Genomic DNA, 72,089 nt, shown 5'->3' with positions numbered 1-72,089 from the left:
AGTAAGCAGGTAGAATTTAAGGAAGGGGGGATAAGATAATTGAAAAGAAATGAAAAGACAAAAGAAGAAAAAAATAGGAAATAAAAAAAGAAAAAAATTAAAAAAAATTAAAATTAAAATTAGAAGAAAAAAAATTTTAAAAAAAGTTGTAAAAAAAATTTAAAAAAACAACAAGAAATAAAAATGAAAATGAAAGAAAAACCCAAATCAAAAAAAAAAAAAAAAGAGAAAAGAAATTAGAAAAAAAAACTAATAAATGCAGTCTTAGAGTTTGATTAACTTCTCTTCCAGTAGGTGGCGCTGTGCCCACCAGGCCAAGTTTCTCCTGTCAATAAGCGGGAACCAATCACTGTGCAGCAGCTCCTCCTCCCAGACTGGGCGAGTCTCCAATCCTCAGTGCCTAGGGCCTCCTCTTGTGTCTAGTCACTTCCCACTTTTCCTCTAGCCAGGCCCCTCTCACGGGTGCCGCTCACCACAATACTGGCTACATGCCAGGTCTGCTGCTCCCGGGAGCCCTGTTTTCATGAACGACTGGGCACACTCTTCCAGTTTTCCATTCCCTCAGACCCTAAGTTTGTAGAGCTTGGGGCTGAGAATCCTCAGCGAATTTTACTTGCCCTCTGGTAGCCACGCCCCCGGTAGCTGGTGCAAGAGACCTCAGCTGTCAGCACTGGTGGAAGCGGTAGTTCCGCGCCACGTCTGATTCCCTCGGTCTGGCTATCGCGCTCACGGGACAGCTGGGAGGGGCCCTTAAGGTTTCCCCGATGTGTGGAGAGGGAAGGCTAGGGAATTACACACCTGTAGCCGCAGGTTTCAATGAAGTTATCTCCTCCGTCGCAGTCTGATGACGTCAGTTCTCTGCCATGGTGGTATCTCTTGCAAATGGCGACAGTTCGTTTCCCTTTGCCGGGTGACCAATGCAACGGGTGGGTCCTTACTGTCTCTCCCAAGCCCCGTTTCAAACCTGTGGCCACTACCTATGAAGGCTCGGTAGGCATTTACCTCCGTAGGATGAGAAGGGCTGACCAGTTGTTTCAGCCGGATGGATTAGTGCTGAGTCACAGCTGTTTGTCTGCGGGAAGCAGGCGAACGGGAGCTTGAATTCAGCTGATCCGGGCTCAGTGTGTGTTCTGAGAGGCCCAGACTGTTCGCCCCAGATCCACGTCAGCTCAGCATTGCCTAGTGATCCTGAGCAAACAGATTTAGGTTGTTTACGATTCCCTATGCCTGCATAGCTGAAGAGGTCAGAGACTTGATCTCTCTGCGCCCACTGCCATGTTGTCTTTTTATAATTTTCAATTATTTTCTATTTGTGATTAGGAAGTTGAGCTTTCCAAGAGCAACTCTAATCATGAGCAGCCATTTAACACTTTAACTCCCTAAAACCAGATTGAAAACTTGATGAATGCATAGGGGTATTCTCATTCCAAAGTTGATCTCAGGTTAATTTTTCTAAAATAATATATGTTCTGTTGTTTTAAATTATATAATCCATGATGAAAAATTCAAACAAGAGAAGTACACAGAGTTTTTAAAAGAAATCTTTTTACCTTCACTCTTTCCTGAAATAATTACTAGGAATAATTTTGTTATACTCTAATTGTGTATAATTTCACACAGGTGCAATGGACATATGTATGTGTATGTGTCTTTATCTATCTACACAATTTTTTAAAATGAGTGAGATATTTTAACAGCTAGAGTCCTAATCAAGAGATAGAAAGCACACATTAAACAGGGAAAGTGTAAAATAAAGAATTAATTGATGGTAACAAGAGTGAACTTATTAGGGGTAAAGAGAATACAGAAATAGCCAAAGGAGGGACAAGCCACTACTTATGGGGCCAAGGCAGAGTACCCAGGAAAGGACACATTTTGAAGCATCTCTCCACCACAGATAATTAGATCTTACAGGAAACCGTGTGACTGTGACTACTGGCTGATGAAGTTTGTCAACTATTTGTCAGGGGTGGTGAGCAAGAAACTGCAGGCTGAGGAGCTGAGAAGAAAGATGCTCACAGAGTACCAAGTGGAATGCCCCTCCCCTTGCCCCAGGGTGTTGTTGATACTGGGAAGATGCCCAGTGGAATGTTATTGAAGCTTGATGACAGGCAAGCACCAGTGAGTGTCCCTCCACTGAAAGAAGTAAGGGCAGGTAAGCAAGGGAGGAAGAAAAGGAGACAGGCTTTAGGTGTAGTTATTAAAAGACTTTAGCTCTTCTATGAAGCTTCCACTAGACTGATAATTGAAAAACTAAAGCTAATTATCTCTCCTTTCCTATCTTATTTGCATGAGATTCTCAAGTTGCAAAGTCTCCAGTATTGTATCCAATTATATACCCACTCTTCCTTAATTAAAATGCATTTAAAATCATAGAATCAGAAGTTGGAAGGGACCTGAGTAATATAATGCAAACTCCTAGCTAAATGTGGTTGAATGAGTATATTTATTTATCTCTGCTGCCTATCCAAAGTCCTCAAAAATGACAATATGTTCAAAATGCACAAAACCACAAGGACAAAGAAACTGGATAGGATGATGACATTGACCACATTTGCAAGTTGTAAAGCAGATGGAAGAGTGGAAACTGACTTGGCAGAGTGGTAATCACTAAACTGTTAGTGAGGGAAGTGGAGAGCAAACCAATTCCCAGAACCTCAGAAAAGGAGGTCCTAGGTGTCTCTGAAAGGGACTGAGATAACAACAACAACAACAACAACATCGACAACAAAAACATAAGGCATAGTTGAGCCCAGGGTACTGTCCTGAAAGTGGGAGAAAGTCAGTGTTAGCTGTGACACCCCAGCTCCATTCTCCAGCTCTGCTGAGAATGCCAGCAAGCAGGCATATCCTCTTCAACCACAGGTGACTGGAGGGGTCCTCTTGGGAAAACTTATCAGCTCAAGAGGGGAAACCCTCCAATCTTAATAAGATCAACCCAGCCTCCTACACTGCCTACCCCTGCTATCTCTGTCTCATTGTTCTTTTTTCTAAATTTTATTTTATTGTGATAAGAATACTTCAGATGAAATCTACTGCCTTAACAAATTAAGTGTATAATACATTTTTGTTGCCTATAGGTACAGGAGATCTCTAGAATTTATGCATCTTGTTTAACTGATACTTTATACCTGTTGATTAGTTTTTGCTCTTAAATGCATGGCCAAAGGCCACTTTCAGACTATTGAGGAGAAAGACAGAATGGACAAAATGGAACTCAGAAGAAATTCAGGCAATGAAGTTGGCAGGAAAACACGTTTTTTTAAAAATCCTATGATTTATTCTTGTCCCCAAGAAAAGGTACACTATTTCCCTATTCTTAAAAGAAAAGAGGCTTTGAAAAAGAAGATTAAAGGGCTGGGGTTGTGGCTTAGTGGTAGAACACTTGCCTGGCATGTGTGAGGCATTGGGTTCAATTCTCAGCACCACATATAAATAGATAAAGGTCCATCAACAACCAATAAAATATTTTAAAAAAGAACATTCAAAAGAAAATAAACTGCTGGAAAATACTATAGTAGAAATGAAAAATTAAGGGACAGGGATTGGGGTGTAGCTCAATGATGAAGTGCATGCACAAGGTTCAGTCCTTGACACCAAAAATCCCCAACCCATCCCACTGACCACAGCAGGGTGGGGGGGAATAAAGAAAAAGAAAAATAAAACAACCCCTACCCAATCAAAAACAAAAAAAAAAAGGAAAATAAGGTAAAGAGACCTCTGAAAACTGAAATTATCCATAGCCTTACCCTTTGTAAGACTTTATTTTTTTCAAATCTCCTCACTGATACAACTGATATCACAGAAGACTCTTTCATTGGGCAATAAAAGATGTGCTTCAATAGATGAATGGATAAAAAAAATGTGGCATCTATACACAATGCAATAAAAAATGACAAAATCATAGAATTTGCAGGGAAATGGATGGCACTAGAGCAGATTATGCTTAGTGAAGCTAGCCAATCCCTACAAAACAAATACCAAATGTCTTCTTTGATATAATGAGAGCAACTATGAACAGAGCAGGGAGGAAGAGTAGGAAGAAAAGATTAACATTAAACAGAGACATGAGATGGGAGGGAAAGGGAGAGAAAAGGGAAATTGCATGGAAATGAAGGGAGACCCTCATTGCTATACTAAATTACATATAAGAGGTTGTGAGGGGAATGGGAAAATAAACAAGGAGAGAAATGAATTACAGTAGATGGGGTAGAGAGAGAAGATGGGAGGGGCGGGGAGGGGGGATAGTAGGGGATAGGAAAGGTAGCAGAATACAACAATTACTAATAGGGCATTATGTAAAAATGTGGATGTGTAACCGACGTGATTCTGCAATCTGCATTTGGGGTAAAATTGGGGGTTCATAACCCACTTCAATCTAATGTATGAAATATGATATATCAAGAGCTTTGTAATGTTGTGAACAACCAATAAAAAAAAAAGATGTGAATAGCTTTCTTTATTCTTGGAATTACTCCCCTCCTTGCAAAAAAAAAAAAAAAAATCCATTAATATGAACACCAAACTGTCCAATTTACCACCAAGTCAACAGTTTATTGTCCAACTTACTCCCCCAGACTCTTTGGACCCCTTTCCTCAAAAGCTTTGCTTGCTGTGTCCACCAGCCCCAAACTATGATCCTTGTCTAATCCTGATTGAGTCCTCTTATGGGAAGACCTACCTTAAATCAAACCAAAAAACTTCATAAATATCTCAACTTCTCCCTCTCTAGGAGACTAACAAGATGATTGTAGTTCTTCCTTACTTTAAGAATGTTAGCTTTGTTTATCAACAAGCGGTTTTGGTGATATTTTGGTAAAGCCAAAAATCATCACATTTCAAAAAATAAAACAAAAAAATAGGGGTAAATGGGAGGGAAAAAACCACAAGAAAGTAATAGATCATTTCAGATCAACATTCAAATAATAGAAATCAAACAGGAAAAATATTGAGAAAAACATTGAAGAATTCAAGAAAAAATTACTAAGATATGAGAGGACATAAATTTATAGAATAGAAGGCATGATGGGTCAAGGAAGATCCACACCAAGATTAAAATCACTGCCATATTTCAGAAGAATTGAGACATACAGAAGACAGAGGGGAGTTCTTAATTTTCTGCGGAGTAAGATTATTGCCACCAGATGGCAGGAAGGCTTCAAAGGCTCTTTAAAAATTAAAAAAGTTAATTCATTACCCCTATGGGGAAAGAAAAAAGAGCTTGGATTTGTAGTGTCCTTTCTGAGGTGGGTATTTATGAGTGAAAGAAAACAGGTCAGAGCATCTTTTGCCTCTGTTTTCATTTATTTGTACTGTATTTATAAGGTACAGTCTTGAAGGTAAGAAGCTCCTGGAAAACGCAAGCCCAGCTGTTTTGGTGGATCCTTCTGAATAATAATTATGGGTAAGATCCTGAGTGTGATTCTGAGATGGCAGAGATGGAAACTTCTTCCATTGACTTTGAAGATAGGATCATATTTTAATATTTATTCAATATGTGTTGAATTTATTCAATAGGAGACTGTTCCATTTGGGTTTCTCCCAGTCCCTAGATCTGACTGAATTCTCCATAGGACTTGAGAGTCCTCAGATGATCTGCTTGCCAAGGAGCTGCTACATATAAACTGAGCACTGGGGGATGCCTCTCCATATTAATTGGGGCTTAAGACCCCATCACTGGGGTGAGTTAGGAAGAGATGCTTCTCCTTCCTTTGTCATTTATTCCCTTCCATGGGGGTATTTTGCCATCATCAACACAGTGAAGAGGCAGAATGTAAAAATCAATTTAGTCCTCAACCTCAGAGATTTTATTTGTGATCTGAAGTTTGAGTTTTTCTGCACTGTGCCCATAATCAACTGTTACCTCAGTTTTTTAAATTATTATTTATTATTATTATTTATTCTTTCTTTGCATCCATTTGTTTGCACTGTTTGGACTCTCTCTCTCTGTGTGTGTGTGTGTGTGAGTGAGAGAGAGAGAGAGAGAGAGAGAGAGAGAGAGAGAGAGAGAGAGACAGTGTGTGTGTGTGTGTGTGTGTGTGTGTGTGTGTGTGTGTTTTCCCCAGTACTGGAGATTGAACTCAGGGCCATGTGCACGCTAGACAAGCATTCTATGTCTAACTTATATTCACAGTCCTTGCTAAGTTGCTGAGTGGTTTAGGACTCAGCAATAGCTTAGGACTGATTTTACGTTTTTTGAGAGCAACAGTTGGATTTTTTAAACTTTAAATTTTTATACAATTTATTTTTAATTTATTTTCAATAAAATTAAACACTAGAAGTTGTACAATGTTTTGCTATACAAAATGAGATGATTACTACTGTCAAACAAGTTAAAATATACATCTCCTCACATTTCCTCCTACTGTGTATGCATGCATGTTTGAGAGAGAGAGAGAGAGAGAGAGAGAGAGAGAGAGAGAGAGAGAGAGAGAGAGAGAGGATACCTGAATCTTACACTCAAACAGCTCATAATGGTACTTTATAGCATTGGTAATGGGAAGGAGTGGCCTGGGAGAGCTTAAACTCCCCCATCAATTTTAAATCCACAACTCCCCTCCAGAATAATACTTAATATATAAATTCAAAAGCTTATAAATAATAAATAAAAGCATATTTATAGAATGTGTTGCATGCAATCTAAGTAAAAAGTGTGCTTATTATGCAGAAATAGTATTGAGATGAGTCTTCTAGCTCCCCACTCCCACCAGATGGCCACCCTTCAGCTTGTCCCAGGTAGAAATTTGACATTCTCATTGCTCAAGAGACCAGAACATGCTGTTGAAGAACAAGAGCCCTGGCCTGGTAAAGGCTGTGACATTCCTCTGAGCTGAGTCCCTAACTCCTTGTCTTTCTTCTCCTCTCTTGGTAAGGCTATGTTGTTTTTGTGCTGGTGGCCTATACTCTGGATTTTCTGAGGACTCTGTCCTTTTTATTAATTTTTATACGTATGATTATTATTTTCCTGATCCAAAGCTTATTATTTAATAAACTCCTTGGGAAAATAGGTCCAAAGTCCTGTGAAAAGTCCCCCCTGAACTTTTGCCTGAGGTGGTAAGAAAAAAGTCAGGCTGCATCTGGAATCTGGACTTTTGTAAATTCTTTGAAGGCAATGAAGATATGGGATATTTAAACAAATTACATTTCTGGGAAGATTTTTAAGTAAACAGTTTCGGTTCAAAGCTTTTGAGAGGGGTACTTTAAATCATACCACATATAATGCGTAAAAATATTTTCTCGATGTTACTTTCCTCCAATTCAAAAGACTTTGTCCAGGCTGAGGTCGTAGTACATTGGTAGAGGCTTGCCTAACATGCATAAAGCACTGGGTTCAATCTCAGCACCGCATATAAATAAAATAAAGGTCCATTGACAACTAAAAATAAATATATAAAAAAGACTGTCCTACTCCTAAGATTTTTTAATAAAAGTTATAACTGCTTGAGAGTAGACTCAGTCAAAAGGACAAACTAAGAGGTTTAAACATTGAAAAGAAGTGGCAAAATTGTCCTTATTTGAAGGTGACATTATCATAGAATTGGAAAACCTAAGAGAATCAGCTTAAAGTTAATAGAAATAATAGTAGTGTTTACCAAGACAGCCAATACAAAACAAATATGTGAAGACCAATAACATTCATATATTCCAACCAAAACCAGTTAAAAATATAATAAGTAAGATTATTATAATCACAAATAAAGACAACAATAACTAACAGGAAGTATGCAGGACCTAGATGAGTAAAAATTTTAAACAATAGAGGACACAAAAAGGCTTAATCAGAAGATTTCATTCCATATCCATTTTTTAATGTTCATCTACGGATTCAATGAAATCCCAACAAACCTATATTATTTTCTTTTGCAAACTGACCTGAGCTTTAGTTTAACTGGAAAAACAATTATGTGAAACTGATCAGTAAAAAATTTTCAAAATAGTTGTAAGTGAGGACCCGATGCTGGTAGCTGCCTCCAAGACAGCTGGTGATGATCTCTGCTGTCTGCTTCCACTCCTTTGTGTGGACCCCTCCCTCCCACACTGTACCAGGGTGGGACTCCGCCTGATAAAATATAGAATGCCCAGTTAAATTTGAATTTCAGATGAATAATGCATAATTTCTTTAAGCATAAATATGTTTCAACTAATGCATGGAATATACTTACACTAAAAAATAAGTCATTGTTTATTTGAAAATCAAATTTAATTGGGAATAATATATATTTGCTTGTCATATCTGTCAACACTATTAAGCCAAGTTTGGTCTGTGTAATTAATGGCATATTACGAAAGTAATAACATGTTGCTTCTGAGATTTAGGTTGTAAAAGTATGTGGGTTCTGTCTTGGGCATCTGCTCTCCTTCTCTCTCTTTCTTTCGTCTCTCACTTTGGAAGAAGCAAAGTGCCATGTTGTGAGCAGCCTTATGGAAAGGCCCACATGGCAAGGAGCCCAAATCTCTAGCCAGCATCTGAGAAAGAGCCAGCAGTCAGTGAGTTTAGAAGTGGATCCTTCAGCCTCTGTCAATGCTTGAGATGACTGCAACCCCAAGCATCCCCTTAAGTGCTATCTCTAAGAGGCTGAGCCAGGACCACTCAGTTAAGCTGCTCCCAGATTTATGGCCCTCAGAAACTGTGTAAGATAATAAATGTTATTTTAAGGCACTACATTTTGGGGTCATTTGTTATTCAGCAATAGATAACCAATACACTGACCATTTAAAACATTGCCCAAAATAAACAGAGCCTCCTGTCTCTGGACTATGCTTTTAAATGAAAATTTTAGGACACGAAAAAACAAAAACCTTTTGAAATATTTTTACTGTTTGTTTTTCTTTCTCCTCCCCCAACCCCGTACCAGGGATTGAACCCAGGGGTACTTAACCACTGAGCCACATCTCCACCATTTTTTAAAATTTTTTTTTTATTTTGAGACAGGGTCTTGCTAAGTTGCTTAGGGCCTGGCTAAATTGTGAGGTTGGCTTGGAAATTGCAATTCTCCTGCATCAGCCTCCCAAGCCGCTGGGATTGCAGGCATGTATCACCTGTTCTTTTATTCCCTATGACAACGATAAGCAATATTTTTATATTATCTATGTTGGAACTTAGAAAATGATACCTCCAAGTGAAGTCCTCAGATGTATGCAACCTTATAAACATGTTTCTCTCTGACCTTCTCCTGTCCTGTCTCTTACCCCTCATTCTCCCTAGAGAAAAGCCAAAAACAAACTAACAAAACCTAGAGTTCCTCTTTCCCAAAGTGGATCATAGAAACCACAACACATCTTCCCAATACCAGCCATAAAAACCTAAAAATAATTATTCTACATTCCCTCCATCATTCTATGTAGAGTTGGCTGTACAGAAATTCTGTCACCATCTTGTATTTTTCTTTCTTATTTTTATTTTTCATTTTTTGGGGGGTAGTACTGGCAATTAAACCCAGGGATGCTCTACCACTGAGCTACATCCCCAGCCCTTTTGATTTTTTGTTTTGAGGCAGAGTCTCACTAAATTGCTCAGACTGGTCTCAAACTTGCAATCCTCCTGCCTCAGCCTCCTGAGTAGCTGGGATTACAGGCATAGGCCATGGTGCCCCACTCACCTACCTTGTTTGATTATAGCTCATAAGAACCACATTTCGAGAGGGTCTGGCCCCACACCTGAAAAAGAAGGAAGCTACATGAAAGGCCAATCAGGATCCAGACAGGCCTTTCTGGGCTTCCCCCATCAGTCTATTATTAGTAACTCACACCCTTTGTGTCTTCTACATGGTGCCCATGCCTCATGGAACCTAAGCATAAAAATGGGTAGTTCACCTGGGTCGTTGGGTCTTCAATCTGGAGGCTTCCATGTCATGTTAAAACTATGATCAAATAAATTTGTTATGATTTTCTTTTGTTAACTTGTCATTAGTTACAGGGTGTTGGGCCAGGTCCCTTTATGACAGGCAGAAAAAGGATGACTCTTTTTTCTGTCTCTACACCAGCATTGCTGCCTTTTACCTATCTAAGGTTAAAATATTTCAATATTTGTGCATTCCAGAGTCCCAGGCTGATGCAGCTTTCATGGCCTTGGAGCTGGACAGAGTCTGCACATAACCTATGGCCAAATGTCCTAGGCAATACTGAGTGACTGCTTCAAGGAAGCAGAGGATGGGTTCTGATCTCTTTTAATACCTTCACTAGGAAAATATTGTAAGTACTTGGTCACACTGCACTAAGATTCTTTGGAATTGCAAGTTTGAGGGAGCCTTGAACTAGCTCAAAAAAAAAAAAAGTGCTGGAGTTGTAGATCAGAGGTAAAACACTCCTGGGTTCAATCCCTAGTACTGAAAAAACAAAACACAAAACTAAAACAAACAACTCCTCCCCCCAAACCAAACAAAACAAAACAAATTTTCTTATCCTTGCTTAAGGCAATTTCAATAGTAACACATACTTTGTTTCCTCATTGAAAGCACTAAGGGGCAAGTCTGTCCCAATTTTCTGGTAGAAACATTAATTACAGTAATTACCTGAAAATGATATGATAATTTTAGCTTTATAATTTTCAGTTTTTCAGAAAGCAATTAGAAAGTTCATTGATTGTATTTGACACTTATTTTAGTTCTTTTTATACATTTACATAATTGTTTTCCTCACCTGCAAAGCAAAGGAGTAGGCTCTTGCCTATAACTTTAATGCTCTAGTTACCCTCATTACATGTGGGGGCACAGACTTGCCAAGTCACATGCTTGCCTTTTAGTGGGCAGAGCTTGTTTGATAATCAGTAGACTCTAACCTCCAAAGATCTTAGTCTCAGCCTTCCAGTGACTAAGATTCTAAGTACTTTCCCTCTGCTGGCTTTTCCCATTTTAAATAGGAAGATACCTATAAGAATTTGCCTCAGTTATTTGTGAGAATAGTAGGAATGGTGACTATGTAATTTATTCAGAAGCTACAGGTATCTTATATACATCATATACAGTCTACTTTTAAATTCCTATGTGGACAATGATAATTACCAAATTGCAAAATTTGTCCTTTTATAGTAGGCTATGTTATTTGCTCAGGGTCTGCTTAACCTCAACAAAGCATCAGGTTCACAAGAGAAGTGTAGGGGAAGAAAAAGGCTTCTTTCTACCCTTACAGATTCTGTAGCCATATAAGAATTAAATTGACATAAGACAAATTAACAAGTGAAAAATAATTTTAATTATGTACATACACAGGGGAGTTTCATAAAAATGTGAGATTCAAGGAGGCAGCCAGATGATTGAAATTTATTTATCATCTTAAACTACAGAGAAGGATAGGGGTTGGTGACTTCTGGGGAGCTTGAAGGGGGAGGCAGACTGTAGGGAGGGGAGAGGAGACAATGTTGGGTCAATAAAGTTGCCTTATTATGCAGGTAGGAATCTTTCAGGTGATGCAAATTATCTGAAAGTGGCTTTCTTTCTGGTACAGGAAACTTTTCTAGTGGAAATTGCTTTTATAGATGTAAATTCCCTTTACAAAAGGGGAAATTCATGTTTCATTTCCAACATGTTTCCAACATGAAATTCATGTTGAAGGGGAGGTAAAGAGTTGCCTTTAGCTTAAAATAATCACCATGTCACTCTGGGCTCATCTGGATGGTTTTCCACTCCCATACCAAGTGTGCTTTAGATGATCTGAAGGCTGGATTCAGATGGGCCTGTTGACCAGAGAGCCTACATGTGGTCTCCCTCTGTGGCTTGAGCTTCCCACAAAATAGTAGCTCAAGTTCCAAGAGGGAGCTTCCTAAGAGTGTGTTCCAAGAGACCCGTGCAGAAACTGTGTGACCATATGACCAAGTCTCAGAAGTCACATAGCAGTGCATTTTCCATATTCTATTGCAGAAATCGGCAAACTATGGTCTAAAGACAAATCCAAACTGTCATTTATATATTTATTTTTTAAGTACTGAGGTTTGAACCCAGGGCTTTACACATGCTGTGCAAGTGTTACATTGGTAGCTTTTTTTGGTTCTATTTTGAGAGAGGGTCTCACTAAGTTACCAAGGCTGCCGCAAACCTCCTGCCTCAGCCTTCAGGGTCACTGGGATTACAGGTGTGCACCCACCCTGCCAACTTGTCCTGTGTTTTTGTAAGTAAAATCTTATTGAAACACCTCTATGTCCATTTTTTTTTTTTTTTGGTGGCATTACTGTCTGTGGCTGCTTTAATTCTGTAATAGAAGTTACAACAGAGATCACATAGTATGCAATGCCTAAAATATTTACTATATACTCTTTTCAGAAACAGTTTGCTGAACCCAATATATTAGATAAAGCAATCAGAAGCCTGCCCAGTGCCAAGGGGAGGAAGAGACTCCTTTCTTGGTGGAAGATGTGTCAAAGAAGTTATGATCATTTTTTAAAAAAAATCACCATACCCCATTTCCTCTTCATATTTTGATCTTTGATTGGTTTTAAATTTTATAAGCTACTTAAAATAGCTCTTTCAACTGTTTGAGTGTGTACTAAAGTTGCTTCTGTTAGAGAAGTTGAAAAAAGTGGAAGTTGTCCATATCATTTTTTAAGTTATATTCCTTTGAAACTTTCCTGTGTCAGGTCTTGTGGATGCACAGTTGGGTAATAATTCTTCCAAAGAAGGTTAACCCATGTCCACAGAGTTAATACTAAGGACAAAGAAGATCTTTAGTTCCTTAAAAAAAAAAAAAGTAAATGCTAAACAGTGGTCGAACTAGTGAAGTTTCACTTGGTCAGCAAGTTAAATAAATAAATTAAAGGTTAAATAAATCATTACATATTAATGAAATCATTAAAGGTTAAATAAATCATTACATATTAATGAAATTTTAACTTAAGTATGCAATATTAATCCCATTTTTAGCCAGGTGGGTGGTATTTGCATGTAATTCCAGCTACTCAGGAGGCTGAGACAAGAGGATCAAAAGTTTGAGTGCAGGGGCTGGGGTAGTAGCTCAGTGGCAGAGCGCTTGCTTAGCATGTGTGAGGTACTGGGTTCAATTCTCAGCATCACATAAAAATAAACAAATAAAATAAAGGCATTGTGTCCATCTACAACTATCAAAAATAAAATAAAATAAAATAAAGAGTTTGAGGCCAGCCTCAGCACCTTAATGAATTCCTGGCTCAAAAATTAAAAAGTTTTCTGAGGGTGTAACTCAGTGGTAGAATGTTTGCCTAGTGTGTGTTTGCCTGGGTTCAATCTTCAGTACTGCCCCTAGGAAAGTATCATTTTTATAATCACCCAAATTCCTCATCTATAGAATGAGGGGGATGGTCAGTGTTTCTCAACTTTGGCTGCATATTCAAATTGTGAAAAGCCTAGACCCCTTTCCCAGATAATGAAATTAAAATCTCTGAAGACAGTTTTAAAAGCCCTCAACGATTTTTAAAATTTTTGTTGTTGTTGATAGACCTTTATTTTATTTACGTATTTTTATGTGATGCTGAGAATCGAACCCAATGCCTCACACATGCCAGGCAAGTGCACTACTGCTAAGCCCCAGCCCCTGCCCCCCCCCAACAATTTTAACTACAGCCAGGCAGATAAATATGTGATTGAGTGATTGTAAGTTCCTTACAGATGGTAAAATTCTGTTGTATTATGAAAATGAGAGGGATACGAAAATAGGAAGCTTTCCTGTATTTGCTGCTTATGCCACTGAGAAAATTATTTGGAATGAAAGTTTGTCTGTTTTAATGTGATAGCTAGCATGTCTTCAACATTTCATGGTTATTTGAACTAGCTAATTTAGGCGAAAGCAAAGTCAAGTGTTTTGATTTTCACATGTCTTTGACCTACTGATCCTTGTGCACTGTATGTCTACTTAGAGCAGATCTCATGGAACATACTAATGTGATACCCTTTCTGTATGATATTGGCCCATGTCTCAGATATGTATTAGTGTGGTTTTTCTCAAACTTAAGTGTACACTTGGAAAATCATGTCAAAGTGCATACTTGTATTTAATAAGTTTGGGATGAGACTCTGGTCTAAGAATCTGTGTTTTGAACAAGCTCCAGAATGATGCCTCCGCTATCCATTTTTTCATCCATCATGGGTAAACTGCACTTTGAGTAGCCATGCATTAATATGCATGTAAAAAGTGATTTAACTCAGAACTGCAAGCTCAGTTTCAGTACTTATTTTTTTAATTTAGTTTTTAGTTGTAGTTGAACACAATACCTTTATTTTACTTATTTATTTTTATGTGAGTGCTGAGAATCGAACCCAGGGTCTTGCACGTGCAAGGTGAGTGCTCTACCGCTGAGCCACAACACCGGCTTCAGTACTTATTGAGAAAAAAAAATGGAGGGGCTGGGTTGTAACTCAGTGGTAGAAGAGCACTTGTCTAGCACATGTGAGGCACTGGGTTCTATTCTCAGAACTGCATATAAATAAATAAATAGATAGATAGATAGATAAATAAATAAAGTAAAGGTCTCATCAACAACTAAAAAAATTTTTTAAAAATTTTAAAAAGAATGGAATCACAGGAGAAAGAAAAGAGATATTGAGACATTTTAAAATTTATTATGCTAGGCATAATAGTACCTCTTTTTTGATTTTCTTAAAGAAACAATCCACTGAGGAAACTGTAGACTATGGGGCTGCTTCTTCCCACAGTTGCACCCATATTCTTTTCTCCAGCTGTGTGATATCTATCATCTTTGGACTTCGTGCAGTGACTAATCCTGAAGGTTAGCTTAGCAGCTGAGAATTCATTTCATTAGAGACATATGGTATTTAATTCATATGGTATGGTGGGAAAATATATTGGACTGGAAGGTAGAAGCCCTAGATTCTCATCTTTATCATCTTTTGACTAGGTGAACTTTAGCAAGTTACATAATTTCATTTAGTCTTATTCTTGTGTTCAGGTCTAAGTTAATAATCCCTGTCTGCTGCACGGAGTATTAAGAATAGCAAATAAGATAGTTGAGAAAGTACTCTATAAATTATAAAGTAGCATACATCTAAGTTATTATTATTATCCACAGAGTATTGACTATAGGATCACATCCAAAACCACATTGGCTTTTGATACTGTTAACCTTCAGCACTCTTTACTAGCAGAGGAGTGACAGTAAGAATTAGATGATGAACAAGTCACCTGGAGTCTCTATCTTTGAAGGTGCTGAATTCAGAGAATTAAAAATATGGAGTTTTGAGAGTCTTGAGAAAGACTGAAGAAAGAATTCTTGGGGGAAATGGTTATGTATCATCCTAGATACTTGACTATCTCCTTCCCAGTTCCCAATCTGGCACAGCGGAGCATTGGTTATTTTGATGTGAAAGCCCACCAAATGATCATGAGTAAAAGCCAATTTTGAATTTAAAAATAGGGGGAAAAAAAGAAATTGGTTTCTCTGATCCTTTGTGGGATTCAGTTTAGAGGACCTGTTAATACCATGTCTTTCCTTTACTCTCTAGAATGCTTGCTGCAGAGTAATAATCTACTATTAGCTATACAAAGCACACAAAAAGATTTGGCTTTCATTACAATAGAGGGAGAAACACATTAATTTCGAAAAAGTGATCTCAGCATGTGTGGATGAGTAAAAAGTTTATGCCATAGGATACATAGTCCATAAAGGACCTCAGGTGATCATCTGCAAAGTGGAAAATGGAGCTAACGCCATATGGTAATAGCAGTGAAACAGTCAATACCCCTGGAATTTACTTTTATGGAGTTCCTTTCCCAATCCTTCCTATAGTGCCCTGGGACAGAGATGGCTATTTTAATGAAATTGCCATCTTTCTTGAAGATGACCAGGCTAATCAATGTAGGATACCATGGTTACAGTCTCTGTGGAAACTCTGGGTATAGCAGGAAACATTTTTGTGAGTATACCTCTTTCATTAGTTAACCTAAAATAATTTCATGAATACATTTTAGAGTCCCCAAAGTTCTGCTCTGTGTAGGTATAGACATCTTTTCACTAACTTTCTTATAATCACTTTCCTCAATGGTAGAAACTCATTCCTGCTGTTTAGTTCACTTGAGGCTTCTCTGATAGTTAATAGTCTGATTTTAAAGATTCAGACTCCCCTCCAATAACTTGCTCCTTCATTTCTGGTGTCATTTCATGAGCAGAGTAACTTGGGTTCTTTAATTTGTGGACACTCACTATCTCTCTTGATTCTGACTTTCTCTCACTGCAGAGGAAGGCACTTTTCCTGACTATCCACACGTTGTGGATTGATGCTTCCTAAAATCCATGCCTTGATGGCTAGTGACTTTGCTCCTGCTGTGGGAAGTGTGATGGGTGCTATGTGTCTTTTTGGATAAGAATTACTTATTGACCTAACTTGTTGATTTTGAGCAAAATTCAGAGCTCCAGGTACTGATCCACTGACAAAACTGAAACCTCTCTTCCTTATTATAGCACATTAGGCATGCAAAATGGTTAGTTACCTGCCCCTTCCTAAGCAATTAAGCTGGAATGTATATGTAGGCATTATCTTCCTGGGTTTAGTTTCATTAATTGGTACTTTGATCCCTTGGAAGAAACCAAGGTCTAGAAGTGTGAGAACCCAGGGTAATTTCCTATTGAATTTCTAGAACACAAGTTCCCTAGTTGTGGTGCTCTTTTTGGTGGGAGGAACAAAAACTTTGGTGGGAGGAACAAAACTTCTTGTGTGTATTTTTTTCTTTCTTGGGTAAGGACAGAAGTCACCACAGTTGTTCTTTGTGGATTTGCCATTCTGGGCTCCACACTGGGATCATTTTCAAGACCAAGAGAACACAGTGTAGACTCCCTACTTTCCTTTTCTCATATTAAACTCCAGTAGAATTACAGACAATCTTATAAATGGTATATTTAGTTTAGTGAAGACCTTGGTGGGAGGTTAATTTTTATAGAATGAAAAGCATGAATAATAAAAATTAGCAGAAACCCAGGGGAATAGAAAGAGTAATGGTTTAAATTCCTTATAGGCTGGACAAGTAGATAAATATAGGGATGTAAAAGGATTTTTCTTAAGAATACAGTGTTATTCCTCATTGAAACTTTAAAAAATTGTAGGAGATTGACAATCATCAGAAGAGAAACAAGCAAGGAAGAGATGGGAGTTTCGAGGTAGCACATTGAGACAGCAGGCTTGGACTTTAATTCTCCCAAGGTGGATTTTGGCTTAGATTTGCAAAGGCAGCATTCCAGGGATTCTTCATTTCTACTGTGTATTAATTAATCTACCACCAGGTGCCATTGTCACAGACAATGGTTAACTGGGTCAAAGACTGACATGGTTTTGGTTTTTACAAAAAATAGCACTCTGCTCAAGGAGCTAAGCATAAATAATTTGTAGAATAATCCCAAAGTGGAGAGAGTGATACACAATTAGAAGAGGTTTCACAGGATGAACACCTAGGCATAATTCATTATATCCCATACTTTTCTGAAATATTACCGATGATTGCTTTTTTGGTTTTCCTGCTTACTTTATTTTATCCAGACCTTAAGAGGAATGAACTTTTCAAATCCACCCAGGACTCTTCTTGTACTTGGTCTTCTGAGGGCCCTCATCACAGTTCTGGGAACTTCAGCAGTGTCGTCAAGAATCAAAACCGAATCTCTTCCACTGAGGCTTTAACAACATTAGGCTGGTATCTGCTCATCTTGAATAAGCTTTAGATGACCTTTCCCAGGGCACTTGATTGTCTCCCTAAGTCTCAGAATTGTTTTCCTTCCTCAGACAACAAAGACGTACAGGAATCCTCCTTTTTTAAAAATTTTTATTAGTTATTGATGAACCTTTATTTATTTGTTTATATGTAGTGCTGAGAATCGAACCCAGTGCCTCACATGCTAGGCGAGCACTCTTATCACTGAGCCACAACCCCAGCCCCAGGAACACTCCTTCTTGACTACCTTTATGATGGTTAATTTTTTGTATCAACTTGGCTAGGCTATTGCAGTTGTTTGGTCAAACACTGGTCTAGATATGGCTGAGGTTGTGTGTGTGTGTGTGTGTGTATGTGTGTGTGTGTGTGTGTGATTAATATTTAAATCAATAAACTTTGAGTGGAGCTTACCCGCTACACTGTTGGTCAGCCTCATCCAATCAGTTGAAGGCCTTGAGAGCAAAGATTGAAAGTTTCCTGAAGAAGAAATTTCTCTTCAAGACTGCACCACAGAAACTTGCCTGCGTTTGCAGTCTGCTGCCCGCCCTGAGGATTTTGGACTCAAGACTGCAAGGTCAGCTCTTACCTGAATTTCCAGCCTGCCAGCCTGTCCTACAGATTTTAGATTTGGCAACCCCCAAAACTGCATGAGCCAGTTCCTTAAAGTCTCTCTGATTTGTTTCTCTGGAGAACCATGACAAATACAAACTTCCTAATAAGAAAGCTCATCCTCCATCTTTACTTTTAGCATTTTTTCCCTTTGAAACTAGAGTTTGAGTTTCTAATCTGCATCAAATACTTGTATTTATTTGCAACTATTTTTTCACAGGTGCATGAGTTTCCTTAGCTCTGACAGATTTCTATTTCGTTTTTTAAAGAATTTAATCATTCATTTACTTTTTTTTCCTAGAAAAAAATTTCAAAATTACATTTAATAGAAAGTAGTCTTAAAACATAAACACAAAGTGATTTCTTAGTACTTTGTCACTATTTTTTTTTTCAGATGGAGCTCTTAGAAACCTTTTTAAGTCCTTGAGTCTATTAGATAATGCCCATTTCCTTTTTACAAAATATAGTTAACGATATTTGGAGGAGTGTGAATGGGGATGAAGCTGGTTATTTGAGTGAATTTAAGACATGAAAGACTATAAGATTGATAATAAGAATGATAACAGAATTCAAATGTCAATTTGCAAAGGAGACATAGAGATGCAGATGGTTTCTCCTAGTGAGCTGGTGGCAGGTAGACAAATAATTCCCCTCTTTCCTTTCTCCTAATCTCCCTTGTTGCCTGTGGCCTCACGGACTTCCCCAAGTCTGCCATGGGTGCTTCTTGAACGGTGCTTGTGTATGTCTTGTGAACACCTGTGGGGCATGTGAATGCTTGTGTGGCAAGCATATGTGTCTTGGAGTGTTGGTGACAGAGACACATAGAAATATGACTTAGTCCCTGAGGAACAAAAAGAACCCACTCATTCCTAAGGGTAAGGGAAAGTTCAGAATAATCAGGAATGTGTTCGAAAGGGAATGCAATGTCCAGCTTTGTGTGTTTCCTTCCTTCTTCCTGTTGCGACCAGTATAAAGATTTATTACCCAATTAGTAAGAGAAGTTAGAGGTCTGAGTAGAAGTTTCTGTCACTCAGGTGGTTACAACTGGGAGATTGGCATTTCTAGAGAGGAAGAAGTGCCAACTTTTTTTTTGCAATTTTTAGTTAGAATTCTGCCTCTTCTTAAGCATTACATCAATCAGTCTTTGACTTTTTCTTTCAATATTTTATTCAACATTACTAATCCCCTTTCCTTCTTTGGCCCCCTGGGGAAATATGGACTTCTATGCAGAAGCTGTGGCTTTTTCACTCACAGTTCTCATCCACCATAAGAAGGTCAAGCTCCTGAACTATAAGCCCAAGATGATATATTTTCTATGGTAACACAGATTAGGCATCCTTTGCCATCTCCTGCTTGCTCTGTGTTATGCCATTTTGGTACACCCTGTGGTAATGACTCAACCTTTTGTTCCTGAAGTACCGGTCTTTGAGTACCTTTCCTAACTGAAAAGTGAGCATCTGAAGATGGCCCATCTGAACAAATCTTCAAGAGAAACAAAGACCTTGATAGATATTATTGATGCTGGTATACTTTGGGTGGATGAGTCTGGGGAGTAGATAAAACTATGTGGAGACTAGAGGTCTTCATCAAGAGAAAAGAAATTTCATTCATTTGTAACTGAAAATGGAACTTAAAATTGTATGTATGGGCTCAGAGAGAATAACATGTATTCAGATATAGGAGAAACTTCAGAGTCTTACTGACCTTTGGTCATGTGTACAAAAAAATTTTCTGTCTTGTAAGAGCCCTTTTGAAATCCCCACTCATGCAAGTGAAAACTCAAAATAAATTAGCCTCAGTCATTTCCTGTTAGGACAGTGTTTCTAGTGGTGATAGGATGTGGGTAAAAGTTGCAATTTTAAATACAGTATTCCCCCTTATTTGCATTTCACTTTCGGTAGTTACAGTCACCTGATGTCAACAGTTGTCTGCAAATATTAAATGGAAAATTCTATAAATACAAAAATCATAAGTTTAAAATTTACACCATTCTGAGCAACATGATGAAATCTCATGCCATTTTTCTGCATCCTACCTGGGACATGAATCATTCCTTTGTCCAGAGTAGCCATGCTGTATACACTACCTGTCTACTAGCCACTCAATGGCCATCTTAGTTATCAGATGAACTGTCATGTTATCACAGTGCTTGTATTCAAGTAATCCTATTTTACTTAAAAATGATCCCAGAGTGCAAAAGTAACGATGTTGGTAATTTGGATATGCCAAACAGAAGCTGTGAAGTGCTACCTTTAAGTGAAAAGATGAGAGTTCTCCTCTTGAAAAGGAAAGAAAACAAACCTATGCTGAGGTTGTTAAGATCAAAATAGTAATAAAACATAGTATATATAGAATTTGGTGCTATCCAATTTTTCAGGCACTTACTGGGTGTTGGAATGTTTTTTCCCAAGAATAAGGGGGGACTGCTATAATATGTTTAGGGAAGTACTCACATTCAAGCAAATAATTGAATACAGGGAACATCCAAAGGGATACTGGGACAAGTTGTCCAGAAGGGGAAAAGCAAGAACAAATGACCTATGGGGGAAATGTCTGGGGTTTTTTGGGCCCAGTGAGGTGGCCAGGGTGGCTGGAGTGAAGCGAGGAAGGGGAAATGAGAGATGAGAAGCCAGTGTGGTATTGGGCCCAGTTGAGTAGTACTCCTGTAGGAACATTGACTTCCCCTGAGCAATTTTGGAGTTAGAGGAGTGACATGACCTGACTTTTGATTTAACACGATCATCCTAGCTACTGTGTGGAGAGTAGACTAACAGGGGACAAGGGCAGAAGCAGTGACCTAGGAAGCTTTTTCAGTAACTCAGGTAAGGAAGGACTATGACTCGGACCAAGTTGGTAGCGATGAAGGTTCTAAGGTTGTTAGCCTGTGCCGTGGGAAGAATGGAATTACCTTAACTACACAGAGGAAGGCTCAGGGAGAGATGGGTTTTTGGGGGAAGATCAGAAGTTCACTTTGGGACATGCCTGTTAGACATCCCGTAGAGACATTGAGTAGGCAGTTGAATACACGAGTGTAGACAAATCTGGACTGAAGATATAAGTTTGGGATTCACATACATGACAAAGAAAGACACAAGACCCGGTTGAGATTTCTAAGGGAGAAAATGTAGACAGAGTCTAAGAGAAAATCTGAGCCTGGGCCGGAACTCTGGAGTATTCCTGTGATTAAGCCAGAGGACTCTGCTAATGGGTCAAGTGGAAAAGAAGAAGCAGCTGTGCCTTAAAATTTGCAATGAGGAAAACTTCAGTAACCCTAACAGAGGCACTTTATGTAGAAAGGTGGGTGTGGAAGTCTGAGTGAGTGGGCTTAGGAGAGGCTAGGAGGAAGGGATTGCAGCAGGGACAGAAGGTTTTTTGAGAAGTTTTTCTGCAGAGAGAGCAGAAGTAGAGCAGTAGTTAGGGGTGCAAGAGAGCACATGTTTTCCTTTTTTCTACTTTCCTTTTCCTACTTTTCTTATTTAAGTAGGAGAAACAATACCATGTGATTGTCTAATAGACAATATACTAATAGGAGTGTCTCACAGAAAAAAATGCTCATGCATCAGAGAAGGGAGAATTCCTGGAGCTCTTCCTTTCATAGACTGTTCACAGAACTGAAGACATTCTAACTTGTGCCAAATTGCTTCCCGTTAGTGCACAATGGACTGTCAGTGATGCTGGTTTTAGAAATCGTTTCTCAGGGACAGAAGTAAAGAGAATTTTTGAGATCTTTTCAAAAGCCACAATCCCTGTGTTCTGGAGCCTGAGGTGTATGAATGACAACCTCAGTGTCTCAGTTTGACCTGAGGATATATTTTTCTGGGTACCCATACAAAGCTCCCAAAAAACCCTTTATGTGCAATATACTATATAATAATACCTCATTAAAACAGATTTTACCATTTGTGATTATTGGGAGAGATGAAATCAAAGTTTCCCTTCTACCTCAGAGGTAATTATTGTTGTCATAGAAAATTAAGACTGTTCACAAAATTATATGGTGAATTTTACATAGTTTTTGAAAAGATTGGGACATTATCATCAATGCATATGCTAATAATAAATTCCAATTCAAGTAGAGATGAGTGGTAAGCCTATGCTTTCTCTCTTTCTTTCTTTTTTGGTACCAGAGATTGAACTCAAGGGCACTTAACCCCTGAGCCACAGGGTCTCGATAAGTGGTTTAGAGCCTCGCTAAATTGCTAAGACTGGCTTTGAACTTGTAATTTTCCTGCCTCAGTCTCCTGAGCCACAGGGATTATAGGCATGTGCCACAACACCTTACAGCCCATGCTTCCTTATACCAAATCAAATAAATTTTCTCCATTTCACTGAGGTTCTGCATTAAGCAATGCTTTCTTATCTTATTTAAAATACTACTGCCTGTTGTGTAAAAACAGTCTATCAATCTGATTTTCAATAACTGGGAAAAATTTCTGCCTCTAGGTCTGGTTTACAGAAGTTTTTAATAATTGATACCTTCCTAAGCATTCTTTAAAAAGAGAAAACCAATTCAATCAGGACTTTTCAATATTTTCCACCAAATTACCCTTGAGCACATAGGAGAATAGATGCATACTCTTAAGAGAATGGGGTTATAGCCAAGTAGGTGATGAAATAATTTATTTGAAGTCTACATTTTAAATATTAAAATCCATATGAAATTTTCAGTTTATACCATAATAATGCTATGTTTAAAAATATATTATGATGTATTATTTACTTACTTATTATTTACTTATTTATTTTTGTGGTTCTGGGGATTGAACACAAGACCTCACACCTGCTTGGCATGCTCTCTATCACTGAGTTACATCCCGCCAATTAAAATATTTTAAATTATCATTTTTTTGGGAAAAGTTACTCTATTTGTCTCATCAACTCAATAAAGAAGCTGCCTCTCGTAGATTCCATCCATGCTAGAAAACTAGGCTGAGCCAAAGGCAACTGACACTGGATTCATCATCTAGGCAATGTATCTTCTCTATTTTGGAGAAATTTTGAATTCAGTGTCTCCAGACCCATACCCCCCACCACCACCCATCCGACAAAATACTAACAAGGTGCCAGCAATTTTTCTGTTTTAGCTGTAAAAGGGTAACTGAGGAAATATTCTTAGAGTGTTCTAGGGTAAAAGTTATGGCACAATATTTTCAGGTTCCTGTGGCAGAAAATTTTGATAGTTGTATCATTCTGGATACAGACCATGTGATGGTCAGCTTCTTAGCCAATTTCATACCAGTTGGAGTGTGTTATGTTCTTTGTCAGTACTGTTTTTAAAATTATCTGAGATACCCTCCCAGCTACTGGTTGTGGGGCTTATGGATCTGCATTTTAGCAAGACTTCCAGGTGCTTCTGATGCACATTGAGATGTTTATATGTTTAAATATTTTCTGGGAGAACACAAGAAGAAAGAGATCAATTTCAGTGTGGAAAAACTCAAACAGTAGAGAAGAAAAGAAGACCAGTTTTTTTGTTTTTTTAACTTGCTAGCATGACTATCTTGCTGAGGGCTACAGTGGAAAAATTGATTCTCTTGCCAGCATCCATCTCCCCTTCTTCCTTCCAACAGAATCTAATTTTCTTCATTCCTCTTGCATGCAGCTGGGTGCCCCCATTGGAGCTAATCCCTGTCCTGGTCACATGGATCCCATCCTAATTACCAGTGACTGGCCTGGAATGGGCAGATGAGCCAGCAGCCAATGGGACATGCCAGGAGTTCTGCTAAGAGGACTTTGGGGAAAGTGTCTGTTACACAAAAGAGCTTTTCAGAAAAGAAATGACACTAGAATGTACACCAGGGACCACTGCCTTCATCTTGCTGCCAGCCTTAGGAAAGATGCACCAACAAGAAAGGGGTAGAATGGAAACATGGAGGGAAAAAACTTGATCCTCAATAATGTAGTTGAGTTTCCCTTTCTCTAAACTTTGTATTGTAGGAAATAAGTTTTCCTTTTGATTAAGTTACTTTAAGTTGGATTTCCATTATGTGTAGCCAATAGGAACCTAAATGATCTAGGGTGATCCAGGGTTGATATTCTCAGAATGTGAATTTGGACATGATAAGATAAAGAGGGTGTGACCATGTGAGAAAACAAGAATGAGGTTTGGAAAGAAGTGTTTTATATTCATAAGTCCCAAGAATGGATACTGCATACCATGGAGGGCCATAGGGGAAATGTCAGATTGGGTCAGGTGACAGAAAGGATCATGAGCCTTCTCTGGAGTTTCCTTGGGAAAGGCAAGGCAAGGCCAGGCAGAGCAAACAGTTCAGGATCGGCTAGTTGAAACAATTCCAAGGAGCTTTGCACTAAATGAATGGTTTCTAGTTGCCTAGTACCTGGCCCTGGGTTGCTTTAGAGCAAGGAAATATTGGTGCAGTGTCTGAATTAGATCAAGACATGACTGGGCTGTAGGCTTGGGATTGATTGGTTTGTTTATGTGAAAAACATAAATCTTGGCTCTTTGCCAAGTCCTTTGCTGACTCTAAGAATTAGCAAGCTCTGGAAAGGGAAGGCTTTCCTTGGCTAGCAAACTTTCTAAGATGTCAAAATATAAAACACAGAAAATAAAATCTTGATGAACACAATAGGGACTTTTCAAAATAAGGAGTCAAAACATTCCAGAGCACTGTTCAACTGTATGGAGAAACCATTTAAACCAAAGGAGTAGAGTTCTGGGGAGACATGTCCGTCTGAGAAGCACATCTATCAGAATTAGCTCTGAAAAAGAAGAGAGATAAGAGATTGGGATAGGAAACAGGAGAGACACCTCCAAGGGAAAATGCTGAAATCCCTGTAGCAGAAAAGAGTGCAGCTCTAATATAGCAGGAGTGGAAGTAGAGTGGCTTAAGATAGACTGGAGGTAGGCAGGATCAAGGTCTTGCCATCCATTTTAAGTATTTGGGACTTTGTTTTAGGGGAAATGAGAATTTTACTGAGAAGCTTTATGGGGATGGAGAGAAGAGGGGATTGGTGACCTGATCCGACTTCCATAGTAAGAGATCAGTCTAGTAGCTGTCAGGACATTCATACAATTCTTCCATCATTTTAGACTCAGTTGATTATTCAAGTCTCCTTGAATAATCAACAACTGAGTCTTGAATAAACAACTGAGCAGTATTGGTAATATCTGTTGATTTATCAAGAAAAGCCACTCAAAATCATTTGTGTTAACTGATTATTGATGTTGCTGCAACATCTCAACTCTTAGAGGAATTCAACACACCGAAAGGCTAATAGTTTTAAACAAGTTTGTTTTTTCTGGGTACTTCTTTAGCTGCTGCAATCAAAGATAATTAAGGGGCTGGGGAGTAGCTCAATGGCAAAGTGCTTGAATAGAATGCATGAAGCCCTATGTTGAACCTAAGCAATTCAGGGGAAGAAAGAAAAAAAGCTATTTAATTACTATTAGCAAATGACTTTCCCTGTGGGGCTCACAGACAAGCCAGTAGGATACTTATTTTGGTTGAAGTATTATTTTCATTTTTTAAAATCTTTGTGAAGACATTTTGCTATAATGAGATATTTCATTTTAAATTTTCTATTTTTTTTCCTGAGCATTGCTTTCCTGTGAATTGGGAATGTTGTGGTGACTGCATCAGATAAATATAATATACATTCTATAATATCAATGTTCAATAAACACAATGCTTTGCCATATAATTTAATCAAGATAATCCTTAGAAGGATAATTTTGTTGTGCCTTAGAAGCATGACACTTGATGTTTTGTAATGTTTTGACAGGATGGGTATGGACTGGACATAGAAGAAATAAAGCATCATGAGACTCTTGAAACACTTATCAAGTTATACTGTCTCACTGAGATTGTGGTACACCAAGCAGCATTAGAAAGCAGTAACAGAACCAGATAAAGTCTCTGTCATGTGGGCTGGGGGTATAATTCAGTGTTAGAATTCTTGCTTAGCACGAATAAGGAGTTGGATTCAATCCCCAGCACAACAAAACATTTTTAGAAAATGAAGTCAAGTCTCTGTTTCAACTATTTAACTCCTTTATTGTAGCACAGAAAGCAATCACAGATGATATATGTGTGAATAAATATGATTGAGCTTCAGTAGAACATTATTTATGGACACTGAAATTTGAATTTCATGTCATGAAATATTATTCTTGGTTTATTTTTTTCAACCATTCAAGAATGTGATGTGACTTTTTCAACCATTAAAGAATTAGCTCAAAGGATCTGTTAGGAACAGGCAGCAGTCCAGATATGACCTGCAGGCCAGAATTTGCAGAACTCAACTCTAGAGGATGAAGACTGTTTCAAGGTAAAGTCTAGAAAGTGGTCATTGGGATGTTCAGTTTTTTCCTGAACTCAGAGGAAGCAGTTTTTGACACTTTTGTGGGGTGAAATTCAGATGTGAGTAGAACAGTGAGTAGAAAGTGAGGAAATGGATATGGGCAGGACCAGCAAACTTTTCTTGAAAATTGGCTCTGAAAAGGAGGGACAGAAATGATGTAATGTAAGTGAGGATTTGGGGGTAAAAGAGGTGAGATGTGAACATAAGCACTTAATTTTTATTTCCTCTTTTTTTCTTAATAAGGAAATTAATACTATCTTGATGTTTCTTAGGTGAAATGAGATAAAGTATGTTTTGTACCCATAATGATGCCCAGCATATAGTAGATTCTCTATAGCAGGAATTGATTAATACACACATATATACAGATTGAGTATCCCTTATCTGAAGTGCTTGGGATAGAAGTGTTTTGGATTTCTGATTCTTTAGAATTTTGTAATATTTGCATTTACATAATAAGATATCTTGGGGATGGGACTCCAGTCTAAAAATGAAACTTATTTATGTCTTATATATAGATCCACCTGATATGCATGGCCTGAAAATAATTTTATATAAATTTTAAATAACTTTATGTATAAAACAAAGTTGGCATATTGCAGTTGAAGGGGCTGGAAAGGTCTGTTTTCCTTGAGGATGTTGAATGACCTGTGTGGTGTGCATCTGCATTTGACTGTGACCCATCACATGAGGTCAGGTGAGGAATTTTCTGTTTGTGGTGTCAATCAGCACTTGAATGTTTCACACTCTGGAGCACTTCTGATTTTCAATTTTCAGATTAAGTGTACTTGACCTGTACATAGTACCATCTTTGCTTTGTAAAACAAAACAAGACAAAAATAGAGTTTATTGCTTCCTATGTAATTTTGTTATTTGGTTCTTGGAGTATTTTCTTTAAAATCAATATTGTGTCCCTTTATTCTTTTTGAAGTGTTTTGAATGCTGTCAAATAAATCAAACATTAACCAATTGGTCAAGATATTTTAATTTCAATAATTTTGATTTTGCGATTTCCTCAGCTTTCCTCCCAGGTTGAGGTATTATCTCATTAGTCTATGTTCACTTGGGAACCACTTCACCCTGAGATCCTTTTCATTGTCTTTTTTTTAATATTTATTTTTTTAGTTGTGCACAATACCTTTATTTTGCTTATTTATTTTTATATGGTGCTGAGGATTGAACCCAGGGCCTCGCACATGCTAGGCGAGCGGTCTATTGCTGAGCCACAATCCCAGTCCCTTCATTGTCTTTTTACAATCATACAATCACACAAATGACTATAAAATTGAGCCATATAACTTGTACACTGATTTGGTATGTTTCACAGTACTGGAAGCTGAGGTCTCATGCCCTAAGAGATAGATAGTAAGCACTGAGCCTGTATATCCCATAGAATCCCACAGAAAATGTGTTATTATCACCAGGGAGAGATAATAGTTGGTATACACATGTTGCGGTCTCTAAGATACATTTACTATGACACCTCAAAGATAATTGAACTCTCTAATGTATTGTCACAAACTGGTCCAGTGGGACCTAGATCAAATACAGATAGATAATGTCCTAATGCACTGTCAATGACAGGATTATCTCAAAAACTGAGGTTCAAGCTAAAAATGACCATTCTAAGTTCATATATCAGATAATTTAGAATGATTAATTCCTCCCTCCCCCCAAAATTCAGGGCCCACAAAGTCTGTGAAATTTTGGGGGATCCTATGAACTGGAGCAACCCATGGCATATTGCAGATAACTGGGGATAAATTGCTGTTGCTTTTCACCTCTCAAACTAAATTAGGGGCTCAACACTCAGTAGGCCTATTTGGCTTTTCAAGAAATAATATCCTAAAAATGGGAGTTCATAACCCACTTGAATCAAAGTGTGAAATATGATATATCAAGAACTATGTAATGTTTTGAACAACCAATAAAAAAAAGAAAGAAATAATATCCCTTTGATTTATGCGTGTTGATTTTATAACCTGCCACTTTGCTGAATTCATTTATTAACTCTAGCAGCTTCTTTGTAGACCCTTTTGGGTCTGTTAAGTATATTATCATGTCATCCGCAAATAGCGATAATTTAATTTCTTCTTTTCCTATTTTTATGCCTTTAATTTCTTTTGTCTGTTTAATTGCTCTGGCTAGTACTTCGAGAACTAAATTGAATAGAAGTGGTGATAGAGGACATCCCTGTCTTGTTCCAGATTTTAGAGGGAATGCCTTCAGTTTTTCTCCGTTTAGGATGATGCTAGCCTGAGGTTTAGCATATATAGCTTTTACAATGTTGAGGTAAGTTCCTGTTATCCCTAGTTTTTCTAGTGTTTTGAACATAAAGGGATGCTGTACTTTGTCAAATGCTTTTTCTGCATCTATCGAGATGATCATATGGTTCTTGTCTTTAAGTCTATTGATGTGGTGAATAGCATTTATTGATTTCCGTATATTGAACCAGCCTTGCATCCCAGGGATGAATCCTACTTGATCATGGTGCACAAATTTTTTGATATGTTTTTGTATTCGATTCGCCAGAATTTTATTGAGAATTTTTGCATCCAAGTTCATTAGAGATATTGGTCTGTAGTTTTCTTTCTTTGAAGTGTCTTTGTCTGGTTTTGGGATCAGAGTGATGTTGGCCTCATAGAATGAATTTGGAAGAGCTCCTTCTTTTTCTATTTCTTGAAATAGCTTGAAAAGTATTGGTTTTAATTCTTCTTTGAAGGTTTTGTAGAACTCCGCTGTATACCCATCCGGTCCAGGGCTTTTCTTGGTTGGTAGTCTTTTGATAGCTTCTTCTATTTCTTCCTTTGTTATTGGTCTGTTTAAATTGTGTGTGTCTTCCTTTCTCAATCTGGGCAGATCATATGCCTTAAGAAATTTATCGATATCTTCACATTCCTGTATATCAGCAACAAAACCTCTGAAATGGAAATAAGGAAAACCACTCCATTCACAATATCCTCAAAGAAAATAAGATACTTGGGAATCAACCTAACAAAAGAGGTGAAAGTTTTATACAATGAAAACTACAGAACCCTAAAGAGAGAGATAGAAGAAGATCTCAGAAGATGGAAAAATGTACCCTGTTCATGGATAGGCAGAACTAACATCATCAAAATGGCGATATTACCCAAAGTTCTCTACAGGTTTAATGCGATGCCAATCAAAATCCCAATGGCATTTCTTGTAGAAATAGATAAAGCAATCATGAAATTCATATGGAAAAACAAAAGACCCAGAATAGCAAAAGCAATTCTAAGAAGGAAATGTGAATCTGGAGGTATAGCGATACCAGAGTTCAAACTGTACTACAAAGCAATAGTAACAAAAACAGCATGGTACTGGTACCAAAACAGGCAGGTGGACCAATGGTACAGAATAGAAGACACAGAGACTAATCCACAATGTTACAACTATCTTATATTTGATAAAGGGGCTAAAAACATGCAATGGAGGAAGGATAGCATCTTCAACAAATGGTGCTGGGAAAATTGGAAATCCATATGCAACAAAATGAAATTGAATCCCTTTCTCTCGCCATCCACAAAAGTTAACTCAAAATGGATCAAGGAGCTAGATATCAAATCAGAGACGCTGCGTCTGATAGAAGAAAAAGTTGGCTCCGATCTACATATAGTGGGGTCGGGCTCCAAATCCCTTAATAGGACGCCCATAGCCCAAGAGTTAATAACAAGAATAAACAAATGGGACTTACTTAAACTGAAAAGTTTTTTCTCAGCAAGGGAAACAATAAAAGAGGTAAATAGAGAGCCTACATCCTGGGAACAAATTTTTACCCCTCACACCTCAGATAGAGCCCTAATATCCAGAATGTACAAAGAACTCAAAAACATAAACAATAAGATAGCAAATAACCCAATCAACAAATGGGCCAAGGACCTGAACAGACACTTCTCAGAGGAGGATATACAATCAATCAACAAGTACATGAAAAAATGCTCACCATCTCTAGCAATCAGAGAAATGCAAATCAAAACCACCCTAAGATACCATCTCACTCCAGTAAGATTGGCAGCCATTATGAAGTCAAACAACAACAAGTGCTGGCGAGGATGTGGGGAAAAGGGTACACTTGTACACTGCTGGTGGGACTGCATATTGGTGTGGCCAATTTGGAAAGCAGTATGGAGATTCCTGGGAAAGCTGGGAATGGATCCACCATTTGACCCAGCTATCGCCCTTCTCGGACTGTTCCCTGAGGACTTTAAAAGAGTGCACTATAGGGATACGGCCACATCAATGATTATAGCGACACAATTCACAATAGCTAGACTGTGGAACCAACCTAGATGCCCTTCAATAGATGAATGAATAAAAAAAATGTGGCATCTATACACAATGGAGTATTATGCAGCACTAAGAAATGACAAAATCATAGAATTTGCAGGGAAATGGATGGCATTAGAACAGATTATGCTAAGTGAAGCTAGCCAAGCCCTAAAAAACAAATGCCAAATGTCTTCTTTGATATAAAGAGAGCAACTAAGAATAGAACAGGAAGGAAGAGCATGAGGAAAAGACTAACAGTAAACAAAGATGAATGGGGGGAGAGAAAGGGAGAGAGAAGGGAACGCATATGGAAATGGTAGGAGACCTTCATGATACACAAAATTATAAGAGGTTATGAGGGGCAAGAGGGAGGGGGGAAAAAGGGGAGAGAATTGAACAACAGCAGAGGAGGTAGAGAGGGAAGATGGGAGGGGAGGGGAGGGGAGGGGGGATAGTAGGGGATAGGAAAGGTAGCAGAATACAACAGTCACTAATATGCCATTATGTAATAATGTGAGTATGTAACAGTTGTGATTCTGCAATCTGTATTTGGGTTAAAAATGGGAGTCCAAAACCCAATTGAGTCTAATGTATGAAAGATGATATATCATGAGCTCTGTAATGTTTTGAACAATCAATAAAAAAAAGAAATAATATCCCTCTTGTGGGGATACTGTTAGCTCCATTCCATAAAATTACCCAGAAAAAAATTTAAAAATTTGATCAAGGATCTGAAGAGCAAGTTTTCTTAGAATTGCAGAAGGCGGTAGTTTATCATTCCATTAGGATTATATAATCCCAATGATGAAATAAAATTAAAATGTCAGCCAGCTGTACTCTTGTCAGCTGGAGTTTCTGACAAAAGCCCACAGCCACTGGTCAATAGTGACTTGTAGGCCTTTGAACTGGACAAGTTCCAAATTCTGCTATTATATTCCTTTTGAAAGACACTTAACATTCTTGCTATTGAGCATTTATGTAGCAGCCCCAATAGCCAAAGACATTAAGACCTGAAATATCCAGCATAAGATGGGTGATATCAGAGAAGAATCTCAACAAGTAGAATAATGTCCAAAGAATTTCAATTCTAAAATGGAAATGGTATATACTAAGAGTTTCCAAGGGAGGAATTCATTGTATTTATATGCAAATGGCCTCTTTCCCCCCAGGACTGACTATAGAGTCTCCAGGAAGACTTGCTTGCTGTTATTGATGGCCCCTCCTTTCCACCTCTTACCCAAGGATGGCTGGCAATCAGTTTGGTTCACATATTGTGGCTCCAGATTTAAGGACCATGGCTCAGTCTGGAAAACAGCTGCCCTAATCTAGCATGTGGCAAAAATCCTCATGGAAGAAGATAGGAATAAGTCAGCCTGATGGGCTGAATTACCAGCTGTGTTCCTGGCAATGATAAAATTGAACAAATTAAAACCCACATGGCATAAAATTGGGTCTATAATGATTCTAAGGGCCACTGACAATAAAGTTGGCCTAGCAAATGTGCAATAGAAAACTGGACAATAGAAGGGACCTTTTCTGTCTTTGTGAATGATACTGCCTTTGGAAAATTGCTATGGAAATTCTAAAGGCAACTCAAAGTAGGGCATGATGATGCTTAAGGAATAAAAACTATGCCAGGGTTGGAGGTGACTGGAGTTAACAAGTTGATACCCTTGCTTGACCTTAATCCTTGAAATAAGTGGACACAGGGGAAACTCAAGCCATGCATTTATAGATTAACTGGCCCCTGCTTGTGCTGAAGTTCATAATACAAATCAACTTTGCCAACAGAAAGGCAGCATTTGCAGTTCTCTTGGAGAAACATTCCCAGGGGAAAATTTCTATCATATACCTGGCAAGTAAATTACATCATCCCTTCATCTACTATTTGGGGAGATTTGAATACTGTTAGGACACACTCTAGGTTTGGCTTTATACTCAATGGCTAACCCCAATGTTGCTAATACTATCAAAGGACTGCAATAATGCTAGGCACAGTGGTTCCTGCCTGTAATCCCAGAGACTTGGCAGCCTGAGGCAAGAGGATCACAAGTTGAAGGCCAGTTTAAGCAATTGAGCAAGATCCTCAGCAACTTAGGGCCTGTTTATAAAAAATGAATGAATGAATGAATAAAGGGCTGGGTATGTAGCTCAGTGATAGAGCCCTCCCCCCCCCCCAGGTTCAATCTCCAGTACCCATCCCCCACACCAAAAACATCCTAAATGGTGGAAGTATGGGCCAGGAACTGTAAAACTTTGGGATAGTGTTTGGGACTACGATTGAAAGTCAGACACCATCAGTTTGGACATGACTACCACAAAGAGCTGTCATATTTTAATGGTTAGATCTCACTCATCCTCATCCTTGTACCACCAACATTTGCCATGTACAACAGAGTGGGGTAAAAGGATGCTCCCCCACTCTACCTCTTTGGTCAGTGTGCCAAGTACTAAGATGATTACAGTGATGTTTTAAATTTTAGAATAAATTTACAACCGAAAATGGTTACATATCAGGTCTTCATTTTTTCAGTCATGGGTTCAATAATAGCAAGTATTTCTGAGGCATTGGATTGGAAACTAATGTGTCTGCCTTTATATTGCTTAGAGTCTAGTTTGAGAGATGGAAAAACAACACTGGAACAACAACAACAACAACAAAAGGCCTTGATTATGGATGGCAATATAGGGGTTGTTTTGAGCATGATTATTTTCTAGGCCTGGGACCCCCCCCCCCCTACACACACACACACACACACAGGGTGGCACTGGAGTTATATGGTAACTGATATAGTAAGTTCCTGAAGAGAGAAAGATTAGGATCAAACGAGGGTCAAGTAGGTTAGACTTGGTCAGAAGATTTACCTCTTTTTCTGCAGCAGTGAAAAAAGTGTCCCTTTTAGAGGGTTTGGTAGTATAAGCAAATGATGACATGAAGGCCTGACTTCCCTATAGAAGCTTAGCTGATAAAGGCCAGGAAAGACAGAGCCTTCCTTAACCAGAGTGTACAAATGTACATAAATCTCTAGGGGACTGAGGCAGAAGCTGAGAGAACTGATGCCTGATGATCTCTATTTTTTTCAGTGAAAAAATGAAAGAACATGATCAGCTAAGGAAACGGTGAAAGTCTGGAATAGCTACTGAGGGGAATACAGAGGTATATAGCAGAACTGCCAAGTACAACTTAGGACATATACCCCTCAATGTGCCAACTGCACAGACTTCCCAAGAGAAATTCATTCCATGTGTAAGATTAACATGTGTTTCTGTAATGGATAAAAAAGGACAACAGGATACAAAGGGATTAAAGGAGTCAGCAAGGGAATGGCTGAAATATGTGACTCCAACTACACATCTTATGCAGATTTTTGATGAATGGAAACATTGAGCAACTCCAAAATAGAGACGTTCCTTTCTGGGGCCTAGGATTAGTCCTTTATGCTCATCAGATATTTTTGAATGAGTGAAATGATAAACTAAAATCCGATCTTCTTAAACGTCTCTGAATACAAGTATTAGGTTTAAATTGGGGAGGAATATGTTGATTATGTCAGAGATATGTTCCTATAATTTGCTTCATTAAAATAATGAGACTGATGCCAAACTGTAACAAATACAATCAGAAACACAAAAGTTTATTAGAATAAAAATACTCTTACAGTATTGAACGTTAAAATTATTTCACATCACATGTAGGTTTTACCTCCATTAGTTTTTTTAAAATGCTTTTATACTCCAAGCTTTAAATAATTTGCATATCTGTAAACAAATCTTAGATTACCAAAGATGCAAAGTATCTAATAGATATTAAACACTGAAACTGAGGGATGGGCAATGATAGCTATATGCTATTGCACTAAATGTTTCTGTAAAGTTTTTTGGAAGAAAGGAAAAGATTAAAATAATTCACTTGAAATGAGGTAAGTTGCATGACAAAGATTTTAGTAGCACATATCACAGATGTTGAGATGAGGGTATTAAAAACATTCATGGAAAATTCACTTTGATGTCTGCATATTTGAGGTTATTTTTTTTAAACAAAATTTTTAAAACTAGTCAATTTTTTTATAGAAAAGAAATAATTATCCAGTTCTACTTAGGATCTAGGTATGTTCTATGTCTTTCATTTAGAAAAAAGAAGTGATAAAAACATTCACAAGTCTACCAAAAACGAAAAAAGAATTAAGATTAGGACCAACATTTCAAGCTGCCTTTTGGAAAGAAAATTAAAAACAGAGGTAGATGGTTAAATATTAGTGGCCAAGTTACTCAAGTGACTTAATATTTGTCTTGGTACACATTCACCATTGTTTTACACTTGAAGCCAAATAGTAAATAAAACTTTAGGAGAAGAAAGTTATACATAGCAGAAGTTACCATCCTTATGTCAAAGAAAAGGAATAAAAGTAAACCAGGCTTGAGACCCCTGTTAAGGATATGATTGTTTAAAGCACTACAGTTCATGCACTCTGTAAAGCGGGAAAAGAACCTTGCCCCTAAGCTTCTTAGGTGGATCTGAGGCCATACCACATGCCCCATCAGGCCTGCTCAGTCAAAGTAGGACTGAAGAGTGCCCCGGCGCCGGACATCACAGGTCCAGCAGTGGAAGCCTCCTCCCAGGGAGTTGGCATGACGAATGTTCACCTTGATGGTACTGATACCTGCATGGGAGAGACAGACGAGGTCAGTTAGATTCACTCACATGATTCTCCTTTGGAAAGTGAACCTGAAGAACCTGGAGGAATCCTGCGGCTCTCATCCTTGAGGCTGGCCCAACCCAGAATGATCTTTTCTCTTTCAATTTTATGTTCACCAACTATATTTCATCTCCTTTATTCCACTGCTAATATAAGATCATTATCAAAAGGTCAACAGAGACTGAAGTTTTGCTCTATTAACTGTTCACAAATCAATAGACTGGATGAGCCAAAATACCTACCAAATGTTAAAAAATGATCAAGTACCAAAATTTCAAGGCCTTTTAGAAGGCCTCACTTTGTCAGACTGTTTCTAATTTGGCCAGGTTAATTTAGTAGGAAAAGCATACTTTAGCCAACCTGAAAAGTTGACTGCAGTCACATCTAAGGAGAGTTTATCTGATACGGATTAACTTTGCCATTCCACCTTAAGGAAACAATAAAACAGAGCTGACAGTTTAATACCTGAGTTTATTTGTTATATAGGTACCTAATCAGACTACTGGTTTAATCTGGTGCCACCTGTAATGACATGGGTACAATGTGAACGGTGTACTTAAAAAAACTGTATTTAGGAAGAATCTTTTATGTTAGACATAGTAGGGTTTTTAAAAGACAGTCTACTTTCCTCCCTCATTATTTTGAAGGGGCACATAAGCCAGAGAATTGCTACAGGGTCCACTGGTATAATCAGGAAGAGAAAGGAGGCTTGAGTTGTCTGGACTCTTCTGAGAAAATGAGACTGCACAAGGCTTTGAAGAATAATAGCAGGATTTGGGTAGGGGTAAGAAGTGGGTATGGGATAAGGAGTGGGCTTTTAAACATGAGCAAGTTTCCTGATAGGATGACCTGTCTTTCTTATTCAGATGGCTATAGCCATGCTCATCCTGAATTAGAGGGAATTCAGTTGCTTGATAGAAATTTGCATTAAGAAGTTCCCTGTGTCTAAATAGACTTTATTTTTTTTTTCTAAATAGAATTTAAGTACTAAAAGTAAAATTATAAATCAGATATTTCATACTTTATACTATCTTAAGTTTAGAAACAACAAAATATAAATAGACAAAGAAACTGAACGTGAGCAAATTTTTTTTTAATAAAATTAGGGTTCAAATCATTAGATTCTGTTCAATCTACAACTGATAGGCCAATCTTTTAAAATGGACACTAACTACATCAAGGAAGGATGTATTAAAGGGGCAAATAATTTCTGCTGAGTAGAATACCTCAAATATAAAACAAAAAATTTTTAAATGATTCAATTTCAACAAGTAAACTGCCTAGACATTATTTAATTGACATGCAGGATACATCAAGTATGATAAGAGGAATACATCTATATTCTATATAATAACTCAGATGAAGATTCTTTCCTTAATATTTTTCTCAATAGTTTTAGAATCATTGATCTAAATTTAGAATATCAGGATTATCAAACTCTCCTTGAATAAAAACCAATCCTGCTCTTTAGCTCAAAGCTGAATGATCTATGGACACCTTCTGCTGCAGTTCAACACTTTGTTAACTGCTTGCAGAACACACAAGTCACTTTCTGTATGTGTACCCTTGAAAGCCCTTTAATGTATGTGATGACAATTAAACTACTTTTAAAGTTTCCTCAAAATTTCTTATTTGGGGAAGTGCTGATGGATCCATATGCTCATCTGCAAAAGGGTAGCTGGTTCTCCACACAGGGGCACTGGGAAACTGGCTGAATCATAGAAGATTGGTAAACTTATTGCTAAGGAGGTGTTTGGGGGCTCTGGATACATCTCCAACCTTTTGAAGCTGTACTTATTGAAAACAAAAAATATTGGCTTCTACAAAATAATAACATGGTACTTCTAAAAGGGATAGCAATTGAATTAGATAAACCATGCATAGGAACTTGCTGGTCATTTCTTCAGTACATTGAACACTTTCACATATGATAGCATGTTGCACTATTTGTTACCTACCCAGCTTCTCAAACATCTTTTGAATTGGGACTTCATTGGCATCCACCATAACACGTTTCTCATCTAGCATTAAGACATTCATGGAAAGCCATTTGGATGACATCCAGAGTGGGTGATCTGAAAAGGGGCAAATAATAAATAAAAAAATGTCATTTTTGTTTAAAGTAAGGAATTACAAGTGATGGAGATTAGAGTGACAGCTAAATGCTTTTGGTAATTCACTTTTCATGTGAAAACTTACTTTAATCATCTTAAAACAATTTATCTATAAACCTTATGAATCAATCCATACTCATCACACATTTGGACTTCATCCTGTTTTCTTATAAGAAGTCATAACTTGCTTTATGTGATGTTGTTTTATTCTGTCTTCTCGCTTTCACTCTCTGTGGAAGGAAAACCTGCAAACACGAGTCCCAGCCTGGTTTTAGCACTCATAGTCACCACTTCACTCTTTACTGGGGAAACGTTTTCTCTTATTGGCTAAAATTTGGGCTGCTCTCTATAGATAAATGATTCCTGTTACTGAAGTATTCATTTTAGTTTCTAAGTGTATAAAAGTTAACGTACCATCTGGGATGACCGGTTTTGGAGGAGTAACTATGGTCCATCCTGCTTTCTTGAAAAGATCAATCTGCAAGACCAAAATAATCCCAAGAGGCTTACTCCCATGTTTATTATTCTTATTCTTGGTCTCTGATAGCCCTCATCATTAATATCTTTTTGGCAAGTTATCACACTAATACACACAAACTTAATACTTTGTTAATATATATACAGCTAAAGTCAAAGTCTGATGATAATACTAATTATCACAGCAATAAAATGTATTTCTGATCATTGGACATCTTGTAATAAACACACCACAAGAAATCCAATGTTTGATCATAATATGCTTGAATATTGCTGAATTTGTCACTTAGAACCATTAGGAACCTTGGAAGTACTTAAAATAAGGTGGTAATTACTTTGGTTGCCAGGCTCTATTGCTTTTCCAGTGCCATAAGAACTCTCTTACCTGGTAACATGGCCGGTCAGGGTTGGAAAGCACAAGACCAGGCCCAATGATATTGAAGGTGGCATCAATATGCATTGGATTGGGGTCTTTAAAGGAAATGATATGTACTCTGTATTCTGGGGCAAGATGCCTACGCATCCATTCAATGCCCAAGTAGTTTGTAACCTGAAAATAAAAGGAATACATATAATCTGTAAATATTTGGTTCTATGTTTATAAAACTAAACATATGTAAGAAAAAAATATTTTACATTAGAAAAAACACAGTAATAAAGTATGAAATTTCAGAGGCAACTTTTATAACCTGGCTTCTCTGTACAAATATATCTCTTCCAGCACGAATGAAATCAGCAGCATCAAAGCACGGCTCAAACTCAGTCGTCACAAATTTTCCCTGAGCAGCCAATTTGTGTCTGTCTTCCACAGAATGGATGGGATAATTCTAACAGGAATAAGAATGAACACACACAATGTATTGGTTTCATAAGGAACTTAGAAGGTTATACATTACTAAAAACATTAGTTCAACATCATCCTTCTCAAAGTACTACTCCTCAGTTCCAGACTAAAACAGGCAAAGGAAAGATGTAGGTCCATGTTAAACACCAAAACAATAAATCCACCACCACCATCACCACCACAACAAAAAATCCTATGCATTACAGTAATTACCTGATACTTAGAAAGGAGTGGTTCAGGGTAGTAATTGATTCTGAAAATATTTCATGACCCGTACTGAAGTTACATATATCTGTAGCACTGCAAGTCAATAGGATGAAGTCACTCTGTTTTTCTTAGAAAAGGAATTTGGTTCTGAGCCTACTCACACCATCATATGAGATGTTGTGCTTCCCCTGCCAAATTTGAGTATGGTGGAATTAATTTATTATTTCTGTCTTTAAACTCCTGGAAGAAATTTTTATTTTTAAAGATTCCCTATAAATGATTAAATAGTAAGAGACACACAGTCATCTCTCAATATCTGTGGATGCTCAAGTCCCTTATATAAAATGGCAGTTATTTGCCTATAACCTATGAATATCTTCTTATATACATTCAATCATCTCTAGATTACTTATAATACCTAATGTAATAGGTAAATATAGGTAAATAGTTGTGCTGTACTGTTTTGGGAATAATGTCAAGAAAAAATGTATATACGTGTTCATCGTAGGCACAATTTTTAAAAACTGGTTTTGATTTGTAGTTGGTTGAATCCACAGATGCAGAATCTGCAGATAGGAAAGGCTAACTGTGTATTTCATTTTATTTTGAATCTGGCTTATAGACCCAGTTCTTTTTCTAGAAGGAAAGACTTCAGCTTAGTGACTTTTCTGGCTCCACTAATTAATAGCAGTATAACCTCATGCCAAGTTTTCCTCCCCGTGATAAAATGATACTACTTTCTCCTACATTTGTTATGAAGAATAAACATGATTGAGGAAGTAAATTAAGAGCTAATCCCAGAATCCAATACAAGATAAACAACAAATAAATGTGAGTTATTAGTAGTAGTATTATTATCATAAGATTATTTACTCTTATTTTCATCATAACACAATCACTTTTTAAAAATTAGGCAAAAATTAGGTTCTCAGTTTCTGAAATGCACAATATATATCAGATATCAGAGAACCTCTTTGTGGATTATTTAGAAAAGCTATTAAGAAAATAGTCTATAAATAGGACTCACCTGGTCATAAAGCTCATCAGCCATTGTGGGCTTAGGAGCTGTTGTCCACTTGGCACCCCGATGAAAGTAGTCTTTGATAATTGACCTATATGCTCGGTACTCAAAAAAGCGAGCACGCCATGCCATGGGTGCCTCTATAATCTCATTTCCCACCACTATCAGGATGTCTCGAGGCATCGCACTGTATAAACCTGTCAGACCAAAAAGTTCCATAAAAAAATAAAAGTTCTGTATTACCACCTCAGAAATACACATTTCCAGGACAGAAAAGTCTATATAATATGATGCAATCTTTTTTAAAAAAGAAATTATTAAAAACCCTGTTTATGTGTATATGCAAATAATTATGTAAAAATTGAAAAAATAAAATGATACATATTAGAATGCTAACATGAATTCCGACTAGGAGCAAGGAAGCTAAGCAAAAAAGGAAAAAAATGAAGCAATAAAATGGCTGTTTAAAGAGATCTTGAATTACCAGGCCTGTTCCATTTGTAGGTCCTTTCTTGCTATGCAGAAACAGAGTTCTTAAAGGACTATCAGTATCATGAAATAAAGATTGGGCCAAAGATCATTTTGGAACTAGAAATTATGGAACTCAAGCACAAGAACACTTGGACAGCAAAGACAATTAAAAGGAAAATGGGAATGTTTTTATTATCCTTTTAATATCTGTTATTAAGGAAAATTAAACAGAATTCACTGTTCTTTTGTAAGAAGATGACTATAAAGTTTAGGAAAAACTATTTCTTTCAAGGAGACTCCAACAGATTTATAATCGAGTTTAGAATGTGTATATCTTAATCATAACTAACTAAACAAAACTGTTCCTAAATATCTATAAATTTTTGAGGGATTGATAGAACAAAGAAGTATCCAAGAAATTCTCAGAGCTTTCTCCCCACATAGTTATGAAAGAAATTAAAAAATCAAGGAGCTACACTTACCCGTAGACTCAAAATCAGGAGTTTTATAATTAAATGACCAGTCAATGGGATCAGGCCTTCTCACTGTCACACCTTCCATTTTTAAAATATTGCACATTTCTTCAATTTCAGCAACAGCCTTTTTCAAATGATCTTTGGGAAAAAAATGGCCTCCATACTTCTGGTAAAATGACCAGTGCTTTTCATATGTGTTGGCCTAGAAGCAGAAGAAAGTAAATGAAATAATTATCGGAGAAAAACACACTTCATGGTAGGTTAATGGGTGGTGAACAACTCTGTAAAATGTAATCAAATTAAGACTAGAACCATGTTTTATACACTGTTGATCCCCAGCATGAAGCACACTGGCAGACACTCAATATTTGTTGAATGAAGAGTTCTAAAGTATCTTGATATTTGAGGCCTTTGGATCCTTCGGCCTCAGATCTCATGCCCAATCACTCACAGCAGGTCTGCCCCCAGACAAGCTTGGAATCTTCTTGGCTATACTTCACAGACAAAATAGAACTTAAGCACTCCTATCAGCCTCAAAGAAAATAAACTAGACAACAACTAAACCAGCATGAGAAAATAAAAGAACCACTGAGCCACATCCCCAGTCTTTTTTATTTTGCATTTTGAGACAGGGTCTTGCTAAGTTGCTTAGGGCCTTACTAAGGTGCTGAGGCTGGCTTTGAACTTGCAATCCTTCTACCTCAGCCTCCCAAGCTGCTGGGATTACAGGTATGTACCACCACGCCTGGCAGAATTCACAAGTTTTTAACATATAGAAAGTTTTCAGAAATTATATGCAAAAATTTTACAAGTCTAGAAAGATTCTGTATTTAGACTGTTTTGCATAACCAAGTTCTCCATATAAAGATATATGCTGGGACATGCATATGATGCATCTCAAAATTTATCAAGATAGGTGAATCAGGTCTCCAATCAGAGAATCCAGTCTCTAAGAAAAAGGCTCAGGTCTTCATTAAAAATTGGGCAATCCACATAAATCTACATATTTTTAGTTGAAAACATGTTCAAGGCAGTTATTTTTTAAATGTTTTTCTTTATCACTAATTAACTCCCCAACTACCAGGACTGATCATGACCAATATGAAGGTTTCCATCATAAATCAAACACTTGCAGATAGTAGTACTAGAAAGAAAAGGGCAAAACTGGAAAATGTGTGAAAGAGTGTGTCTACTTTATCCAGATGGGCTCTTAATTGGTACTCCTGACACTCCTACCCAAGAGACAGAGCAGGTACTTATATGTTCGTTTCACATGTAAGGGAAGAGGCTCAAGGAGGTCACTTGCTCATTTACTACCTGGACAAGCAGACCTAGAACTCCAGGGTTGATTCTCATAGTATTCTGGAAAGAGTGAAGGGCTTGACTATGCTCTATTAGTTTGAACATTTTTAATTTGATGTATAAAAACTTTTTGGGGGTGGGGGGTTATTAGGGGTTGAAGTCAGAGGTGCTTTATGACTAAGTCACCTCCTCAGCCCTTTTTTATTATTATTTTTTGAGATATGGTCTCATTAAGTTGTATGGGACCTTATTAAATTGCTAAGGCTGGCCTTGAACTTGTAATCCTCCTGCCTTAGCATCCCGAGAAGTGTACAAAAATGTTTAAAACTGAAATTGCTTACGATAGTTCATATCATTCCCAATGATTTTTGCCCATAAAGGCTACAAGTCTGGATTTTTAATGTCAAAGACATATTTTTTCTAGGTTTGTATCTATACTTCCATTTTTTTACCTCTCTTTGATAAATATCAAATACATGAATGCAGACTTGCCGCTTTTTAGTTCAGTATTTAAGTTCACATCAGTTAGTCCGGAACCTAGCCTGGAGGAAAAGGAAAAGCTGAAAAACCGATCTTTAGAAATATGAAGAATGCCAGTGAAGCTTAAAAAGGGGGTTGGTAAACTAAGGTCCACAGGCCCAAACTGGCCCACTTCTTGTTTTATAAATAAAGTTTTATGGGAATACAGGCATATTCATTTGTTTGCAAACTGCCTATGGCTGTTTTGGCATTACAATAAGATGGGAAAGTTGAGTGTTCGTAACACAGACCTAAGTTCTGCAAAGCCTGAATTATTTATTATCTGGCCCTATACAGAAAAAGTTTGCTGACCCCTGTTCAGATCATTAACTAGTTCTTTTACTTTGGGACATATAGAGTCAAATAGCAGGCTCAATTTCTGACCCACAAAAACTATTATCTCAACTATTAAACATTTGAATATTTATAAGGTCAGTCCATTCTTTGAAAAACGAAACAAAAGCATTCCAGCATTTTACCCCTAGGAATTTTTGCAGCAGCAACCAGAAAGAGAAGATAATAATGACTCTTTTTATATTCCTGGTACTACTTGTCTATTCGCCATGTCCTCCTTCTCATGCCAGGCACATCTCCTACAATCCACTAAGGACAAGAAGCCTTTGAAAATTTAACACTGAGCTACAGCAGGCACACAGTTATGTTGTCTTGCCAGACTCATTCCAAAGTGTCTTGCGTGACTATTTCTGCAGAGTGAAGCTTGCCTTGATAAATATTTAAACTTTCCTGGGAGAAAAAAGTTACTTGAACAAGTGTGAGTCTATAAAGCTTATAATCTGGCAAAGGTTGGACAAAGTGCACATGATTAGGGCAAATTACATTTTCCAAAAGATAGTTGAACATTGCTTACACTTGCTTTATAACCCTGCTAAATGAGTTAGCAATCATTTACCAAGTGTCTGCAAGTAATGAACACTATATTAGATGCATAGCGTATGATCTTTTCAACAATCTTTTGCAAGGATGTGGCTACATTCCTGGAAACTTTATAGCCCTCCAGAGCCTAAAATCCTTTTTATTGGGGTTTGCCAAATGATTTTTTAAAATACTGTCTTTGGAATGCAAAGAAATATCAATAGAAACTTACTTTCTATTGAAAGTAAAAACTCATATTACATTAACCTTAATTAATCTAAGAGTTTGTAAAAGGTCCTCTATCAAAGGATTTATTTAAAATAAAATAGACAAAAGCAAACCCGTAAACAAGTATTTACTAAGTTTTGCAGAATAAAAAAAACACTTAGCTTTCAAAAAGTGGCTTCCTGACAACTATGTTCCCCACTGCTTTCCTTAAAATTTCTTTAGTATGTATATCTTCCAACATATCTTGCACTCTAATTGCCTATTTTATTTTACTACATTATTTTATCTTATTGTTCTCTAGCTGATTAATATACCTGTGGTCATTTTTTCTGCTTTCTAGGGGCCATGCATATGTTTGATTTACTTTCTGCTCTTTTAGGACCTAGCTTAGCTTGTCAAATAAAATACAAATAACCAGAAAAATGAATTAAATCAATACTACTCATGCTACTAATATGTACAACCATTCCATCCTTGATGTGCTTTTGTAATTGGCAAACTGGATCCATACAACTATAATGAGTTGTAGTTTTGACCTTTAAAATACTTGACATGTATCCTTTTACCTTCAAATTTAATCCTGTTAGTTAATTAGCAAACCTCTTAATATGTTCATTTTACTAGTGCCCTGAAACTTATGGATTCTGCACAAGGTCAAATAGCTGATTAGCCAAATCTAGCTATCAAGCTTTTATCAAATACTAATTGAAGCCAAGTTGACTTTTGCATGGTATACTTTCTACAAACCCATGAAGCTACAAAGTCTAAAGTCATAAATCAAGTGACAACTCTAAATAATATCTAAGAATTCTAATTCCAGGACTGGGAATATGGCTCAGTGATAGAGCGCTCACCTAGAATGCATGAGGCACTGGGTTTGATCCTCAGCACCACGTAAAAATAAAGATATTGTGTCCACCTAAAACTAAAAACCAAATTTTTAAAAAAAGAATTCTAATTCCATAAGATCACATGATATCAAAGTCAATAATTTTAGCCAGGTACAGTGGTGCATACCATTGTCTGAAAATAAAAATAAAAATGGCTGAGGATTTAGCTCAGGGGTAAAGTGCTTCTGGGTTCAATCCCCAGCACAAAACCAAAAAATTTTAAGACAAGTAAAAATATAACTATTGAGGGCTGGGGTTGTGGCTCAGTGGTAGAGCGCTCATCTAGCACATGTGAGGCCCTGGGTTTGATCCTTAGTGCCACATAAAAATAAATGAAATAAAGGTATTGTGTCCATCTACAACTAAAAAAAAAAAAGTTTTTAAAAATATATAACTATTGTCTGAATTTGAACTTTAATTTCACCCAATTAAAATGATTGAGGGGGCTGGGGTTGTGGCTCAGTGGTAGAGCACCTGCCTAGTACATGTGAGGCACTGGGTTTGATTCTCAGCATCACAAAAAAATACATAAATAAAGGTATTGTGTCCATCTACAACTTTAAAAAAATGGTTAGGGGAGGAGGCAACCTCTTTTCAAGAAAAGACTTTAAAAGACCGTGCTTTTTTAGAATATGTAAATTTATCTGTTCAAATTTCAAAATATCAGAACAATCAGAAGAAAGTATTACTTTTTCTACTGCCCTGTCCTCCAGATCTAACTCAAAAGCCAATTCCAGAGGACTTCCTAACCATTCAGCACCTGGTCATGTGTTTTTCTTTACTCTCCTAGCACAGCCTTGCCAGCAGTAGGCACAAGATACTTAGTATTTATTTCTTTGTGAACAACTTATTTCACCAAGTAGTTAGACAGTTCTTCTGTGTTAATTTCTCTAGAACCCTGTTACATGGTAGGCAATATTTCTGTTTCAAACTTTCTTCCTCAATCTACATTACAGATGTAAAATATTCAGGAAGAACTTAAGTAAATTTAAGACATATTTGTAATCCATTATTAGTGGGAGCTTAAGCTTCTTATATGATGGGGAAGGTACTCCCTAAGATAAGGGACCCTTATGTAGTATACCATCTAAATATGAGTCTTTGGGGTCCCTGGTCATAAAAATATACAGATTAAAAAATACTAGGTATTTTTAAAAAGAGAAATATGCCTTGTTGCCAGGAAAGTTCTGGAAGACTTTGGGAAAGGTATCATTGGAGCTAGCTGTAGGTTTAATTTACATACAAGAGGGTGTAGGAAAATAAGTGGGAGAGTTGAGTGGGAGAAAAGGCATGGGGCTTGTTAAGGATTATATATTTTTCTTACAAAGTCTGTTGAAAACCAGGGTGGAATATTAGAGGAGAAAGCAACTTACACAGGAATGAATATCTGCTAACCTGCCATACTAGCTCATCTCTAACATGAGTCCTGAAACTGCAGCCAGAACCAGCCTGGATACAGTGAGGACATTTCCTAAGCAATGGGAGGGCTATCAAAGTAAGGGGGCAGGATGAGTACTATGATCAAATTTGGGTTTTAAAAAAAGTCACTCTGATAGTAGCTGGAATATGGTCTGTGGAGTAAAGTGAATGGCAGAGACAAGTTAGGAGTTAACTGCAATAGTCTAGGAGCAGATGAGCCTGACTTAAGACAGAGGCAGGGTATGGAGACAAGATTCATTTTTGACAAAAGACTTGTTAGATCTTGGAGAATGGATGTGAAGAATGTGACTAAAGGAGAAATCGAAGATGACCACGTGGTGTTTTGACTGAACAGGAACACCTAAAATTAAAAGGAACAAATGAAACAGGATGACTGGCAACTGAACTCTACATGTGCCAAGTTTGAGGTTCTGTGACAAAGAATACTTTAGGTTTAAAGTATTGATCTAGACAGAGTACAATCTATAGCACAGTAGAGAAAGACCCTGAAGCTGTCGGAATGGCTAAGAGAAGGGAACCAAAAGTGAAATTCTGTTCAACATTATAGACTGTGTTACATTGTGAGAATCAGTGAAAGAACTTATATTCCCAGAAAGGAGTCTCAGGATCCTGGGAAAGTTTCAAGAAGAAAGGAATTGGTATAAATAGTGTCAAATACCATAGAAGTGTCAAAAGCAAGATCATTTAAAATGAACCCTGCTAAAGTGAAAGCAGTTCCAGAGGATGGCAGCAGAGCCCAGGCAGCAGCAGGTGAGGAAAGAACCCACTTCCACACACACAAAAGTTCTGTTTACCTTCACTTCCACTGTGAATGGTGGGACACAGGCATTTTCTGCTCTGCCCACTATCACTTCCTCTAAGGGGTCCCATTCGTTGTAAGAGGAGACAGGACAGTCCTTGGGCAAAGGATCTGTGGCCTTGTCATCAGCTGCGCAGGAGTTCCGGGAGGAAACTGTAGCTGCCTGGGTGCTCTGGAAAGTTCGCTGCACCCATCCTGTGAAGGTTCTTCCAAGCTTTCAAAAACAACAACAAAAAGTTTATCATGTAGCCTCATTCCATATTAGGAGGTAGGAGGAAGTGGAGATGGGGTGAGGAGTGAAAATCAGCATAACACAGCCAGACATTTAAAATCCTATAGGAGGGCTGGGGATATAGCTCAGTTGGTAGAGTGCTTGCCTCCAATGCACAAGGCCCTGGGTTCAAGCCCCAGCATTAAAAAAAAAAAAAAAAAAATCCTATAGGAGAACATAAACCAGATGTTAACAGTTTGCAGGTGCTGGGTATTTTTGAATTAAATCAATACTACTCATGCTACTAATATGTACAACCATTCCATCCTTGATGTGCTTTTGTAATTGGCAAATTGGATCCATACAGCTATAATGAGTTGTAGTTTTGACCTTTAAAATACTTGACATGTATCCTTTTACCTTCAAATTTAATCCTGTTAGTTAATTAGCAAACCTCTTAATATGTTCATTTTATGGATCCTGCACAAGGTCAAATAGCTGATAAACCAAATCTAGTTATCAAGCTTTTATCAAATACCTAATTCAAGCCAAGTCGTCTGACTTTTGTATGGTATACTTTCTACAAACCTGTGAAGGATTACAGGTTATTTTTCACCTTCTTGTATATTCATATATTCTCTTTTTATCTATTATGTTAATTGCTGTAACTTTAAAAAAATCCCCCAGAAGAGATTTTGTCCCCAGTGACCTACTCCTCCACTTATTTCAGAACAGGTTTTTGCAGTCCATCCTTATCCAGCTTTCAGCAACTCTTCTGCAGGTGATGGATCACATTCTTCCCAAAAAGTTGTCCCATACCTCCCTGCCAAGTTCAGCTGTAGGCAGGAGCCTCCTTTCCCCCTCAGTACCAAAGGTTACCAATATTAATATTAGGCTTACTTCTTTTTTTCCCCAAATAACAATGTGCAAGCATTTGTAAAGGATCCCATCTTTCAGAACAATTAGCTTCAAATCATTTTTTTTCCATCTCTGACATGCAGTTCACATTCTTTAGCACTTCAGTTTTGAAAGTGACCAGCTGCCATCTGCACCGTTCTACAGATGGTCCACAGTACCCTAGCCAAGATAAGGATTAACCCAGGCACAACTTAAACTAGAAAGATCTAAGAATTAAAAAAAAAAAACTTTTAAAAATGAAGGATCTATAAATCTAAAGCAGGAAGAGTCCCTCTTCCACTACGCAAACCCTAGGCTCCTAAATCTCTCTCCTCTTTTTAAAAAGGAAGGAGGGCAGTAGGGGCGCAGAGATGGAGATTAAAGCAAGACGGAGAGCGTCAGCTGTTTCCAGTTGCTAGAGGGTGGCTGATAGCCCGGAAGGACCGCCGAGCTATTCCTATCTGAGAGGCAAGAGAGGGTCTGCAGGCCTGTGCTGACATCCCAGGAAATCAGAGGAAGGGGACGGGGTAGAAAGTCTGGAGACAGAATGAACTCATTCCAACTCCTCTTAAGACTCCAGACAAGCTGTTTGCTTGCTCTCAGTTCCGATTCCCACTTGGCCTCTTCTCCCCATCCATCCACCTCTTAGGCATTTTCCCGAAACTCCCCGAACTCTATGCCTATGCAAGGCTCTGGACTTCAACAATGCCACCCTTTTACTAAGGAGTCCCTAGTTCCCAACCCTCGTCTCGGGCTCGAAGCTCGACGGAGCAAACTAAGGTCTGTCTGAGAAAGGTAGTGCCCCCTGCGCTGCGGCAGCCAAGTTCCTGGCAGCTAGCAAAGGCTCTTGAAGCCGAGCTTCCAAGAAGGAACAGAAGGGACATTGGCATGCAATTCAGGGTGTGGAAAGCTAGAAAAGGCGGCGGCTGGGGAAGAGAGCGGGGCCTCCGGTCGGCGCCGAACCCAGCGATGGGGAGACAGGCGGTCGCCAGACCAGGCGGGCGGCGCACGCACCCGAGACCCGATGTAGTGCACCGCTTCGGCTCCGCGGCTCCCGCCGCGCAGACACCGCACCCGCAGCATCGCCCCGGCCGATCTGGTCCTCGAGCGGAATGTTCCCGGCGCTCGGCAGCCTTCGCCTGAGCCTCCCGAGAGCGCGCCTGGAGCGGGATGTGCGGGCGCGCGCGGCCGCAGCCTTTTGTAGCCGCGCCCCGCCCGGGCCACCCCCATGGCCTCATTGGCTGCACGGAACAGGTGGCCGGAGCCCGGGCCGCGGCCCCCGGCCGCCCCGAATTAGGAGTTTTCGGGAACTACCGCTGGTGGAGGTCAAGTCTCCGGACTTGCGCTTTTTTAGCTTGTCCGTCCCCTGACTGGGTTCTGCTTCACGCCGCAGGGCTGCGGCAGGAAGCCCACTAACGTCAGGGAAGAGGTGAGGACTCAACTTCCGATGAAAGAAAATTCTTGTTCTCTATATATGTTGTTTTAAATGTATCATAAAAAAATTAAGGGGCTGGAGTTGTGGGTAGAGCACTTGCCTAGCACGTGTGAGGCACTGGGTTCTCGCCTCAGCACCACATTAAACTAACTAAATAAAGGTATTGTATACATCTACATCGAAAAAGAAATATTTAAAAATATTTAAATATGGGCTGGGGATGTGGCTCAAGCGGTAGCGCGCTGGCCTGGCATGCGTGCGACCCGGGTTCGATCCTCAGCACCACATACCAACAAAGATGTTGTGTCCGCCGAGAACTAAAAAATAAATATTAAAAATTCTCTCTCTCCTCTCTCACTCTCTCTTAAAAAAATAAATAAATAAATAAATAAAGGAAGGAAGGGCTGGGGATGTGGCTCAAGTGGTAGCGCGCTCGCCTGGCATGCGTGCGGCCCGGGTTCAATCCTCAGCACCACATACCAACAAAGATGTTGTGTCCACCGAGAACTAAAAAATAAATATTAAAAAAATTCTCTCTCTCTCTCTCTCTCTCTCTCTCTCTCTCTCTCTCTCTCTCCCCCCTCCCCTCTCTCTTAAAAAAAAGATTTAAATATGCGAAGTGTGAGTGCAGTCTTAGGTTTAAATTCACATTTAAATTCACAGCCCCCAGATTTTACAGAATAGAACCACCCAAAGATTAGATGGCTTCTTGGGGTCAATACTGGGTTCGAGATACGTGGAAACTAGGTGTGGTCATCTGCTGCCTGGGTGCTGCGCTTTCCACCCACTAGCCCTTCTGGTGTTCTTTGAAACCCTTGTGGTTTCAAATGGTCTTTGGCAATGTGCCCCTGGCTTGAGAAACTAAATCATGAAAATAGAGACAAATATGAATCAGAAAGAAGGGAAAACTACAGATAACTTCTTTCCTTCAACTACATGTGTTTCAAATTGATTAGGGGGTTATTGTAGAAAAAAATGTTAGTCCCCTCACAGAGCAAAATCTTAATGCTGGAAATGTATTAGAGAACAATAACAGAATAGACAAGAGACTCAAATATTTCATTTTTGTACTTACAAATATGTAACTATTCATTTTCTTTTTTTAAAAAATTTTGTTAGTTGTAGATGGACCCAATGTCTTTATTTTGTTTATTTATTTTTACTTGGTGCTGGGGATCGAACTCAGTGCCTCCCATGTGCAAGACAAGCACTCTACCATTGAGCCACCACCCCAGCTCCATAACTATTCATTTTCAACCACCTGTTTTATTTTTAACCACCTGGGGTCTCAAACTTGTTTTCCTGCATTCATTGATGGAAGGCACCAAACAGAATGGCATGGTGGGAAGAGCCTTGGAGAAGGAATTTGGAGAATTGGGTTTTAGTCTTGGCTGTCCTAGACTATGCGCGTCTTCTTGAGTTGCCATTTTGTTATCTGCAAAGTGAGAACAATTGCATTTATTGTCCTAGTACATGGGACTGTGGAGGGCCTAAATGAGAGATTGTACAAGCAGAAACTGGTATACACTAAGAGTTATGTGAATATGAGGTAATATGTTACCACTCTAACGAATGTCATAATACCGTGAAAGGAGCCAGTAAGTCTAGGTTTATACCTTAACTCTGCTACTAACATGCTGTGTGACCTGGAACCGAATTTCTAAACATTTCTTTTAGTGAGGGCTTTGGGAAACCACTAACATTTCTCAAAATTTAAAAAGTACCTCTCCCAACAGTAAAATGCAGCCACTTCTGAGGTCTGCTTCTCTTAGTGTCCTTAGGGTAGCCAGAGATGAGCTCCTTCTCAGTAAAATGAACTTATGAAAATGGTAAATATACAAAACAAGGCTTTGACTTCCCCTATACCATATCTGTCTGAGATAGGAGAAATCCTCATGTCACCCATTAAAGACACTATTTTAATTTTGCAAATATAAGAACCAGGAATACTGAGTAAAAATAAGGCTAGGGTGTCATTAGATTTATATTAAAAAACAACAACAACAAAACCCTCTTATAATGGCCATACAGCTACTCTTACCTCTTAAAATCTAGCAAGAAATGTGTGGATAGAGCAACCAAAACAGTCCTACTTTATAAAAGCAAATCAAAGCACTCCCCTCATCCTTTTCCTTTATATTTTATCTTTTTGTCCTTAAAAAATCTGTAACAATTTTTGGAATGACTTCATCAAATGAAAGCTCAAGTCTTCCATATTGGGTAGTTTGCCTAATACTGGGCCAACTCTGCACCCACTAGCCCTTTGGGTGGTCTTTGAAACTCTTGTGGTTTCAAATGGTCTTTGGCAATGTGCCCCTGGCTTGAGAAATTAAACCGTGAAAATAGAGACAAATATGAGTCAGATATAAGGGAAGTCTACAGATAACAGACAATGCCTTGAAAATGCCTTGATCTTTAGTTGCTGCCTTATTTAGAAGAAATGGACTAGTGTGAACTCTTGCCTTGCCTTCCATTCTCCCGATAATTTAGATTGAACTAATAATTTTAGGATCTTGGTGGTCTCATACTTGATGGTTATGCATATTCAAATCTAATAGTAGTGTACCCTTGTAGGTTAATTTAAAGGCATAATTTAGGTAGTGAGGAATAAGAGAGGTTAAAAAAACAAGGAACAGAAAACACAGCAGAAGCATGGGAAAAGATTGTTTTCAGTTTCTCTCTCATCACTGTTGCTTAAAATATATGCCAAACTCTACCAGATTCCAACAAAATTCAGACTTTATGAAATGTGTGCTAATATTAAAATAGAAGAAAAACTAATAAAGTCATTGGGTCAGCAAAATGAACAACAAAAGAGCCTGTTGTAAGATTTTTACTATTTCATTTCATGACTGACATCAGAACCTGTATATAGGGGGCAAATGAACAGAGTTAAGTATTTCTAGCAGTTAGAGATACAGATGGTCTGTGAAACTGATATATGCACTCAATGGATGATACAAGCTGTGTGCAGAAATCACCCATTCTAAGACACATTTGTACCTATAGTGTAGGAGACAGGATATCCTGTCTCCTACACTATAGGTACAAATCAGAAAAAAATGATATTAATAAAATTAAACATGTAGCTAAAATATATCCTCATGACTAGAATATACATTTATTTTAAAAGATGTGCTTTTTTAAAAAGGTATTATTTGGACTGCATTAATAAAATATCTCTGGAAAGATACACAAGATATTAATAACATAGATTGTTCTGGGGAAGGGACCTGGCTGGCTGGGGGACAGGGGTGAGTTTTTTACTATAAATTTTATTGTACCTTTGAATTTTGAACATTTGAATGAATTACCTAATAAATAAACAAAAATATATTTAATGGACTGCATTATTGGAGGTGTGGCTATCAATATGGAGAATTTAAAAAGGAAGCCTGAGTGCCTTATCAATCTTTCAGTCTATTAATTCAACTCTAAGGATGGCATCAGAATATTATAGTCCCAGGAAATGTAAAACCCAAGGACAAAAATAATGTCATGGATTTTGATGAAATCTCCCTCAAGACTATTCATTGACCTTCTCCAAATTTTGAGCTCACTATGTAACCTCATTCCTGGGAACCTTGGCATGGAGAAGGATTTATCCTGCAGGCCAGTGATCTGGTGGCTGGAAAGATAGGGTCCTCATTTGACAATCAAATCAGTATTCTAGCTTCTCTCTCAAAGTCTGAGGAGTTTGGCAAATGTAGTTCAGTTCAGTCCTTTCTCTCAAGTATATTTCTCTTAATGTTCTCTCTTCCCTCCTGCCTAGTCAATTCTGGGTAAATGATAAAATTTACTTTCTGGACCTGAAATGCTGAGGAACTTGTCTGTTCCTACAACCCTTTTGTGTTCTAGCCATTGTACTTATCATACTTCCCTGGAATTGCCTGCTAATCATTTGTCTCTTGTTAATAGCTAGTCTCTCACTGAGACATTGGCTCCTTAAGGACCACTGTACACCTAGCATAGTGCCTGACAAAGCAGAGACCTCACTCAGTCCTTTAGTGCTGCTCCTTAAGCCCAGGCCTCCCTCTGATATTTTGCCATCTTTGATTTCAAATGAGTTATAAAATCTTGTGCAAGTGGCCACAGCACTGTCTCCTTACAAATACTTTTAAGGATTTTATTAGCTATGAACAGCTAAGTTTTTACTGCCTAGCATTTCTTAACAAGGTAGATTCTTTCATCAGAAGGCAACTGCAAAAACAGTAGTTCTAGCCAAATTAACACCCAGCTTTCTCCAGTATTTAATATAATTTCAGTTTAACTCAGCACTTAAACTGATCTGACTTCAAGAAAACAGGAAGAAACATCTGGAGTCGGCTCCAACAGACCATCTTTCTCTTTAGTCTTCAGACACCCTTCTGGAATTCAAAAACACTAAACACTATTCTCCTTTTTAGGTCCTAACTAAACCTAAACTAAGGCAAAGTTCAACTCATCTGATATTGTCTTGATATCAAAGTACATGGTGGGCAATTTTTGTTAATGGAAAAGCAACTGCATTTGTTTCAGCCTCATTTCATTATTTTTTTAAAATCCAGTTTTAATGAGGTATAATTCACATAGCATGAAGTTTCCCCTTAAGAGTACACAGTTCAGGGCTGGGGTTGTAGCTCAGTGGTACAGTGCTAGCCTAGCATGTATGAGGCACTGGGTTCAAGTCTCAGCACCGCATATAAATAAATAAAATAAAGGCCTACCAACAACTAAAAAAAAAATTTTAAAAAGTACACAATTCAGTGGGTTTTAGTATATTCACAGAGTTGTGCAGCTAATTTCAGGATGTTCTCATTATTTCCTCAAAGAAATGTTCTACCTATTAGCAGACACCCTCTCCATCCCCTGGCAACCAGTAATCTACTTTTTATCAATTAATTTACCTTTTCTGAGCATCTCACATAAATGGAATTACGTAATATGTGGTCTTTTGGCTTTTTTTGCTTCATGTGTTTTTAAGGTTCATCCATATTGTAACTTGCATGGGTACTGCATTCCTTTCTAGGGCCCAGTAATATTCCATCATATGGGCATGCCACATTTTGTTATCTATTCATCAGTTGGTGAAAATACTATATTCTTGGCTGTTATGAATATTCATGTACAAATTTTTGTGTGGACAAAGTTTTTTTTTGGGGGGGGGGATCCTGGGGTTTAAATCCAGGGGCGTTTAACCACTCAGCCACATCCCCAGACCTTTAAAAAATATTTTATTTAGCAACAGGTCTTGCTAAGTTCCTTAGACCCTTGCTAAGTTGCTGAGTCTGGGTTTGTACTTGTGATCCTCCTGCCTCTGCCTCCTAAACCGTCAGTCACAGTACCTGGCTTAAAGGTTTTTATTTATTTTTCTTGGAGATATACCTAGGAAGGAAGTTGCTGTGTCATATTCCATTACATTTTTAATGTTTTGAGGAATTGACACACTGTTTTTCAAGGTGACTGCTCCATCTTTACATTCCTACAAGTGATGTCTTAGGCTTCCCATTTCTCTATATCCTTTCAAGTATTTGTTATTGTCTATCTTTTTGATTATATTGATTACAGGTATTCTATTGGATGTATGGTAGTACCTCATTGTGGTTTTGATTTGTATTTCCCTAATGATTACTGATGTTGATCATTTTTTAAGTATGCTTATTGGCTATTTGTACATATTTCTTGTTACCTCAATCTTAGGAAAGAGAAAAATTGAAAGATTTTATTTAGGGAGGAACTGATGCCTATTTTCAGGAACTAACATCCTTCTTTCAAAGAAGGCAAAATTAATATTTCTTTAAAATCACAAAAGGAGAATACTCCTTTAAATACATTGCAAGAGACACTGTGGCTAAATAGCCTTTTATTTTTTTCTAAAAATTATGAAATGTATCATCAGAGCTATGTGACTGAAGGGGAGTTTCTCTTTTAGAGTAAATAAAAGTGAAGTAAATATAATTCACTCTAAAAGAAACAAAGGGCTTGTAAAAGATACTATCACCAACATTCCTGTATTTTGGAGGAGCCTTTGAGACTTGCTTAGAAACCAATCAATAATGTAATAAATCGAATCCACCCTTCTGAAAAAGGTAATATTATCACTTTAGTGTAAAATTAACCCATACAGAAAAACTCAGTTTACATAAAAACTCAGTTACATGAAAGTCTCTGTGTGTGGGATGGGGGCCATGGGGGGGAGGGGGTGTTACCACATAGCCCTACTCCATAATGGTGCTCAATATATTTTTTAAGTGCTTGTACCATTAAATTATAGGTTGTTTAAAAATCAGATAACAGATGGCTACAGAGGAATTTTCTTACTTTAAAAACAAATGACACATTTGGAAATTAAAAAAAAAAAACCAGAGTAGTCATGACACAAGGAGGCAATACCCAATGAAAACCACAGCTCAAACCTCCCCTTTGAGCCCTCCAGTCCCAAGCAAGAAACCCACAAGCCTGGCTGCCCCTCCTCCCTGGTACTCCTGTAGGAGCCTCCTCCATTCACTCCCTGACAACATTCCAATTTGTAGAAAAAAAAAAGTCAGTATACTATTAATCATTTTTTTTTTTTAAAGAAAAAGCAGAAAGCCATTAAGCAAGACATATTCTGAACTGCTGGTGTGATGGCAGGGAGAGGAGTATGCAGGCATGTCCTTGCCCTCCCCAGCCAGGGCAAGGCCTTGGACAGGGGAAACTGGTACTTCTCACACACTTGGAACTCTCCCTTCATGTTACTTGTCCCACTGCCCTGAATGTCTTCACGCATCCCCACCCATAGATTCTGGAAGAAGAATGCTGAGAAACTGGCCCTTTCAGAGGCCCTACTAACTCAAAGCAACTATGAGACAAAAAAGGAGTATGGGATAGACACAAATGTTGTCACAATGGCGGTGGTGTTTCGAATACTTGATAGTAACCAGAGCAGCCCCAATGTTGTAATGTTGGGTTTGTAGAAGCCTGGTGAGCCAGCTGCCTTCATTCGAGAACTCCATGGACAGCATCTGGGAGAGTGACTCAATCAGCAGGGGGTGGGGGGGGTCAGCCTCGGGTGGAAGATGTGGGTACAAAGCAGCTTCCTACATCCCTGTGGATCTTTCCTGGGAAGGGTTCAGAGAGCTTGGCCCTTCTGATTCTGGCATCTGTAGAGACTGCAGTTCACCTGTAGATGGGTCCACTTCTTTTGAAGACAAACAAGTCCAGTCCTGTTTCCTGCAGAATAGTTATCAGACTCCATCTGTTCCTCAGGCTGCCCCAGCAACTCCAGGGCTATCGTTTTCATTTGCTCTGCCAGTGACTGTGTCATACTCTCACCATTCCCATCTTGTTTGCTGGGTTTGGAAGAGCAGCTGCTTGGCTCAGAACTCCACTTATCTTCTGTGCTGGAACTTTCTAGGGAGACAGGTGTCAGGCGGCTTCTTTTCCCTGCATGTTCCACATCAACTTCAATACTCAGAGGGCCGAGGGCAGTTGCCATGCTCTCCCCTACATTCTTGAGGAGATTCACACTGGGATCCTCCCATGGACCAGAAGCTGATTCTGCTGTGGGGTGGGGGCGTGTATCTCCCGCTCAAGGAGGACGTGGGCTCCAGTTTCTTGGTGGACCCATCTCCCAGCCTGGCCACTCGAAATGCTCGTGTTTCAACTTCCGCAGCCAGTGGCTGTGAAAGAAGCCCCCAGAATGGTGCCCAAAGGGGCTGGGGAACAGGAGTTCCCTGTGCTCCCTGTGCATGCCCTTCTCCTTACAGACACCACACAGGTCGTAGTCTGGGCACACACTGCACTTATAGCGAGTTCCTACGGCAGGCGCATTGCAACCATCACGGATCACATTGGGGTGCACCTGCTGTGGGTGTCTCCTGAGCACACGGGCACGGTGGTATCGCCGACACTCCTTCTTCTTTTTAATATAGATGCGAAAGATGTCATCCTTCACGTAGGACATGGCCATTGTCAGCTCCCCATCACTGGAAAATGCAACCAAGTCTCCATCCTCATCGCGGTAGTGCGTCTGGAAGCCCCCCCCCCCCGCCCCCGGACGCAGCGCGGGGGAACAAGGCGGCCACCCGGCTCAGTAGCCGCTCGCAGGGGCCTGGGCCGGCAGTGGCCATGGCATCCGCCTGGAGCTCAGGGCTGAAACAGAAGCAGAAACGGAAGATCTCGCGCTCTGCTCCCTCCTTGCCCCAAAGGTGGGCCTTCAGCGTGAGAGACGCCACAACCGCAAGTCTAACAGCAGGAACACAGCTGGGTCTCAATTTTTTTTTTTTTTTACCATAATTAAGTACACTTTCACTGTACTTAATGATGGACAATCCCTGACTGTGAGTGGTTTAGTTTACCAATCTTTGATTTTATAATGGTATGAAAACAATGGGCATACCCATAGAAACTGTACTTCAAATTCTGAATCGTGATCTTTTCTTTCCCTAGTGATATACAGTCTGATATGCTTGGGTGTGCTGGGCAGTGGCAGCAAGCCACAACTCCCTATCACCCACAGAATCCACAGAGGAAACAACTGACCTTGACAGGATACTGCAGATACGCTATGATGCTTGGGAGGTTAGATGTATTACATGCATTTTTTACTTACAGCACTTTCAACTTTGTCAGAATGTAACCCCATCACAAATTAAAGAGGGTCTGCACTTGCTGTGATTTACTGGGCACTTTCAATGTGCAGATAAGGATTTCTGTTATGGTTGGGATCTAGAAAGTCCTTCAAAGGATCATGTATTGAAGGTTTGCTCCCCAATCAATAAATGCTCAGAGAACATTGGGAAGTGATTGGATCATGGGGGCTCTAACTTCATCCGGGGAATGATCCATTGATAATTGAATGGACTACAAGGAGGTGGTGGAAACTGTAGGTAGTGGGGCATGGTCAGAGCAATATGCCCTGTGAAGTTATTTTGTGTCCCCTGCTCCCCCGCCCTACTGCTTTCCAGTTGCCATGAGCTGAGCAATTTTCCATCCACCACTAACTGACTAACATAACTTCCCAAATGTTATATTTATTCATCTATGAGGTATTCTTGTTTAGATGAAGAAACTGCCTTCAGAGTTTAAATAAGTTGTTAAAGCCAAAAATCTGCTAAGTGGCCGATAGAGCCAAAATACAAAAAGCCTGTGCCCTTAACTTCTATGCCACTTATACTCCCACAAATTCTCTTGAGGAATATCTGTTGCATGGTATGTGTGTGTGTGTGTGTGTGTGTGTGTGTGTGTGTGTGTATAATATATATGTAGTCCAGCTACTCCCAATATTAGATCCTCTCCTGTAAGCTTCATGTTGTGTCACATGCTACTGTTTATCTTTCAGGATATCTTTGAGTTTTTCTTACAGAAGCTATTTATCAAATAATTCTCTTTCTTAGGATAATACTGTACTTTGATAAACTGAACTTATGTAGGTTATAACTGAATGCTAAAGATAGAGGACAGAACATAGTGTGGGGGCTCTGAGCAAACTCAGGAATGGCCTGGATGTTCTATTGAAAACTCTATGAAGTAAGAAAAGATATTTAAGCATAGGTAGTCAAATCACTGCACTGCAGTCAAATAAGGGAAGAAGAAGAATGTTCCAGAAGGGTCTGTTCCATTGGGGTAGTTCTTTGGAAATACACTACATATTCACCCCACTTGAGTTCAACCATAAGACTTTTAGCAGGAGCTAAAATAGCTTCATCCACCCTGGTGAAGAAGCTGTGCCCCAAGTCTCTCCCTAAGTTGGCACACTTCCTTTTCTTAATCCAACTCCCTGGCACTGGTAGTGCTGGCCAGGGAAGGTGAGTCAGATCTAGACAGAGCTTAAGAGTGAGGAAGGTGGGTAATTGTACAATTCCAGAAACCATATGGAAATTAGTTAATCTCTATTATTATGTTTCATACAATCAGTGCCACAAAGATGGCTCTACCCACAAACAATTCCTGGATTTGCAGGAAATATTATTTGGACACCACAGTGGTGGGAGGACCACTGTCTCTAGATTTTGTCTCCCATTCATTCTTAAAGCCCAAACTAGAATTTTTCAGCCACCTTTTCCAATATGACTTACTATTTTTCATTTCTGCTCTACATCTTTAAAAAAAATGCTATAAAATAAGAAACAGATTGACCAATCTGTTTAATTGACAACAATTTAAAAAATTACAATATATTCAGTGTTTGAAAAAGTTCTTGGCTCTTAGATGAATAAATAAATTTTTCTTAATATTTCTCAAGTGAATGAATAAATTTAGGATTATTTAAATTTCACCATAGGATGCTGCTAAAAAGAATGTTTACAAAGATGTTTTTAAAAAACCTAGGAAAATTCTTATGGTATTAAGATAAAAAGAATAGCATGGGAAATTGTATATACAGTGGTCTCTCAAACATGTCAAATACACATGCAAATAAAATCCTGGGAAGAAATTCACCAAAATTTCAATAACAGTGTTTATCTTTGGATAGAGATGTAATGAGTATAATCTTTACATTCTTTTTTTTTATTTTATGCAACTTGTATACTTTTCTGTATGATAATTATTACATTTATAATCAGAAAGAAAAAAAAATAACTAAATGCTAACTTTTTTGAAAGCAAAGGGTCTTGTGTCTGTTTAGAAAGAACTTTTGTTGTCACAGTTATTTTCCCTTGCAACTCTGCCCCCAAGAAAACTGTAGACACCGCTCTGGGAGAAAACCTCCCACAGACACCTGGCTCCTCTTAGGTTCACACTGATCTGGTAGGAAAGGGAGATTAGCGTGGGAAGGCACTTCTGTCTGTCTCTCTGTTGTACCCTTTGCAGGGTCTGCTTAGATCAGTGCTTGCTATTTCCCTCTTGTCTATCTCACTTGTAGCTGATGAGGAATTTTTCAAAATTTCCCAACAAAAGGCACTTCTCTTGTTGGGTCATGGGAAACGGAGAATCAACATTTGCTAGTGTTCAACACCACTCTTTAATAGTCCTACTTGTCTTGGGCAACATTCCAGTGGAAAGTATTTATCCCCTGCATCTGTGATCACTTAAATTTTTACCACAGTAATGTTCTATCTGTTAAAGAAAGTCTTGATCAAATAGAATTACTCAAAATTGGTAAATTTGTAAAGATGCCTCTACCCACAAACAATTCCTGGATTTGTAGGAAATATTATTTGGACACCATAGTGGTGGGAGGACAACTGTCCCTAGATTTTGATCCTCATTTCATTCTTAAAGCCAAATCTACTCCCCTAGAATTTTTTCAGCCACCTTTTCCAGATTAGGGCCAGAATAGGAGAAAATTTTAAACTTTTGCTTGGGAGCCCTAAATTCTCTTTACTACCATGTTATTCAAAATTTAAAAGCAAAACAAATAACTAAGACTGCATATGGCAAAGCCTGGGCCAGATATACCATAAAATGGAAATGGTACAGTCTGAGAAGTGTGAGGTTTTTTGTTTTTGTTTTGTTTGTTTGTTTGTTTGTTTTCAAGGAAGGCCTGATTTAGAAATCACAGACTATGATAGCCAACAGACTGCCTTTTCTATAAAGCTATGTTGTTCATGTGTCAGCAATTAACTCACCTCAGGGGACAGATTTCATGCATACCAACATTCCCATAAGAGTGTGTCTGCAACATGAAACTCTATGCTTTTCTGGCTCATCTTAGTAGCAACCAAATTTCTGACTTGGCAGCCAATTTATTGCTGGAAAAATACAATAATTACCAAAGTTTCATACGCAACCAATTAAGATAAATATTTATGGCACTGATTCCTCACTGACTCTGGTTAAATAGTACTATTTCTTTCTTTTTTCTTTTTCTTTCTTCCTTTTTTTTCTTTTTTCTTTCTTTTTTTTTGGGGGGGGTATCAGGATTGAACTCAGGGACACTTAACTACTGAGACACATCCCCAGCCCTATTTTGTATTTTTTTTAGAGATAGGGTCTCACTGAGTTGCTTAGCACCTCGCTTTTTGCTGAGGCTGGCTTTGAACCTGCAATCCTCCTGTCTCAGCCTCCCAAGCCACTGGGATTACAGGCCTGTGCCACTGCATCCAGCCTATTTCACATATTTCTAGTTTCTTCTGTTCAATGCTTCTCTAACCTCTACTGGAGGAGTGAAGTGATATTTTCTTGTGTACCAGTGCACCTCATTAATAGCTCTTTTATAGCACTTATCACATAGCTGAATAGGCTGTTTATGGATATGTCTCTTTCATCAAGCTGAGACCTCTGAAGAGCAAGAGCTATCACTACTGTGCCTAGTACAAAGATTGCTACTTTATATGTGTTTGTGGAACTAATTACCTCATCAAATTTTTATTTTGTCCTTAGAATAGATATCATGCTTTAAAACAATATTTAAAACATTTGAGAAAGGCATATTTTTATAATTTTAGAACTGGAATGGACTTGGTTTTGTAGCTGGAATAACCATGGCCCAGGAAGGCAAAATGGCCCATTCAAATTCATCAAACACTAATGAGATTCTCAGAGCAGTTCTCTTTTCAAGAGTTATGTGGACTTCGGAAAACTGGACTTTGATTTTACACTCTGGTAATTCAAATCTGAAAACCTTCAACTTCCAGACTTAGCAAAATGGTATTAAATATGGACGTCTTAAGTAGGCATTTTGCACAAATCTGCCTTCTAAACTTGTGAAAGACATGATGATGATTGATGATGATGATGAAGACACCTATCTGTACTTTAATATTAAAATTATTTTCTATTGAAGTTTTTGGATTTACAGTTATGTTACGAAGATAGTACAGCGAGTTCTTGTATACTTGTCAACCTGTTTCAGTTTCCTTTAATGTTATCATCCTACATGACCATGGTAAATTGGTCAAAGCTAAGGAAACAGCATTTTATTAATAACTAAACTCTAAACTTTACTTAATTTTACTAGTTCTGCCACCAATGTACCTTTTCTGTTCTGGACTCCAATCTGGGATTCCATATTACCTTTGGTTATAATGTCTTCCTCTCATCTCCTCTGCTCTGTGACAATCTCTTTGTCTTTGTTTTTCAAGACCTTGACAGTTTTAAGGAATACTAGTCATGTATTTTGCACTGTCCTTCAAACCGGGTTTGTTTTATGTTATTCTCATAATTAGGCTGCCATTGTAGGTTTGGGGAAAGAATATTGCAGAAATAAAGCTCCTAGTTCACCACATCATACCAGGAGCGTATAATATCCTTGCATGACTAATGAAAGTAACCCTGATTATTTGGTTAAGGTATTGCTTCCCAGATTTCTTGACTGTAAAGTTAGTGTTTTTTCCTTTTCATGTTCTTTCTTGGAAGTGAGTCATTAAGACCAACCTGAAGGAGGAAAGGGTGGGATTTTTTTTGTCAGGGAGACTCATCCCTTCTCCCCAATTTATTAATGGAAATTTTAGTTTAATAAATAATAGCAATGTTTGAGTTTGTGGAAAGTCACACTAAAATGATTATTGCACAAAACAGCAACTTTTGGCAGATATAAAGCCTAGGATGTGGGAATATGAGTTTAAGTTAAAAATCTCTCTAGGGCATGTCATCATGGCACAGATATTTCATATCAATAAGCTTTCACAGTATCAGAAACTTATTTCTTTAACTACTAAACTGTTTTTAAAATATGTAAACTGGTCACAGTGGTAAACATCTGTAATTCCAGTGACTTGGGAGGCAGATTCAGGAGGATTGCAAGTTTGAGGCCACTCTCAGTAACTTAGCAAGACTTTGTCTCAAAATAAAAAAAAATAAAAATGACTGGGGATATGGCTCAGTGGTAAAATGCCTCTGGGTTTAATCCTCAGTACCAAAAAAATAAAAATATATGTAATCTTCTCCAATTTTTATGGCTGCCTTTCTTAGATTAATCAAATGCTTTTACTTTCTTGAACAGAGTATCTTGAACACAACTTCACCTTCTTAGAAAAAAAAATGACCATTTTATTAAATTCACAGTAGTGATGATGGATGAATTTGATGATTTCTAAGCTTTCTTCCAATTCAAGTTTCTGTACTTAATAACTATCAAACAAAATCAACCAAGTGATTTCCCCACATAATCCAAAACTTCTTGTTTTTAACTTGAGGTATTTACACGGGGTGGGGTGCAGCAGTCTGCTGTACTTAGACTATGGAGAAGGTGCTCACACAAAGATATCCAGGATGGCACACAAAATCATATCTGAATAGGTGGGAGCTTGTTGAGAGGCAGATTCTGATCCAGGCCCAAGAGTTGCATTTCTAATAGCTCCTCAGGCAATGTCAATGCTGCTAGATTGCAATTACCAAGGGGACCCAACATACCAAACATTATAGGGTCTGGCTGCTAACAGGTCCAGTGAGTTCCTGAGTAGTACAGAGCTTTTTTCTTAGGCAACAAAGTGTTTTGAATAGACACAAATCATTTGGTAATGAACTTAGGAAAAACAAAAAATATCTAGATGACACAAATAAAAAAAATATTACTCTAAAAGAAACCAATAAAAGGAAGGGGAATTATTTTCCTTAAGAGAACTACCATTTAAGGCAAAAATTTCCTTGATTCCATGGTTCTTCTGATGCTAAAATACTTTGATGGTAAAATACTTACTCGACCATCCTAAAAAGATAATAAGCTACTTTTAATCATCACTTTGGTGGAGAGAAGGCCCACTTTTAGAAGTTGAAGCTTCTTATCCTAAAATAACATAGGACAGCATCAATGAGATTGCTTCTGTTACTATTTCACATAAATAGAGGGTGGGCTTGTCAGTCCTTCAGGATCTAAGTCACAGCAGCCAAACCCTTAGAGCTGTTTTTAAATTAAGCTAGCATGATGTATGTAATCTATATATGTAAATATAAAATGAAGTATATGATTCCGGAAAGAATGGTAGTGTCTTTATTAGGGAAGCTAATACAAGGTTTTGCAACTGGAAGGAGTCTCACATCACTGTATGCATGACAGCGATCTGTCTGTGGTAGTTCCAGGAGGAGAGGCCATGCTGAGGGAAGTGTATCATGCATGCCAACCCAAATGCCTGAATTCTAGACACTGCTTGGCCATTAACTACTTGGACAACCTGGGACAAGTCATTTAACCTCTCTAGGCCTAGCTGCACAAATTAGTTCATTCCCACGGTTTCTTTCAAGTCCTAGTTTTTTCACCATTCCATTCTGATACTTTAGAAAAGCATTTTGGAGACATTTCAAGACCTCTTTTTATAATGCCATTATTAAAGCTGATTTTGCCAACTTTGTGCCTTACTCTTCAGCAAGTAGCAACTTGAATGTTATCTTATACCAAATAACTGGCAGGAAATAAACAGCTGAGATTTTTGACCTAATTTCTTGAATAGATATGTTTCTGGTCTCAAGATAGCTAATTGCTTAGTTAATATTGTGCAGAATTGCTAAATTATTATTTTCTTCAGATAATTGCTACAAAATAAAGTTTTGTAATAAGAATTGTATCCATTGGTAAATTTGATATTTCTCATAACTGATTCACATATATTACATTTTATGTTGGAGTTAGTTTTATAAAAATATGACTCTGGCTTCATTAATTAAATTGTGAAAGGTGAAGAGGAAAACTGCTGACTGCTGTGAGAAAGGTTTTAGCAAAGCAAATGTGTACGTAAGCCCATGGCAAGCATTGCCACACAGTGTAACAGTCTAGCAGGGTAGCAAAGAGTGAGGGCTCTGGAGCTAAACTTCATAGATGCCTGACCCTAAAATTTACTAGGTGTATGACCTTGTATAAGTTATTTAAGCCCTCTGTCCCTCAGCTTCTTCAATGTCATAGGAATGACAATAGTATGTAACTCATAGAATTATTTTGGGTTTTTTTTTTTTTTTTTTTTTTTTGGTACTTGGGATTGAACCCAGGGTTGCTTTACCACTGAGCTACATCCCCAGCCCTCTTTTTTTTTTTTTTTCTAGAGAGGGTCTTGCTAAGTTACTTAGGGCCTTGCTAAATTGCTGAGACTGGCCATGAACTTGCAATCCTCCTCCCTCGGCCTCGTAAATTGCTGGGATTACAGGCGTGTTCCACCAAATGAATTGTTACATGTAAAATATTTAAATCATTCACTACATGTTAGTCATCGTTGCTATTATTAGGAACTGAAATGGGGAGAAGAGGAACTGAGCAGGACAGGAAGTTACATTAAGAAAAAGAAGATGCAGAGCAACTTCAGAAATGGAGATGAAAGCATTTTCCACATCTGGTTCTTACACTGAGCATTCTCTGTGCATGATGACAATACTCTTGTGTGAAACTCTTCATTGTGTGTATGTGTACATGCTTGTGTATAATGTTTCAAAATGATTTCATATGTATCATCTAATTTGATTATAAGCAATCTAGAAAGGTAAAGTCTCTTATGAGACCTAGCAAATACTTTTGACTCTTACAATGTGGGTTTAAATCAAGTTCATACCCCAAGGGTGCCATAGGCCAGCACAGAAGAGCACCACAGGCCATTCATTTCTCTATGGACTCTGAGATGTGATTGCTGGGCTCTTTAACATGCTACAGAAAAGTAATGCAGGGCCCATTTTTGTTTCCCAAGATGACCTCACCATACAGTTCCTGAAAGCATGATAGTTGACTACCTCGGTATCCTCACATCTACCATATTTGCTTCAAGATCCTTGGTAGGAAGAATGTTTCACATCCTGACCTGGCCTTTACCATGTAATAGATCCACTTCAAGGCATTTTCTCTATTTAGTCCTAAGAGATACTTGTCTTCTTGTTTTTTATTTCTTCTTCTTTTTTTTTTTTTTTTTTTTTTTGCTAAATTAGCAGGACAATATCCTTTAGATTGGTGACACAGAAATATTTCAAATACCATATAAAACAGCTACATGGTGATGACATATACATAATCTCTAGCCAAGTAGGAAATATGTCTGAGAGATTATTGGCTTACTATTACTAATTAAAATAATTTACACTGACCATTAAATATGTGCCTGAAAATGTAGCAAGTGCATTATGTGAATATAACTATCATAATATTGTAGTCATCTCCACATATAGCATATGGTAGAAGCTCAACAAATATTTGTTGGATAAATGAAACTACAACGTAGGTATTAGGTTTATCCTCAATTTTATAAATGATTGAGATTACATATAGAAATTTTCAGCTTTGCATAAGGTCACATAACAATTAATCAATGGACCTAGTTTGTAAATCCAAATTCAGTTATAGTATAGCATAGTGTAGTGGTTCAGAGTGGGAACTTTGGGCCCAGCCATACTGCTTGGTTTTGAATCTTAGCTCACTTAATAGCTGTGTCAACTTGAGAAAGTTACTTAACCTTTTTGTGACTCAGTTCTCTCATCTATATAGTTCTAACCTCCCAAGGTTACTGAGAGGATTAAACGAAATCACACATATAAAGCACTTAGCACTGTCCCTGGCACCCTATATATGTAACTATTATTGTTTGATAGCATCTTACATTAAGTGCCAATAGAATTTCTGCTTTTAAAAATAAATTTTTATAAATTATCTCATAATATCCTTACAAGGTAGGTGATAATTACAATTAATATAAAGTATGTCACTTAATTATCATAATAATCCATTATTGCAGATTATAGGAATCAGGCTCAGAAAAGTTAAATTAATTGTTTAAGACCACATAGCAACCCTGTAGCAATGCTAATGCCTGTTGGGAAAAGATAGACCAAGACATGAAAGATGACTAATATGACTCTTTAAATCAGGAGGGATTCAAGTCATGACTGATAGGAAAACAACTAACTCAATAAAGGCAGAAGGAAGCCAAGCACTAAAAGGGGTGTAGGTTATATGCTGAGGAAAACCAGTGGAAGAATAAATGAATTCCATCTGGAGGTGAGATGTTTGCCAAGACTCCAATACAAAGCAGATCAGACACCAATTCATGGTTCTCGAACATACTGAGTTTACTTGAAGTCAGAAAAGCTTGAAGGCTTGGGAGTAGCAACATAAAAAAAAGTGGGACAAAAAAAAATTTTTTTAATGCCTGGGCATTCATGGCCACTCCTACACATTTTTGGGTGTGGGAGAGAAACACTGACCTTCACTACACGGACAAATGGAACATTCAGTACCAAGTATAATATGAACAATGTGATTATTCTAAAGAAAAGTTTCCTATCTGCTCAATTTGAGAGGATCCAGAACGTGAATCTTGCTCCCTTCATTTTTAGTTTTGCTACTTTGGCAATCATGGATAAGTTTCTTCTGGAGGTAGCTCTCCCATTTTAAGGCCAAAAGTTCTTCTCTCCCTCCTTCCCCCTTTCCATATCCTCCTCTCTCCTCTCTCAGGACTGTTCCAGTGAGATCTTGTTAATCAGTGAAATATAATGGTACATCAAAGAATTATTTCTCTCTCCTTTGCTTGATTCTGGTGCCTAAGAAAGTAGATATTAAAGATTTCATCCCATTTTTGAGTGGGGTGTAGCAAAGCACTCAGGGAAACTCTGATGAAGTAAATATCTGGGCATTACTATAATATATCAGTCTCTTTCCTTTCTCTAGGTTGACCTTGACTCTAGCTCAGCCTACAAGATCAGACCTTATATAACATTAGGCCAACTACTTGACAAGCCTGGGTTCAAAAGCTCTAGGCGTCATTATGATTGACTAAAATTCTCGACTCTAATTTACCTAGGTATAATATCCAAACCATATTGTCTTGAGATTTTTCAAGTTCATCCTCCTAATTCAAATAAAACCTAAGCAAATCTCTAGTAATTGAGGAGGGAACAGCCAGATTTAATTATTAAATACCAACCATTTTGTTCAATGTTGGGGTGGGAAATAAAAATTATAAATCATTAGGAAAAAGGGGTTACATTCTCAAATCATGTACGCTCTCATTGGAGAGAGAATACAAAGCCAATTTAAATAATTGCCTAATAATGTAAACAGAATGTAAATAGATGCATAAATGTTTGGATAGTACTACAAGACCTCAGATTAAATTAAGAGAAATTTAAACCAAAGATCTGAAGGAAATCTATCTGGAGGAAGTTAGATTTATGTTGAGGCTTTGTAAATGAATGGACTAGAGTAAAGGGTTTTTGTTTGTTGGTTGGTTGTTGTTTTTAGAGTGAATGCCATTAACTCTGTCCTCTCAGCCATTTTACATTTTAGAGCTCTGGATGTCATTTCCTCCCATTTCCCAGTGCATTGCCAGGCACACAGAATGAACAAAATGAAATGGCACTGAAGACTTTTCATGACCAATCCAGCCTCTGAATGAATACTTATTCATTCACTCAACAGATTTTTATTTTACACCTAACTGCTTTAGGCTCTGTGGCAGGTACAGAATATTCAAACAAGAGCAAGACCCATTTTCTGTCCTTAAGGAGTTTAGATAGACAAGGATACAACAACTATAATACAGTATGGTAATGCTGAGAGGTATGCATTGAGAATTGAAGAAATGTAGAGCACAAACTCTCATCTTGGAGGAGGGAATGGGATCAAAGACAGTTATTGAATTTGGGGGGGGGGGATGTATATGATGTTTATACATGGGGAAACTCCCTACATCATATAAAATTAAAGAACTAGATTTTCATGAATAAAAATCAATATTCAAGACAAAAATGATTGGGTAAACAAGCCATAAAAGAAGATAATAAGAAACCTTTATTTTGTAAAAGCTTAAAACATAGATGATACTAATGTATACAGTTATGCATGTCTATCTGGTTTATATCTAACACATTTGTGTATAATTTAAAAATATATCAAATATTTATGCATAGTATATATGTTATAGTACACGGAGTAATACTACACAACATATATCACATGAAATTTGCACATACTCAAACACACATAAAAGTCTAAAGCATAAAAATATACATGGAAATAGGCAACCCTGATTATGGAGTAGTCATTAATTCTAGAGAGAAAGGGAAGAAAATGAGAGATGAAGCTTTGTATATACCTGATGTGGTTTATTTCTTTTCAAAGGAAAACAGTAAGATCTGAAAAAAAATACCCAAATGTTAATATCTGCTTAATTTTAGTACTAGGCTTGAGGTAGAATTTATACTACTATCTGTAAATCAAAATGTTTCATATTCATGAAGAACTAAATAAAATTAATTCAAAGATATCACAAAGATATGTTCTTTAAATATAAAATCTATTTCTATTGACCTTCTGAAGGATAAAAAAAGTATAAGTGATTGTTAGCGGATAACTTGGGTTAGTGGGGTTAGTATATTTGAATGTTGCTGCTACAAATGATAAATTAATGATTTTAAATTAATGGATAAAATGTAATTTTGAACATACAATATTTGCCAATGAGTTTAGTGAGTTTCTTGGAATAGAAAACTCAAAGGTTCATTACTTTATGTTAATTAGTGTCATTATACTAATCTTAACATATTGATATTATATTAATAAAAAGAGCAAAAAGAGCCCATAATCATATTTTAAAATCAAAAGACATATATTTCTTCTAATATTTTTACACAGTAATATTTTCATAAGGGGCTTATAGCCAACTATTTTTTTAAATTTTTAATTTGTTATGACAACAGAATGCATTACAATTCATATTACACATATAGAGCACAATTTTTCATATCTCTGGTTGTACACAAAGTAGAGTCACATCCTTCATGTCTTCATACATGTACTTAGGGTAATGATGACCATCGCATATGACGTCTTTCCTACCTCTATGCCCCCTCCGTTCCCTTCCCTCCCCTTTTCTCCTTTGCCCTATCTAGAGTTCATATAATCCTTCCATCTGTCTCCCCCCCCCAACCCCCGCAGCATACTATGACTCAGCATCCTCAAATCAGAGAAATCATTCGACATTTGCTTTTGGGGGGGGGGGGATTGGCTTACTTCACTTAGCATTATATTCTCCAGCTCTGTCCATTTACCTGCAAATGCCATGGTTTTATTCTCTTTTAATGCTGAATAATATTCCATTGTGTGTATATACCACATTTTCTTTATCCATTCATCTACTTAAGGGCATCTAGGTTGGTTCCACAGATTTTGTGAATTGTATTGCTATAAACATTGATGTAGCTGTGTCTCTATAGTATGCTGTTTTTAAATCCTTTGGGTATAGACCGAGAAGTGGGATAGCTGAGTTAAATGGTGATTCCATTCCCAGTTTTCCAAGGATTCTCCATACTGCTTTCCATATTGGCTGCACCAATTTGCAGTCCCACCAGCAATGTATGAGTGTGCCTTTCCCCACACATCCTTGCCAAACTTATTATTTGTATTCTCAATAGCTGCCATTTTGACTGGAGTGAGATGAATTCTTAGCATTTCTCTAATTGCTAGAGATGCTGAACATTTTTTCATATATTTGTTGATTGATTGTATATCTTCTTCTGAGAAGTGTTCAGTTCCTTGGCCCATTTATTGATTTTTTTTATTATTCTTTTTTATTAATTTTTTAAAAAATAAATGACAGCAGAATGCATTACAATTCTTATTACATATATATAGCACAATTTTTCATATCTCTGGTTGTATATAAAGTATGTTGACTTTATGTTGACAATTCGTGTCTTCATACATGTACTTTGGATAATGATGTCTATCACATTCCACCATCCTTGCTAACCCACTGCATCCTCCCTTTCCCTCCCACCCTTGTTTTTTTGGTGTTAAGATTTTTGAGTTCTTTATATATTCTAGAGATTAGTGCTCTATCTGATGTGTGTGGTAAGAATTTGTTCCCAATAGTAGGCTCTCTATTCACTTCACTGATTGTTTCTTTTGCTGAGAAGCAGCTTTTTAGTTTGAATCTATCCCATTTATTGATTCTTGATATTAATTCTTGAACTATAGGAGTCTTACTAAGGAAGTTGGGGCTTAATCTGACATGATGGAGATTTGGGCCTAGTTTTTCTTCTAATAGACGCAGTGTCTCTGGTTTAATTCCTAGGTCCTTGATCTACTTTGTGTTGAGTTTTGTGCATGGTGAGAGAAAGGGGTTTAATTTCATTTTGTTGTACATGGATTTCCAATTTTCCCAGCACCATTTGTTGAAGAGGCTATCTTTTCTCTTTTTGGTACATTTTTGGTGCCTTTGTCAAATATAAGATAACTGTAATTATGTGGGTTAGTATCTATGTCCTCTATTCTGTACCATTGATCTACAAGTCTATTTTGGTGCCAATACCATGCTGTTTTTGTTACTATTGCTCTGTAGTAGTTTAAGGTCTGGTCTTGTGATGCCACCTGCTTCACTCTTCTTGCTAAGGAGTGCTTTAGCTATTCTGGGTCTCTTATTTTTCCAGATGAATTTCATGACTGCTTTTTCTATGAGGAATGTCATTAGGATTTTGATTGGAATTGCACTAAATCTGTATAGTACCGTCATTTTGACAAATTAATTTTGCCTATCCAAGAACT

At 37.9% G+C, this 72,089-nt stretch overlaps 1 protein-coding gene and 1 pseudogene across 2 annotated transcripts; both read right to left on the bottom strand.

The window, feature by feature from the left end:
• Nucleotides 1-34,457: 34,457 nt before the first annotated feature.
• On the bottom strand, nucleotides 34,458-49,492 carry GATM (glycine amidinotransferase). The gene is made up of 9 exons (XM_081293296.1): nucleotides 49,318-49,492; nucleotides 47,191-47,409; nucleotides 41,151-41,346; nucleotides 40,204-40,394; nucleotides 38,815-38,952; nucleotides 38,511-38,675; nucleotides 38,063-38,126; nucleotides 37,493-37,609; nucleotides 34,458-35,498 (listed from the first exon to the last, which is right to left on the bottom strand). The coding sequence occupies exons 1-9, from the start codon at nucleotides 49,384-49,386 to the stop codon at nucleotides 35,386-35,388; spliced, it is 1,272 nt and encodes a 423-aa protein (XP_081149422.1). The 5' UTR covers nucleotides 49,387-49,492; the 3' UTR covers nucleotides 34,458-35,385.
• A 45-nt stretch (nucleotides 49,493-49,537) lies between these two features.
• LOC308648199 (sequestosome-1-like) lies at nucleotides 49,538-60,619 on the bottom strand (annotated as a pseudogene). Its single transcript has 4 exons — nucleotides 60,558-60,619; nucleotides 56,880-57,943; nucleotides 56,604-56,792; nucleotides 49,538-49,698 (listed from the first exon to the last, which is right to left on the bottom strand). The product of its transcript is annotated as a sequestosome-1-like (transcript).
• Between the last annotated feature and the right edge of the window lie 11,470 nt (nucleotides 60,620-72,089).

This window comes from Spermophilus citellus (genome assembly GCF_964194105.1).
Source record: "Spermophilus citellus genome assembly, chromosome: 4".
Lineage (NCBI taxonomy): Eukaryota > Metazoa > Chordata > Mammalia > Rodentia > Sciuridae > Spermophilus > Spermophilus citellus.
This window is presented reverse-complemented; position numbering and strand designations above follow the sequence as displayed.

Bases quoted from the DNA above. Each gene is read 5' to 3' on its own strand.
- GATM (XM_081293296.1), bottom strand. From the start codon at position 49,386: ATGCTGCGGGTGCGGTGTCTGCGCGGCGGGAGCCGCGGAGCCGAAGCG. The intron at 47,410-49,317 runs GTGCGTGCGCCG...TGTTTTTGAAAG, and splicing joins TGCACTACATCGGGTCTCGG to CTTGGAAGAACCTTCACAGG. The intron at 41,347-47,190 runs GTAAACAGAACT...TTCTGCTTCTAG, and splicing joins CATTCACAGTGGAAGTGAAG to GCCAACACATATGAAAAGCA.